This window comes from Entelurus aequoreus, linkage group LG20 (genome assembly GCF_033978785.1).
Source record: "Entelurus aequoreus isolate RoL-2023_Sb linkage group LG20, RoL_Eaeq_v1.1, whole genome shotgun sequence".
Classification (NCBI taxonomy): Eukaryota; Metazoa; Chordata; class Actinopteri; order Syngnathiformes; family Syngnathidae; genus Entelurus; species Entelurus aequoreus.
The window spans coordinates 19,934,389-19,997,480 of record NC_084750.1 but is presented as its reverse complement, the minus strand read 5'-3'; the positions used below and the strand labels follow the sequence as shown (position 1 = coordinate 19,997,480).

General features: G+C 39.2%; 1 protein-coding gene across 6 annotated transcripts; it reads right to left on the bottom strand.

The window, feature by feature from the left end:
- Window positions 1–7,596: 7,596 nt before the first annotated feature.
- On the bottom strand, window positions 7,597–57,881 carry ago4 (argonaute RISC component 4). Of its 6 annotated transcripts, none has more exons than XM_062029617.1 (20): window positions 57,690–57,881; window positions 44,199–44,373; window positions 43,946–44,066; window positions 42,170–42,351; window positions 41,741–41,877; window positions 39,987–40,121; window positions 38,790–38,831; window positions 38,388–38,475; window positions 35,578–35,725; window positions 35,378–35,497; window positions 25,154–25,315; window positions 21,255–21,403; window positions 18,344–18,528; window positions 18,100–18,259; window positions 17,825–17,996; window positions 17,594–17,737; window positions 16,186–16,320; window positions 16,007–16,108; window positions 13,978–14,177; window positions 7,597–8,167 (listed from the first exon to the last, which is right to left on the bottom strand). In XM_062029617.1, exons 1-20 carry the CDS (start codon window positions 57,706–57,708, stop codon window positions 8,059–8,061), a joined length of 2,685 nt encoding a protein of 894 aa, XP_061885601.1. In that variant the 5' UTR covers window positions 57,709–57,881; the 3' UTR covers window positions 7,597–8,058. The 6 variants fall into 6 exon arrangements, with proteins under 6 accessions (XP_061885601.1, XP_061885598.1, XP_061885600.1 ...); XM_062029614.1 differs by having other exon boundaries at window positions 38,790–38,850; window positions 39,988–40,121; XM_062029616.1 differs by having other exon boundaries at window positions 21,255–21,388; window positions 38,790–38,850; window positions 39,988–40,121.
- Window positions 57,882–63,092: the final 5,211 nt, after the last annotated feature.

The window sequence follows — 63,092 nt, the reverse complement described above, 5'->3', positions numbered from 1 at the left end:
TTAGTGATTGTACTGCTTTGAAAAAAAAGGATTACTCCCTATGTGTGTAATATATATATATATTTTTATTTTTATTTTATTTATTTATTTATTTTCTGATTATTATTAATATTAATGTATTATTTCTTTTTTGTTTATTTAATTGTGTATTTGTAGATATTACTTTTTTTTTTTTGCCGTTTCTTTTTGGGGGGGGTGGTATGGTTGGGATATAAACAAAAAATATTTTGACCTTTAGGGCAGACAACAGATATATGATGTATGTGAATATGATGTAATAGATAGGATGTCAATAAAAAAAAAAAGGAATATCGAAAATAGGAAAGTGTAAATTATTAGACAGACAAACTTTAATCAGAATCAGAAATACTTTATTAATCAGGTGAGAGAGAAAAGATCTGTCTGATCCACAAGGGAAATTGCTCCACACAGTAGCTCATTTACAAAGGATGGAAAGGATAATGCACACAAGGGCACAAAAAGGGGGCGAAAAATAAACAAAATTATGATTTGAAAGTCAGAATTATGAGAAACTCGTATTTAAATAAAAAAAAACTTAATTAAAAAGTCCTAATTACGAGATAAAAAATGTAATTGTTTGCTACTAAAACAAAGAAAAAAACATTACAACCTCCAGTTTGTAGCAGGTGTATGTTGCGGGCTGCAGCCTCACGACAGTGTGACGTAATGTGCCGTAAGGCGCTGGGTCGCGCATGCGTACGGTGCATCAGGGATGTAAACAAAGTCGTCACTCATTAAAGAGGCGAGGACGTTTAAGCAAAATCATGAATACATGTTTTTTTAAATGAAATGCAAAATAAATAAATGACAGTTTATCTTACGATTACTTGCTGTTATGTGCACGACAGTGTTAGCATGTAGCATAGAGCTAAGATTATGTCAAATATTGGCCGAAAATTAAAGGGAAAACACAATAGGCTCGTACGAGCATTACAAGCTGCATTCTTCCCTGATTCTTTCCAAAATCATTCAAATTAAGCAGCAATAACTTAAAATCTTATTTTTCTTGTTTTAAAGCTCATCGAAACACTTGCCTTGTTAGACTGTCCCTCCTTAAAAGGCAGCGTTGCCAGACGGAAAATGACAAAACGCCGCACTAGAAACTTTAATATTGTATTTACAGTGAAATTATCGCAGCAATGTTGTCGGGGGGAAAACTGGCACAAGAGCGCCCCCATCTGGCTGTAAAGATGTAAACTATCCTGTTTGTTTGCTAATAACCATGTATTGAAGGGGTCCATTTATCACACTGGACATTATGGCATGTTGGGAATATTTCATCATACAGAGGGTGAAACACTACTTATCTCACATTTGGCAACACATAGTCACTTGGCCTACAGCTTTAGGGAACGATTTTAAAATGTCAGCCATATCTTATCGCAATTGTTTTGATCATTTTTAAAACACGACTTTTAGTAGAGTCCCCCGTAATTTGCTTAGTGTCAACATACATTAACTAAAAGCATTTATGCGAATTATACGCTAAAAACAGTTGACGGGTCAAGTGAGTGAGTGTATGGTGCACTCATTAGCTGTATTGACATTGCACTCTGACATTGTGTTGCTATTTAATACTCTAGTCTCGGTACTCTTGTCTTGTTCTGTATATTGTACAGTATTTTGTATTTCTATAGTGTTTTGTATATTGTACAGAATTGCTTATTTTGTTTATTGGATAGTAGTCTGTTTATTTCAATTGTTAGTTTTTTCTTTATTACCTCTTGTGTAATTTATTTTTACCCCATATTTGTTCCCACTACCGCACCTTAAATTGGAGTCCTTAATCTCGTTATATGCTAATATAATGACAAGAAAGTCCATTCTATTATATTCTCTAATAGTCATCTGATGGATTACAAATGCAAAAAAAATGTTTTAAATGAATAGTTGCGCAGAAAATAATTACTTATATTCCCCTCAGAGATTAAAAAAGTATTTCTGATTCTGATTTATTTGGTGTATGAGATCAAAATGGTCCCACACTTTGGAATTTTACATAAACTATATTGCCAAAAATATTTGGCCACCCATCCAAACAATGAGTCCTAATCACTTGGCCCCGGTGTATAAAATCAAGCACTTAGGCATGGAGACTGTTTCTACAAACATTTGTGAAAGAATGGGCCGCTCTCAGTGATTTCCAGCGTGGAACTGTCATAGGATGCCACCTGTGCAACAAATCCAGTCGTGAAATTTCCTCGCTCCTAAATATTCCAAAGTCTACTTTATTATAAGAAAAGTGAAGAGTTTGGGAACAACAGCAAGTCAGCCCCCAAGTGGTAGGCCACGTAAACTGACAGAGAGGGGTCAGCGGAAGCTGAAGCACATAGCAACTGACCGTGCAGAAAGTCTATGCACTACAGAGCTCCAAACATCATGTGACCTTCCAATTAGCCCACGTGCAGTACGCAGAGAGCTTCATGGAATGGGTTTCCATGGCCGAGCATCAGCATCTAAGCCATACATCACCAAGTCTGGACTGAGGAGTCACGCTTTTCCATCTGGCAATCTGATGGACCAGTCTGGGTTTGGAGGTTGCCAGGAGAACGCTACATTTCGGACTGCATTGTGCTGAGTGTGAAATTTGGTGGAGGAGGAATTATGATGTGGGGTTGTTTTTCCCAGACTTTGCCCCTTAGTTCCAGTGACAGGAACTTTGAATGCTCCAGGATACCAAACATTTTTGGACAATTCCATGGGATGGCACTTCAAGTTCATATGTGAGTAAAGGCAGGTGGCCAAATACTTTTGGCAATATAGTGTATGTTACTTATGTCATATGGTTGTTCAGTTTGAAGGTGAGTGGGCTGAAATTTAGCCAAAGTAGTATTTTTAAATTTTTTTTAGATAAAATTGCATTATGTTTTTGATTGCAACTTTGTTAAAATTGGTCTCTTAAGACCTATTTGAGCCCCATTAACTCCCATTATAACTGCTATTTTTTAACAAGAAAATGTTGTTTTGGTGTAATTGCACCCTTTAACCACCGGATAGTGCCAGAAAACCATGATGCATAATTCTTAGAGCTTTGATGAGCATAAAATGAGTTAAACTGCCATTAAACTGCTGAAGTTCAATGAAATGATCTTGACATGACAGATTTAGACACGCCTGAACTTAAGTATCAGATGTATTGTTATTTGGAAAAATGCCAATAAGCCCTTTAGAGGCATTAAAGATAAGCTGACTCAATTTAAGATCTTGAATAGATTGTATTTTACATCTTCTCAGCTGTTTAAAAACGGTGTAGTAGATAGCAAGTTATGTATGAAGTGTCGGGCAGCTGAGGGAACTTTTGTTCATTTATTGTGGGAATGTCCGAGAATAAAAGAGGTATGGTTGAAAACAACAAAAGAAGCAATCACATTCCATAATATAAACATCCCAATGACACTGCAAACTTGTATTCTTGGGGATCTGCATCAATTTAGTATGGTAACGTGTCATCAAAGAGTAAAAATGCATTTCTTTCAATATGCATCATAACAAAAAGGGTAATATTAAAAAAATGGATATATGCTGATAGTCCAACTCATACTGACTGGTACACACAAGCTATGGAGATGATATCAGTAGAAAAAACTGCATTTAGTTTAGATAATAATGAGTCATATATTGGAATATGGGTTCCATTAATTAAATTTGTTTCAACTATTAAATGAACCAAAATATGACTTATTTTATCTTTGTGAAAATATTGCACACAGTGTGTTGTCAAGATTATGAGATGCGCTGCAAGTGTAAGCCACTGTGACACTATTCATTTTTATTTTTATTTTTTATAAGTGTCTAATGATAATGTCAATGAGGGATTTTTAATCACTGCTATGTTGAAATTGTTACTAATATTGATACTGTTGTTGATAATATTCATTTTTGTTTCACTACTTTTTAGGGGTGTAACGATACACAAAAATTTCGGTTCAGTACGTACCTCGGTTTAAAGGTCACGGTTCGGTTCATTAAGAAAACAACAAAATAAAAAATTTGGGGTTATTTATTTACCAAATTTGCAAAATCTTCCACCAAAAATATTTTTCTTAGTGGAATATTTGATGTGACGTAATGGGAACCTTGGATAGGTCAATAATTCATAATCACATTGATTTTGATTCAATATTATGTTTTGAGCAATGACAGTTTGAAATAAAAAAAAACTGCTTTGTTTTATTAGTCAACATTGCAACTTTTTCAAAATTACATTTAACCTTTAAGCTTTTTTACTTCACTTTTGTTATGTTTTTGTTTATTTTAATAGTATTTTTAGAATGTGCCGTGGGCCTTTAAAACATTAGCTGTGGGCCGCAAATGGCCTCCGGGGCACACTTTTGACACCCCTGCTATAGATAATAAAATATTAAATGTGATAAATCAATGGATAAAAAGCAGAGCCTGGTGACGCATGCGCGTTTATCATAACTCTCTCTCTCTCTCTGTCTCTGCCCCTCCCTCACCAATGCACAATTTGTTTTGTTTTTAAGCCCTTCTTAACCCTGAACGTACATTGTAAATACACGCAACCCTAACTCAAAATGCCGGACATTTGAGGCATTTAAGAAAGTCCGCTCTGACAGCTCCGCAAAAGAGGACATGTCCGGTGAAAAGAGGACGTATGGTCAGTCTATCCTAGCCCGTTAGCTGCTAGCATGCCGTGTGTTGTGCCTCGGTGTGCATTGTTTACACAATGTGCGTTACGCTACATATGTCCGTGTGGAAACTCATTCGGTACACCTCCGAACCGAACCGAAACCCCCGTACCGAAACGGTTCAATACAAATACACGTACCGTTACACCCCTACTAGTTTTAGATTGTTCTGTTTCCTCTCAATTGCTCTGTTTATTGCTATTCTGAATGTTGCTGGGTCGGGTTTGGAATTGGATTGCATTATTATGGTATTGCTGTTTATTGTTTTGTTGAATTGATTAATAAAGAAATAAAAAAAGAAGCATTGTTACTTGATTTGAGAGTCAATATTACAGCATAAAGACCTGGTATCAATATTCCAGTATTGATCCGCACCTCACTATCAGAAACATGTTGATAAAAGAAATGACACAATCAATGTTAGAGGCATAAAATACCAATTTATTACTTTGCACATGAACACAATATTTCCCTGCAGGCTAAAACAAGAAGTATTGGAGCATTTTTCTTAATAGCGATACCGTGTGAATGGCCCGATGCAAGGGACGGCCTACAACTTGCCCCACTATACTGGTCAGAAAGGATTGGAGCGGCTGAACATTGAACGAGCCTCCCAATCCTTCGTACTGCTATTAGAGAACAAAAACTGTGGAGCGGCTCTAAAAAAAAAAAAAAAAAAAAAAAAGAATACTCAAGAGCTCTGCAAGTCCATTAAGATAGTGATATATCAAAGTGTAGGGAATTTAGAAGTTCATTTCATGCTCCCCTCATTGAGACTTTTATATTTAAAAAGAGGTAACTCCTTTGAGACTTGTTAAAAAGACGGGAAGAACCCCCCCCCCGAAAGAGAGGCTTGGCCACAGGTAGAAACCAGGAAGAAGGAGACAATATGGACGCTCACTACACTGGAACTGGGCAAAGAGGCGCTCGGCTCCGTCTTATGTCAACGCGGGGCGCATGTTTGAAGAAAGTACCTCGTTTGAATGTGAACATGACGCCCCACCGAACAAGCGCGGACCCCGGCACCTCCTCGCCTGATGACTACATTACTGACATTTGTGTGGGAATCCTTTTAAAACACATTAAGAGATATTGCTAGCCTAAAACAGTCATCAACATTTACACCAAAAAAAAGCATTTATACTTTTTCCTTTATCGTTATAAATATTATCCCGACATTTTTTTTTTTTTTGTTCCGTTTACTATATAATCTGGCATGCAGGCGAGCAAAGGAAAATCTACAAAACTACACCACCAAATGCACGTCCCCACTGATTGATACAAGCAAATTAAAAGCACATGAAAGAAAATACGCCAGGAAATAAAACATTACAGCTTATTATTTTCCATAACAGCAGAACTGGCTTCCGTTGCTATGCGTGGCAAAATATTCCACTTCGCAGACCGGATGAACATCAAACCACTTGGCCTTCATGCAAAAAGACGCCCGCCCCCCGCCCCCACTTTTCGCCAACGCGCACGCCTTCGACAGGTAGGTGCTCAAACTCATTCATGATAAACCTGCTGCTTTACGGGTGGTTTATTACAAAAGGGCTTTTATGCTGAGCTGTGCCCCCCTGAGGAGGCGTGAACGCCGGCCTTTTCCTCTCCGACACTCGTCTATCCGAAAGCGGCGCCCCCCCCACCCCCAGTGTGTGTGTGTGTGTGTGTTTAATGATTGTTCAATCCAGTGTTAAAAAAAAAAAAAAGACTTATAAAGGGGGAGGGGGTATATATATACCTCAAATACACACAAAACCATTAGAAAATTAATCTTATTGCCTATCGCAAACCGCTCGAAAATCAAATCAGCCCAACAATTACGATCCCTGATTGTCTCCATCTATCTGGTCAAAACCAACAGAGTGACACACACACACACACACACACACATGCACACACACACATACAAACACACAGGAGTCACTCCGGAGTGCTACACAAAAGCCCACAATCCGACGCCGTTAGCTTGGGATGCTACAACAAAAACTCCCACCTGCAGCCAATAAAAGGTTACTTCTGAAAAATTCCAAAAAATCACAACAGTCACAACACGGACGACGTTAACGATAGCACGGAAAAATTCGAAACAGGTTTTTTTTTCTCCTTAAAGATAACCACAAAACATCTTATATTAAAACTTTACAAATCTGCTTTGTTGATTCGTATGTATAAATGCATAAAGGTAATAAGAGTGCCCTCTGTTGCTTGCCTAGCGTCCCGGGTCAGTGCAGTGAATTGGCCGGTACAACTGTACAAAAAGGGAAAAATCTGTGTTGCGGTCCTTGAATTACAAAATAAACAAAACTTCGTTTTTTTTTTTGTATAAAATCTGTTCCGATATACTAAAATATCCAAAGAAAGCGCTAAGTTTAATGCCTTTAACCACGCAACACACGAACAAGCCAAACCTCGCCGATCATAGTGATAAAAAAAGAAATGAACAAGTGACCCGGGACTGCTGGAAATCACCACCACGTCCTCTACGAAGCCCCGTTTAAAGTCTCTCAAAAGCTGCTCTGGAGATGTAAATATACATTTATATGTACTGTGTGTGTGAATAGAAAAACAAAACAAAAACAACAAGTCTGAGGCATTTACAGCAGTTATCTCCTCAATGTCCCTTTGCAATTCAGTGGCCTGCCATGAAAGCACGTGCGCGCACAACAAAAATGTATATACAGAGATTCTCTCTCACACACACACACACACACACACACTTTCATAAAAGGCGGGAGGGAAAGTAGTAGTGGGTATGAACACCCAGGTCACCTCATTTGTAAAAGACTGAAGGAGGAAAAAGGTTAAAACACACGCTCATAAAAAGGAAAAAAATATAATATATATTTATATATTTCATTCTCAAAAGGTCGACCCCCGCGTCCCCTCCATCGCTTGGTGGAGTCCCCCCAACCCCCCACCCCAGCCGCCCGATAAAACCCAAAGACCTTGTGAGAGATTTTGCCCTGGTGGGCTTTGAGGTAAAAGTAGATCAGAGTCCTGCTTAGCTGGGAGAGCGGAAAGGAGGTGCGCGGACGCTCGCTCCGTCGCTCAGTGTATGTTCAAAACACGAGTGCACACATTCAGATAGAAAAAAAAAATAATAATAAAAAATAATGGCTCAACTAGTAGTATGCGTGTATGGGTGTTGTTCGTTTTCTTCTGAGCGTCGGGGAAAAACCTCAGGGTTCGCAGTGCTAAGATTGCTGGTTAGAGAGGCGGCTCGACGGGAGGAACGTCGGAGCTCGTTCCGCTTATAAAGCTACTGGACGTCGGATCCCGTCAAAAGAGCCGCTTTGGTGAAGATTTAGGAAAAAAAGAAAAGAAAAAAAAAAGACAAGACGAAAGACTGGCAAAGAAATGATAAGAGGATGGAGGACTGGCCTGTTCAGGCGAAGTACATGGTGTGCTGGGTGTCGTAGTGGATCTGGACCGCCTTGGCCAAAGCTTGAGGGTCGCGGCCGTTACTCTGGCCGGAGACATGGCTGCCCTCAGCACTGCAAAACAAAACAACATATTTATTTGGCTTTTCTCGGTCCGTTCATGCTGCTGAGGTTACTTTGTTGTTATGACGACAATGACACTTTCTTCTGGTGGATAACAATTTCAACAAAATAAAAAGAAGAAATGTGGCAACTTTGTGGTACAATTCAGGTCAATACTGCCATTAGGGCTGGGCGATATATCGATATATCGCGGGTTTGTCTCTGTGCGATATAGAAAATGACTATATCGCGATATTGGAGTATACGTTCTCACGCAGTTGCTTTTAGCTGCGGGCATTACACTACTCACTCTTTCTTGTCTCTCCTTCTCACAGAGACATTAAACAAGCGCACCTTCTTACATACGTCACACACGTATACGCCCTCGCGGAGCAGAGAGGTGGCGGCATGGGTAACGTTAGCTGTGGTGTGAGTGGTAATACGAGAGAAAGAAGGTGCCAATCTGGTAACAAATGAAGGAAGAATTAATTCCCAAAAGCAGGGGGTCCATCATTTGGCGGTGGTTTGGCTTCAAGCGGGAATATGTCGAACAGACAACCGTAATTTGTCAAGTGTGGGGCAAAAGCGTTGCTACAAAAAGTAGCGTTACTGCTAATGTGTAGCATCATTTGAAAAGTCACCCGCTAGAGAATGAAGAGTGCTTGAAACTCCGCATGTCAACATCTCCGTTCGGTGCCACACCAACAAAATGCAGAGGCAACCATTTCCGCATCAACACCGTATGAAAAAAATAGTCAACAACAGAAGGAGATAACGTCCGCAGGAACCTACCACATAGCAAAGGATTTGATTTCCTATTACGCAGCTCAGTTTTTTTTGACACTTATTGAAATATCTTGTGTGACATCATGCACAAAAGTGCACTTTTTTAGTTTTTAACTATTGTAGTGGCGTTCTGTACAAAAAGTGCACTTTAATTTAGTGTTGTTTTGATATGTCATCTCAGTGACATCATGCACAAAAGTGCACTAGTAGCTTGTTTTAAAATGTCTCTGACAATCTTGCACTTTCTGTTTTGAAATGACATGAATGTTTGTGCCACTGCTTAATAACTGTTTAATAAATACACTTTTGCTAAATTGACTTAGTTGTGATTTCCCTCTCTGCATGAAAGTTTAAAATGAGCATATATTAATGCAGTATGAAGAAAAACGTTTTAATGTAGACACATAGAATCATCATACTGCTGTGATTATATGCATCAAGTGTTCATTCAAGGCTAAGGCAAAATATGGAGATACATATCGTGTATCGTGACATGGCCTAAAAATATCAAGATATTAAAAAAAGGCCATATCGCCCAGCCCTAACTGCCATACTTTTATTTTGAAGCTAAATCTGCACTAAACAGGAAAATACTGTATAGGTTTTAATGCTTTTTTAAAAAAGTATAAGTGTTATTTTCTATTTTATCTATGCTATTAGTACTACTATTCTCGCAATGCTATGTTTTTAATAATTTACTATTGTATTATTTATATGCAATTTTCACATACAGTACAGGCCAAAAGTTCGGACACACCTTCTCCTTCAATGCGTTTTAGACTTAGAGACTTAGACTTCCTTTGATTGTCATTCAAATTTGAAGTCTGCAGTACAGATAAGAACAACATTCTGTTGCATTAGCTCATTGTAGTGCAGGATAAAAGAGCAATAAGGTACAGATATAAATAGATTACTGTACAGATAAATATATTGCACTTTTGCATATGCATCCACGTTTATGGATGTATGTTATATTGTCTTTATATGTTTTCTTTATTTTCATGACTATTTACATTGTAGATTGTCACTGAAGGCATCAAAACTATGAACGAACACGTGGAGTTATGTGCTTAACAAAAAAAGGGGAAAAAAACTGAAAACATGTTTTATATTCTAGTTTCTTCAAAATAGCCACCCTTTGCTCTGATTACTGCTTTGCACCCTCTTGGCATTCTCTCTATGAGCTTCAAGCACACCTGTGAAGTGAAAACCATTTCAGGTGACTACCTTTAAGCTCATGGAGAGAATGCCAAGTGTGTGCAAAAAAGTAATCAGAACAAAGGGTGGCTATTTTGAAGAAACTAGAATATAAAACATGTTTTCAGTTATTTCACCTTTTTTTGTTAAGACGTGTTCATTCATAGTTTTGATGCCTTCAGTGATAATCTACAATGTAAATAGTCATGAAAATAAAGAAAACACATTGAATGAGAAAGTGTGTACTAACTTTTCGCCTGTACTGTATATCTTATGCTTCATGCTATTTTTTTCAGATGACGTTTTAGTTATTCTTCAGTGTGGACGCCTCAAATGTAGCTTTTTTCTCAATCCCCAGTGCCGTGCCATGTTTTGTTTTTGTCAATAGTGTGTGTACGTATTTCACGTGTGTGTTTTCATCCTTTTTTCTTTTTGTTAAGCACTTTGTGTTGCTCGTGCATGAAAAGTTTGGTTAAATGATTGATTTTGATAAGCGGCCTCGCAACTCCCCAGCACATTTTGGCCAATCAGCATCATTTTCACCAAAATAATTTGCCTGAGCAGCGCTCAAGTGCGCACGTCTACGATCCAATCCAAGCTTATGTTTGTTTTTTGTGTAGACGAAGCAGGAACAGCAAAGTGTAGAACTATAACAACTCTTCAATGCCTAAACCGCACAACTGTCGTCCTGCAGCATAGCTCAGACCTACTTCCTGTTCCTGTCTAAAGCACTAAACCTTCTGGGTAATGTAGTAAATAAACATTTAGCAAGACACTGGCCTTTTGAGTTACTGTTTTACATGTATTCATATAACTTTTTTTTTAAATCCAGGGTAAGGCAATTAAGAACACATTTTTGTTTGCAACGCTGACCTAGCAAAGAGGCTGCATTTAAACGTTAGAGATGTTGATGTGTGATGATTTACTAACACAAATGACTTCTGTCGAGCGCTCTCAACAGTTCACAAAGGCTCTTAAGGTGTAAGGGTAAATGTGTTGGAACATAAAAACATTTTTTCAAGATGGACAAACACTTTGAGCGTAAAACAAACAGAATGTCTGCAATTTGTGGACGACGGAGCAGACATCGGATTTTAAGGAAGATTTTGGTCTTGTTTCTTTCAATAATTACAATTAATTATTACTGTTATTAGTTATAATGAAATGAAACAGAACAGTAATTCGATAATGAGTTCTGAGTATGTGCTTTTACTGCCATCTAGTGTTTACATCCAAGTCTGTTGATATAAAAGAAGTAAAACTAAGTATTCGTTTTCCCATTCTTGTTGCAATCTTGTGCTATTTTTTCCTGTACTTCATAGTTAATTTATAAAATCAGAAGTTAATTCAATACTATTATAAAAAATAAAAAATAAACCTCAAAATAATGCAACTTTCAGGCAACTTTTGAAAAAAGCTGTCGCAAATTCAGGCATTTTAGGCTAAAAACACTTTTTTTTTTAAAAACCTGCGAAATCGGAGGGACTGATTCGATGTCACTGGAACAATGGAATTTAAAAAGGAAATCTGCACTTTATTTTTCATCCCCAATTTGAGACAAGAACACACGGTTTTGCCTTTTCTGTGCGTTCTAAATAGTGAAAAACTACCAGCACGAGGCAGCTAAAAATCCAGGTAATGGGCATACGATCGGTTCTGCCTATAAAGCCCTCTAAAACCACCAAAAAACCTTCAAAACAGTTTGATATACATGCTGTAAATATGTATGTAATGTAGTAACATTCATGATAACATGTAATATTTACAGTACTTTGTTTCCTGGGTGCATTGATTGCATAGAGTGCCACTTTCATCAACAATCACAACCAAGACCACTGTCTGTGTTTGCTACCGTTAATGGCAGACTTTGTGGAAGCCTTGGAGCGTTACCACGTAGCACCATTGCTACAGTTTAAAAAAATAATATAAAACTGACTTACAATGTAGGCTCTCGCTGGGATGGTTGTAGCTTTCAGCACATGTGAGCTGCTAAATTTGGGATAATCCTCACTTCGCAAGTAAAAAGTGTTTTGTCACGATGTCGGCTTTTATGCCGTGTTCCATTTGTTGAGAGCCATATAGCATAATTTTGGTCGCATGCAGAGGTGGGTAGTAACGCGCTACATTTACTCCGTTACATCTACTTGAGTAACTTTTGGGATAAATTGTACTTCTAAGAGTAGTTTTAATGCAACATACTTTTACTTGAGTATATTTATAGAGAAGAAACGCTACTTTTACTGCCCTCCATTTATCTACATTCAGCTCACTACTCGCTACAGATTTTTATCGATCTGTTAATGCACGCTTTGTTTGTTTTGGTTTGTCAAACAGACCTTCAAAGTAGGATCTATCGCATGCCTGCGTTCCACCAATCAAATGCAGTCACTGGTGACGTTTGACTCCGTTTCACCAATCAAATGCAGTCACTGGTGACGTTTGACTCCGTTTCACCAATCAAACAGAGCCAGGCGGTCACATGATTAACAAGCTTAAGCTTACATGAACTCAACGTCAAATTTGAGGAAGCACATCGCGGTAAGTAACGTTAGTAGATATTTTGGCTGTCACCGTAGGCTGATGTTAGCTTCCCTGCTATGAATCACTGTCAAATGTACATCGTTTGGGGACACTTATTAACACACTGCAGCCTCATAGACACACACGCACGCACGCACGCACGCACGCATAGAAACACCAATCAGTGTGTTCTCAGGTGCAGCCCACACCTATCAGTTTATGGTTTGCGTAAAGGCTAACTTGTTATTTTCCTTTGTAATCTCTGCCTACTAAGCCTATGGTGCTGTTAAGTTATTGTGGCTCAATTTGCCTTAATTTTTTTATGTTAATGTATTATTATTTAATATGTATTATTGTTTTAGTTGCTTAAGAGATATTCCTGGCTCTGAATTTGCTCATTGCTATTTTTATGTTTTTGTGCATTATTTGTTGCCGTCATCATTAAACAAACAGGTTACTCATCAGTTACTCAGTACTTGAGTAGTTTTTTCACAACATACTTTTACTCAAGTAAATATTTGGGTGACTACTCCTTACTTTTACTTGAGTAATAAATCTCTAAAGTAACAGTACTCTTACTTGAGCACAATTTCTGGCTACTCTACCCACATCTGGTCGCATGTGGATTTTCCAAAGGTGACCCAACTTCTCAGCTTGGTGTAAAACCTTCTAGTACACAGGTGAGACGCATGATTTATGACATAGAATTAACTTTTACTAACTCAAAAGGCAACTGCAGCAGAAGCAGCTCAATTATATTATGGCGGGTCGCAACCAATGTTATAAGTAGCTTGAGAAATGGGGGCACGGTGATGTGTCACTATGCCAAAAAAGTAGTTCCTACATGCTAGCTCCTACAATAATGTCGATACAGCTTGGTTAATATGCAGGTCACAGCATGTATAAAAAGTGTTTTTGTAGGGATCTGAACCTAGGATGTCGTTGTGGCTTGTGCAGCCCTTTGAGACACTTGTGATTTAGGGATATATAAATAAATGATGTAGAGCACTTTATAGGCGAAATAGATTAATCCCAATTTTCCGCATTGTACTAGCATTTATTTTTTTTATTTACACACACAAAAGAGAAAGACGTTTTCTTGTCTCACATAGGGCTTGTCGATATGGGTAAAATAAAAAAATGTGTAGTTTACCTTTAAAAAAACACCACAGAAATCATCCCTTTAGATCTCAAATGTTATGTCAACAAACGCCTTCACTTTTCAGCCTTTAGAACACGGTGGACTGAGACTTAACGGGTTGTAAGATGGGCCGACTGTAAATATAAAAACAGTCTGTGTCAACGTCTCGCCTCCTCACCTGTCGTGGTCTTTGTCCACCAGATGGTATCGGGCACGGAAGGCCACCAGCCTGGCGTAGTAGGCCGGCGCCGGGATGGAGACTGAGCGCGTGCAGCGGACGTAAGTGTGGCACAGCTGGTAGGTGAGGAGCTGCAGTTCGTCGGCAGTGAAACAGTTGTCATCCCACAGGACGTGGTAGTGGGACGGACGACTGGTTCCCTGAGGAAATGTGCAAAAGAAAAATTCCCTCATTTCCCCGGACACCATGATTAAAGTGTCATCTGGCAATCACCTAAAACTTGCATATTAATAATGCAGCATGTGTAGCAATGAAATTTAAAAAGAATCTAATGATTCCATTGAGTTATAAATTACTTTCTTGCCAAGCCACATAATAGCTTGTCATTAAATAATAGATTTACTCTGAAGTACACTTAAGGAGTATCATTAGGGATGTTCGATCAGGTTTTATGCAGCCGATTCCGATTTTCCATGAGTGAAATGGACTGATACCAATACCGATCATGTACTGTGAATGTTTCCTTTTATTTATTTCGAGTGCTATTGACAGTATAACAATATCAACTCAATATTTAAACTATTTCCCTATTCTCTTGAATTATATACACCGGTACAATTTGTTGATCAAAACAAAGTTACCGGAAAGAACAGGCCCTGGGCAATTATTTTGACACGGGAGCCCAATTTAGAGAAAAAAATGTGGCTGGGGGCCAGTATATCTATTTTTAGGAACACTAATACAAAACCTCACAATAATGTCTGCTTAATTGCTAAAAACGTGATGACAGATCACCTTAACAAACAGAATGGAATTGTAATTTTTTTTACTGAATTAGACACCTAGAATTTACATGCAAATAAAGAATGTGGTATTTACAATGTTAACTATAAACGATAAAACACTGAATATTGACAACATACGAATGTCACACACCCTCTCGATCGACATATTTTACAATCAAGCGAAACAACAAACATGCAACAAACAGCGAAATATGAACGCGAAGGGTAATATAAACACCTAGAATCTGATACATCTGACATATCACTAAGCTTTAGAACTTTGTTGTAAAAATCTTTTTCCGCGTCTGTCCCTGACACCCGCATTTCAGGCGGACCGCTCTGGAAACACTCTGTGGAAACAAACCACGACAACACTGCTTGGCGCCTCGTCTGAGATGCTGTGACAGATTACCATAATAACTTGAATATAATGCAAAAGCGCAGATTCCAACCATTGAAATACTTTGTATAGTTCAAGACTTACAGTCATTAGAAAACATCACTGCACATCATAATGGCAGCGACAGATTCCATCTTGAAGATCTAAAAAAATTATTTGGGAATGTCCAGCGGGCCAGATTGAAAAGCTTAACGGGCCGCATGTGGCCTTAAATTGCCCAGATCTGGTATAGAACAAGAAAAACTACTCTCTACTAATCATTTTATATTTTGTTTTTTTGGTCCTCGAGTTCAGAGATTTTTGTAAACATAACAAAAAAATTCTAAATACTGTAAAAGATTTTGAGAAACTAAAAAGTTGTCGACCTTATCACTTCAGTATCAATCATATACTGATACTACCCTTGGTGTCGACACCACCAATTTATGGAAGGTATTTTATTAATCGACTTTTAATTTCCTGTTAGTAACAACTTACTTTTTCCATCGACACTTCTTAAATTTTACCAACACTTATTTCTTGTGCGGTTTCAAGCAAGCTTAGCAGTTAGCTTAGCTATTAGCATGCCTGCTCCTGGCTTGCTCTCTGGGTGTGTAACACGTTTAGTTTCGCCCTCCAGCTATCATGATACTAAGAAATGCAGTTTACTTGCAATTAGTATAGGAGAACAGCTTCACACTATGTATGGACATAATTAGCTGCTAGCTTGTAAGCCGGGGGACTAAAAATAAATAGTGTAAACCAGAGGGTATTAGCGTTTGGAATTGTACTTTTTTAGGAAAATTGGCCGATACAGATCAGTGGCAGATTGATCAAAGTATCTTTAAATGGAAGAATCTCACACCTGAATCCCAGCATGGCTGCACAGGTAGAAATCAAACTCGGACGGATGTGTAATGGTGCTGTCCACTGTGGTGCCAGCTGGTACGTTACCACTCTTCCCAACCTGCAAGCCAAACATATACAGTAGGAAGGGTTTTAAAACCAAGTATATGAATACGTGAACATTTTTGCCATACAGACCCTCTCAGCCTTATCGGAACAGAAAAGTCGGGTGTGGTGACGTTTCTGAACCACAATGTAGGTGATGCCGGGCCGGTAGTCCTCCTCCAGGCTGATGCATGCCTTCCTGATGGCTATAAGCTCCGGCCACGCTACCTAAAATGCAAAGAATAAAACAAAAAAGACCACACTTTAACGAGATAGGCTGAAAACACTTACCATTCTTTTTGGACCATAGGGCGCACCGCCGACGAATGGTCTATTTTTGATCTTTTTTCATATAAAAGGCGCACCGGATTATAAGGCACATTAAAAGGAGTCATATTATTATTTATTTCTAAATGGAAAACACTCCCTTGTGGTCTACATAACATGTAATGGTGGTTCTTTGGTCAAAATGTTGCATAGATGATGTTTTACAGATCATCTTCAAGTCGCTTTCTGACAGTTGCTTCAGGATGTGCCGTTTTGTGGGCGGTCTTATTTACGTGGCTCACCTTCGACAGCGTCTTCTCCCCGTCATCTTTGTTGGGAGTGGAAGAAGTGTCAAAAGATGGAGCTAACTGTTTTAATGACATTCAGACTTTACTTCAATCAATAACGAAGCAGCATCTCCTCATCCGGAAACAACAACACCGGAAATGTGTCCCGTGAAAAAACGCCCGACCGGAACTCTCTAATAACTAAAGTTCATTGGGTGAATAATGTAAATTCACTATACCGGTATGTTTTAGCACTTTCATGGCGAGTTTACTGGCAGATATAAGTAAGAACTTTACACTACTTTATATTAGAAATGGCAACAGCACAGGATGAATGTCCCATAACAAGAAGATAAAGAAAAAGAAGAAGCTTATCGACTACGGCGTCGGCACGGACTACAATGGCGGACCCGCGCAATTTTTCAGGATTTATGCAGATCCCAAATACAGATCAGCAGGTACCAGAAGGTAAGAAAAGTTGCTTTTGCATAATATTGCGAAACAAAACACCAGATAATATTTCTTACCTTATACACACACCATAATAATACTTGCATGTTTAATGCGAAGACAATCCATCAAGCGGTGCGGCTTCATAGCTTACCAAAGTCGTATTAAAACATTTTGATAGATTGAGCGCTGTGTGTGATGTTCTATATTTTCAATGGAACATATAAAATGTTGGTGTTGTTTACCTGAGTCATATTGCCATCATATTGCAGTCTACACATATCTCTTATGTTTGACTGCCATCTACTGGTCACACTTATCATTACACCATGTACCAAATAAAATTGCTTCGAGGTCGATAAGCACTGTCGAGCGCACGGTCGAGTTCTGAGAAGAAAAAAAAGATTTTAAGTGCGCCTTGTAGTCCGGAATATACGGTAAGTGGAATAGTCAAATAAGCAAAACCTCATTCCCCAAAGATGCATATAATATGGCACCTGTTTCATCTGGCCCTCGGAAACTCCACCGCGGTAATAAATGATGCGTGTAGGCTTGAAGCGTGTGGACTTGTAAAACTGGATCAGCAGCTCCCGCACCATGTTGGTCAGATCTTGAATGACCTCCTGACTGAAGAGTTGCTCCTAAACGGACCACAGAGTCAGGTTAGCTTTGGAAAAGTTGACCTCTTTCCCCATCAATCAAGTTACAAACTAACAAGCCATAGAAACCTGGGACATGTCTTGCCGCGACGTCTGGACTCGCACTGTAGCACAATAACGGCTGGGGTGGCCGTCCATGCTGCCCACCACCGCCGCAATTGACGGCTTCTTCCCGTCACCCGCTGGAGGATGCGTGACATCTGCACCCAGGAAGATGACAGGCTGCTGGAACACGGAGGGCCTGAAAAGAGACAGGAAACGCAGAATGAATGCTGTTTTAACCAACAATGTCACATAATGCTTATTGCTCTGTGGAATAAAAAAAGATTCCAAAGGATACTAACCTCTGGTGAGGCACCAGGACGTTGTTGATACCTCCTAACTTGGCATTGATTTTGAGGCAGAGGTTCGAGAGAGTTTGTGGGGAGGTCTTGACTACGTTCTTCACCTGGACACACTGGGTGGCCATGCCGAGGAGGGTGTCACCCACCCGCTTCACCTCAGCTGTATATAACGATGACCAAATTATCATTAAAGACAAACGGAACGGACGTCTTTTGCCTCCTGCGCTATGATGTTTATGCTTACCATAGACGGGTGTTTTGCCAGGCAGGATGACCACAATAAGCTGCAGACCGACATAAGACATCTTGAGGTGCTTAAACATGGGCTCCACACTGTCCGCTCCTTGGGCGTATTTACAAAAACATGGCTGGCCTTGAATAGGCATCCCGGCGTCCTTTGAGATCTTACGCAGTTGGTCAGTGAAGCTCCTAGAAAAAAAGAACCCAAGCTCATTAAAATCAGCAACAAACTATGTAGATAAATCTGCACGTGCGCATCAACAAAAAGGGACTAAATGTCTCCAAGTGCAGTAGTACCTCAACTTACAGCTTTTTGTTATGTTTAAGTCGTAATCATTAATTTTGGATTACGAGTAGGGATGTCCGATAATGGCTTTTTTGCCGATATCCGATATTGTCCAACTCTTAATTACCGATTCCGATATCAACCGATACCGATATATACAGTCGTGGAATTAACACATTATTATGCCTAATTTTGTTGCGATGCCCCGCTGGATGCATTAAACAATGTAACAAGGCTTTCCAAAATAAATCTACTCAAGTTATGGAAAAAATGCCAACATGGCACTGCCATATTGGCACAAAGTGCATTATTTTTTTTAACATGCCTCAAAACAGCAGCTTGGAATTTGGGACATGAGGAGGTTGGGGTGGGCGCGGTTGGGGGGTATATTGTAGCGTCCCGGAAGAGTTAGTGCTGCAAGGGGTTCTGGGTATTTGTTCTGTTGTGTTACGGTGCGGATGTTCTCCCGAAATGTGTTTGTCATTCTTGTTTGGTGTGGGTTCACAGTGTGGCGCATATTTGTAACAGTGTTAAAGTTGTTTATACGGTCACCCTCAGTGTGACCTGTATGACTGTTGACCAAGTATGCCTTGCATTCACTTGTGTGTGTGTGTGTGAAAAGCCGTAGATATGTGATTGGGCCAGCACGCAAAGGCAGTGCCTTTAAGGTTTATTGGCGCTCTGTACTTGTCCCTGCGTCAGTGTACCACTCTGTACAGCGGCGTTTTAAAAAGTCATAAATTTTACTTTTTGAAACAGATACCGATAATTTCCTATATTACATTTTAAAGCATTTATCGGCCGATAATATCGGCAGTCCGATATTATCGGACATCTCCAATTACGAGTTTCGTTTTGTGTTTTAGATCTTGCCCTCCAACCATCGGACCGGTGAAAGCGAGTGCGAAGAAGAGCGCCAAGGAGAAGAAGCAGACTCCACCAAAGAGAAACAAACCAATCAAAACATGTCTGACCGTTACATCAGCACACAAAGCATTTGATAACTCTCCACCAGTCTCCACCAGCAGCAGTTGTGGCAACGCCAGCTACCGCAGGTAAATAACCAACACTTCCGATTCCTATTATTAACTGTAGACATAAAATAATGCTTCTCATGCATTACAGTACATGACGAGACCGGTATATGACTGGCTCAGAGGCCGCACGCCTCCTCCCTGTCTGAAAAAAGACCATAATTGATCCGAAAAATCGCTTATCCCACTTGAAAAAGCACATATGCTAATTTTTCTGCAAAATAAAGGATACTTTTCATAATTGATGGTTGCAAAATCACACAATGCACAGTTCTATTTTCATTTATGTTACAAAAATGTTCAACATGTTGCTGAAAAGTCTTTGGTAATTGTCAGAATAATCCGTTGTATTTTGTTTACAGTACAGCAGAATATTTATTATATCAGTTTAAATACCGGTAGTTATTCAAAATAAAATATTTTTCTGGGGACCACCTTTTAGTGTGTGAATGTGTGTGAGAATGTGGAAATAGTGTCCAAGCGCTTTGAGTACCTTAAAGGTAGAAAAGCGCTATACAAGTATAACCCATTTATCATTTATTTATAATTTTACCCCATCAAGGAGTCCCAGGCTGTGGGTCTCTGAAGACCTCATGTTTCTTCTAAACTAAACAAAGGTGATGCTTAACATGTTTGTTATCCTTTTTTCCCCAAATAAGAATGAGTAAGGAAATGGATAAGGAACCGAATTGTTAAGCAGAATCGAAAATGGGATTGTAATCGTAGAAATCTTATCACTTCCCATCCCTATCAACGTGTTTCAGTTTGTTCGGTCTCCGGACTCTACAAACTGGACGATGGAGCTTTACCCTAAGTACACAGACATATATTGCTTGCGGTCAACTCTGACCTCCGGTCCGTCAGACAAAAATATCCGTGTGCAACATGAACATTCATTTCAATAGTTACACAACAGAGAAGCACCCCGTAGGAGACATCTGCAGAAGTCCCAAAGTAAATATTGTACATTATTTCAAAAAATTACTTTTGTACATTATTTCAAAAAATTACTTTTGTTGTACATTCTATTAAAGTATTTTTTCAAACAACACTTATCGAATGCAATAATAAGGAGTGCAATATTGGGACAGGGCAATACGGGGGGAGTGTAATGTGTGATCTCATAACTAACTGATATACCTGCACACTGTTTACGGTCGTCACTGTATTGTCAGATGAATTGTATGCATGCATGCATGCATGCATGCATGCATGCATGCATGCATGCATGTATGTATGTATGCATGCATGCATGTATGTATGTATGCATGCATGCATGCATGCATGCATGTATGTATGCATGCATGTATGTATGTATGTATGTATGTATGTATGTATGTATGTATGTATGTAAAACGCTGTGTCTTGATGTCCAAGACAAATTTCTCCTCAGACAATAAAGCTAATTATTATTATTATCTAAAAGTTTGTTTTTCTTTTTAAAAGGCTTGTTAAAATTGTGGTGTTTTAGGAAAGCACAGAAAAATAGATTTCAGTTAATTTCAATGAGCGGCGCTGATTTTAGATTGAAGTGTTTTGAGTTAAGAGCTCGGTCGTAAGTGGAGGTACTGCTGTATGAGGTTTTAAGGACTCACTTGAGCAGGTCTTCTCTGCACTGTTTCTGTGGCGCAAAGCAGGCCACAGCCCAGACCTTGATCTCGATGCCGGCGTAGAACTGCTTGCCTCTCATGTCCCACACGCCCTGATTGGGCGTGGCCACCGTTTTATTCTGCGGCGAGAGTCCCTACACTCTTAGTCAACCCACCGATTAGAGGAGCCAATACACAAGGTACATTTACTGTGTCTCCAAATACAGCACAAAAAAATGGCAACAGGAAATCCACATGCTACACTTGAACACATCTAGCTTGGCAAGTCACTTTGTAGGATTTCCTACAAAATGTAATGCCCTGTTATTTTGTGTAAGGACTGAGAGTACATTTTGTTTCTTCTTCTATGAAATAAAATATTCCACAACCCTTTTATAATTACAAATACATTGTATTCATATACAGTACAGGCCAAAAGCTTGGACACCTTTTCATTCAATGTGTTTTCTTCATTTTCATGACTATTTACATTGTAGATTGTCACTGAAGGCATCAAAACTATGAATGAACACATGTGGAGTTATGTACTTTAAAAAAAAAAAAATAAAAAAAAAAAAAAAAATAAAAAAGGCTAAATAACTGAAAACATGTTTTATATTTGACTTTTTCGCACACTCTTGGCATTCTCTCGATGAGCTTCAAGAGGTAGTCACCTGAAACGGTTTTCGTTTCACAGTTGTGCTTGAAGCTCATCGAAGCATTAATCAGAGCAAAGGGTGGCTATTTTGAAGAAACTAGAATATAAAACATGTTTTCAGTTATTTCTCCTTTTTTTTGTTAAGTACATAACTCCACATGCGTTCAAGTTTTGATGCCTTCAGTGACAATCTACAATGTAAATAGTCATGAAAATAAAGAAAACCCATTGAATGAGGAGAAGGTGTGTCCAAACTTTTGGCCTGTACTGTATGTTTGCACAGAACAGGCAAGTCATCAAATTTGAACAAGGTGCTTAGCTTTTTATATGAATTGCTACGAACTTAGTGTGAAATTCACAGCATATATCAGGGGTGTCCAAAGTGTCGCCCAGGGGCCATTTTCAGCCAGAAGCAGCCATTTTTTTCCCTTTTTAATTAATCATAACATGTATACATTTTTAAAGAAATAGATATTACACCAACTTGCTTTGTAACATGTAGCTCAAACCTAAGATGTCAATGTGTTGTGCAAATCTCTTAGCATATATTGACCTACATGTGATTGCCTGCTTCGTTTCTTTCTCTGTATGTGACCCTGTGCGGAAAAAGTTTGGAGACCCCTGGCATTCATAACCAAAGCTGAACACGATCTCTTGAATGAGATGCAAGTTCTCCAAAATCCAGTGTGGCTACACATTTACAATAAACCCCAAAGGGCAGAAGGTTTCTATTCAGTTAACAAGCTTTACCAAAGACTATTAGCTGCCTCCTAGGCCCTCTAAGCAACTACTCAGGTCACAAGGTAACAAATAATGAGCTTCTAAAATCGTAATGGATAGATTCTAATTAACCGATTTAAATTGAATGCAACACAAGGGATTTTAGTCCAGGTTTGGGACAGGAATAGGGGTGTGACGATACACTGCTCCTGGGTTGACAAGGATATTTGAACTTTACAGGCTTTAACAGTGACCAGATAATGTTTGTTTAGAAATTTGACCTAAGCATGAGCTTTTAACTGTTCAACTTATTTACACCATGTTCAGACACCGCAAGTAAGACTTTTCTCATCACAAAATAATGTGGTGGCTCTAGCTGTTTCTAACTGGACAAACACTTTTGACTAACCCGCCTGTGTAAACATGTAGCCTGTTTAACACCACGGACGGGTTGCAAAGTTTACGGTATGCGCAAAGCTTTGTTTGGCACCTGAGTGAGACTCAAAAAGTTGGCAAGGCTTCGGTCCAGTGCCTTTGAGAGAGCTTTTCACCTAAATATTACGTTTTAATCTGGATAGATCTCGTCACACCCTTAGTCCGTAATATACATCACAGCGCATGTCACAAACAAGCCAGATAAAAAGCCTTCCCCATCATTAATGCATATTAAGCATTGCAGTTTCACAATGAAGTGTATGTATTCCATTCATTCAGCATGAGGAGAGAAATGGAAAAGGCTTCAGCTGTCATACATTTAAAAAAGGTATTTCACTGGAAGCCGATTAGACTTGCTGTCCCAGGAGACAAATGGCCAACTGTTTGATTGAGCTGTGTTGAACTTTTGGAGAAATCAAATGTGAAACATTTGTGAAAACACTGATACAAAACAGGGATTTCAGCAAGTGTCAGCAGAATTGCAGGGTGTTGTATTTCCTGTAAGAAGGCCAACTTGCTACTCCACTAACTTTACAGCTGGACACTCATTGTGCCGGTTACTACAAGTCTCATCGACATCCCAGTGACAACACATTCATCTCTCCTTCCACACAATCCTTGAATCCCTATTCAGCCTCTGCCACCAGAAAACAGGGTGATGATATCTGTGTCTTTGAAACAGGGATGTTCCGATTAAAGTTTTATGCTGCCGAACCGATACCGATCATCCAGGAGTGAGACGGGCCAATACCGATCACATGTATTTACTGTACATTTAAATGTATGTTGTTTCATTGACAGTTTAACAATATCAACACAATATTTAAACTAGTTCCTTATTCTACTTTATTACACAATAACTAAACAAAAGCATAAACTACTATTACTCATTGAAAAAAAATGATTGTGTCCAATAAACTATTTTGTGTTTGTAAACATTAACAAAAACAAACAAATCATATTGAGCAAATTTAAATACCGGTATTGATCTGCTCTTTCTAGTAGTGATCATATACCAATATTACGTTGGTATAGACGCAACCAATTTATGGATCAATTTGATCCTCCTATTACGTGTTGTGGACTCACTGACAATGCAGACGCACTAACAGTTATATTATCCTCTCTGTAGACTCTTAATATTATAATTGTTAATTTCCTGTAAATATCTGCTTACTGCAGTAACGCACTTCATCGAAACTTCTTAAACTTTACTATGCACTTATTTGTTGGTGTTGTTTCCTACTGGGTTAGCTTAGCTATTAGCATGCCTGCTCCTGGCTTGCTATTTGTGTGTAATATGTTTATAGCCTTGTCTTCCAGTGATGATGGTACTTTAGATACTAAAAAATGTTTTATTTGCCATGATAGTTTGGGGGAGCTGCTCCACTCTGTGTATGAAGACATATAATTAGCGTTTAGCAGCTTGTAAGCCAGAGAGAATCTGCATTTGTGACCGGCATTAATCAGCAATGTCACATACTTTTCCCCAAAAATCGGCTGATTGATTGATCGGCACGTCCCTACTTTAAAATATGAATAAAGGCTGCGATGTTCCAACATGGATAAAAATGACCCAGTGTTACGTTTTCCAAATGAGCCAGCAGCAGGAAACAGCAGTTTTTGGCATCAATCACCCAAGTTTCCTAATGGCTGAATTAAGATTCGGTGCGAGTCAGCAGTGTTCCGTGATTAGACATTCATCTCAGCCACTGTGTATTATAATTGTATTTTCACACAGGGAGTATTAGAATGTTTGCACACAGAGACTGCTGAGCTGCACCATAGGATACCCACTCAGGGCTAGTTCCAGGTTGTACAGGTCTCGTTAACACAAAAAGCAGCACAAATTGCAGTACTGGTTAGTTTGTATGAAACAGTTTTCATGCTGTTAGGCCTTGATACATCCTCTAACACTTGTTAAATTCATCAACAATAGCACCAATTTTAGAGTGTGCGACCGTTAATAAATTCATAAATTTATTAACGAACCTGGAAGAGAAAACCCCCGTGGTTCAACATTCACTCTGATGACCCCAACCCCCACCCTATGGTGGTGACCCCAGTGTGTGACCCCCATTTCGGTACTCACCCTGCCACAGTCTCTCCCTGTATCTGTACTCACCCGGCCCCCATACTGAAGCATGGGCGCTGGGAGCACACGCCCTGTAACCTCGGTCATGTCATTGTGAACCACAATGCCAAATTCCTTCAGATATGGGTCCGGGCCCCCAACCATGCTGTTGCTTTTGACCTGAGCAAAGAGGAGAAGATCAGAACAAAAACAAAAAGCCAAGAAAAAAAGTAAAAGCTGTGTCGTTAGAGTGTGACACAACATATACAAACACTTAGGTTTCAACAAAATAGTCAGCTAGAAAAAAAACTATAGCTTTTATTAAGCCCTAATAGAAACTGTAGCTTGGCTCCAAGAAGTGCTATTGTGCACTTTATTCACTTTTTATATACAAACTATAAAAAATCAAAAGCAAAAAAAAAAAGCAATACATAATATATTGTGTTAAACTAAGGATAAAATTAAGCAAAACATTAAAAAAAGGGTTAATAAACAAAGAATAAGTTAGCATAAGTGGCGACATTAAATAAAGTAAAATATTGATCAAGTAATTTCTGTATATAAATTTGAGTTTCATTTCGAACATGCATGCAACATGATACATCACAATTTCCAGTTTTTCATTTTCAACATGTTCGAAAAGGAGTAAGAAGAAGCAGAATGTATTTAATCGTACCCCTTTTCCTTTATATAGCAGTTAACGTTTATTCACTTCCTGTTCTCACTGTATTCACAATATACTCCATAAGTAATAAATCATTAGTGAAGTAAGTTGTATTTCATATGGTGAGATAAATAAGATTGTCAATAAATCCAGAAAGTTTATCATGGTTTTTCTTCTTTGTACTTTGTAAACACTTTAAGTTTGAAGAGTTTCTTGAATTGGATCATATTAGTACCTTGTTTGATTTATTTGCTTGATCCATTCCATAATTAAATTAAACATACTGATATACTAAAGGTATTACATTTTGTATGTGCATACAAATGTTTTAAATTACATTTTCTACTCTTTTGTTAAGAATTGTTGTACGTTCTTCAGTAGCAGGTTATAGTTTGCTTTGTGCATAATTTCAACTGTTTGCAAATTCACTATGTCGTGGAATTTCTGTATTTTATATTAAATAAAGGGTTTGAGACTTCCGGTCTGGGCAAGATGGAGTAGACACGTGTTGAGTCTCCCTCCCACAACTTTTTACATTGCCACTCTTTTAAAACTCCATAAACAAAGCCAGCGAGCTGGTGAATATATTACTCCGGAGTTGCAACCGGCAAGAAATGCCAACTCACTCGACGAAGCGGAACGCCAGAGATACCGGGGCCGGACCTAGCTCTTCCGACGGAGGTGCCGGTGAAGTCAGTATGTCGGCTATAGCTAAGCTTCTGGAAGAACACCGCCAGGCCCTCTCCACGGACTTCAGGACAGCAATTTCTACACTCGAGACAAAGATTGATAAGGTACACACCAAGGTCTCTGAACACTCTCAGAAAATTACCTCACTCGAAGAAAATGCTACTTTGCAAGACGAACGCCTGCTAGCACTGGAAGCAACATGTGCTAAGCTAACGGACATCGAGGCTAAGCTACGTGCTAAAGTTAGCGACCTCGAATCCCGGAGTCGGCGAAACAACATCCGAGTGGTCGGCATACCAGAGTCCGTGGAGGGGCCACGTCCAACTACCTTTTTTGCGGAACTACTGAAGGAGATTTTTGACGAGGATTTCTTTGAATCACCGCCGGAGTGCGACTGGGCTCATCGAACACTCGCTAGCAAGCCGAAGCCAGACCAGAGACCGAGGCCCGTTCTGATACGGCTACACAAGTACCAGGTGAAGGAGAGAATTATCCGCGAGGCCAGGGCCAGGAGAGGCAAGCTACAATACCGAGGGTACCCCGTCGCCATCTTCGAGGACTACGCACCTGAAGTGGTGGAACAACGCCAAAAATACCGCGATGTGATGCCGAAGCTCTACCAAATGGGCCTACGACCAGCATTACTGTTCCCGGCCAGGCTTGTCATAGTAACGAAGGATGGTGGTAAGAAGAGACTCGGATCGGTTACAGAGGCTGAGGACTTCTTGACATCAATCCGCACGCAAGATACCTGATGGGCTTGGATGGCTATTTACCACTAAAATACGTCTGGACATGACAACAATTTGCACCAGGACTGTGCAGCTCCTGGAATAAAGACTGTAAGTTCCAACTTTTTCAGAGGCCTGACTTATGATAACTTTACATTCACTGTGGACATTGTGGGCCTTTGTTTGTTTTGCTGTTCTAAACCTTGACCACCATTTTAGACGTGTGTTCATAATAGGAAGCAATGTTTGAGTGTTGCAATTTACACACTGGCTAACGGTGGTCACATAATTTCCAACATAGATGGTCGTAACTATTTTTGGTCTGTTTGTTTGTTCCGCTCCGTACCGGGCGTTCTTTCTTCTTTTTCCTGAGGGGCCAAGCTATTTGTAACACATTTTGATTATGCATCCTAATTTGTTTTAATCCGAACTAGTTATTCGTATGCACATTATGAGGCACTCCTTGGTCCAAAAAACATCACTACAGCTACTGGTGCAGTGCACTGTACATTTCGGTATGTGCCTTGTTTGTTTATTTCTGTTTAATATTTCCTATATTACTATACACTCAGGTTGGGATGCGTCTCATGATAGTAGGCTCACTTTAAATTCTTATTTCGCTTTATGGAGTTCATTACTGCTACTGTAAGGGAGGAGACTCCGGAAGTTAACATTAGTCAAGTTAGGCTAAGTAAGAGCGAGAGAGCTCAGATAAGGTTCTTATTTAGGGTGGGTAGTAAGGGTAATTGCATTCTAATCTATTGGGGTTTGTTGAAATGTGTCTTTCTGTCATTACTAGTTTGGTGTTTTGTACTATTTTGTTATTATTTATTTATTTTTTTTGCTGCTATGTCTTCCCTCTCTCCCTCCCGTCCCTCCCCGTGGGGTCTAAGGCGTGTCACACAGATTTACTGTTGGGGTCTAATAGATGGCGGATGCTGGTAGGATGACGAGTGGCGGAGTGCGTATCATCTCTTGGAACACCAAGGGCATGAACAACGCTGTCAAAATTGGTAAAGTCTTAACTCGGCTGCAGCATCTTAAAGGGGACATTATGTTTCTGCAAGAAACACACCTGAAGACATCAGAAATTCTCCGTATTAAGAGGTCTTGGATGAGCCACTTATTCCATTCCAAATTTTCTGCTAGGGCTAGAGGTTCAGCCATAATTATCCATAAGCGTGTTATGTTTGAGCCAGCAGACGTTATAGAAGATAATGAAGGTCGCTATGTTGTGGTTTCGGGCACGTTACAGAACACACCAGTAATTTTAGTCTCTGTGTATGCACCTAACTGGGATGATGACACTTTTTTCACAAGACTTTTTGCTAGGATCCCCAACGTCGATAGCCACCGCATAATCGTAGGCGGGGATTTTAACTTAGTCCAGGATGCGATTCTTGATCGATCCTCCCATACTCGAAATACACTATCCAAAGCAGCAGAGGCTGTGTCATCTTATGCAAACCAAGTAGGACTTTCAGATCCCTGGAGATTCAGGAACCCGCATGGGAAGGCATTTTCATTCTTCTCACACGTTCACCATTCGTTTTCCCGTATTGATTTCTTTTTAATAGATAACAATCTCTTGCATTGTATTAGCGCATGTGACTACCACCCGATAGCCGTCTCTGACCATGCGCCAATTTCAGTCGACATTAAATTTCCGCAAGGTGTGACCGGCCGCACAATGTGGAGGTTCAGCTCTCACTTGCTCTCGGACATTAAGTTCAAAGATTTTGTTGAAACAGAAATTCGTACCTATATTGAGTTTAATGACACCCCTGACATTGAAAATAGCATCTTGTGGGAAGCACTTAAGGCTACTGTCCGGGGACAGGTGATCGCTTATATTTCCAGGATGAGGAGGACTGAGAGGGCTAGGCTGACGGAAATTGCTAAAGAACTCCTCGACCTCGACAATGTATACGCTGTTTGTCCATCTCCATCCCTGTATAAAAAACGTATTCTGCTACATTCGGAACATGACCTGCTTATGACGCACATAGTAGAAAGACAACTGCGACAATCCAAACAATGCTTCTATGAACATGGAGACAAGGCCGGCCGACTTTTAGCTCAACGGGCCAGAGCTGCTTGCGCATCGCGGTCGATTCCCAAAATTAAACTACCCGATGGTAGTTATACTTCTGATCCAGTTGATATTAATAAGTGTTTTTCTGAATTTTACACTAAATTATACACTTCTGAATGTTCTCCTATCTCCGCGATTTGCCCCAACCCCCTCGATTCATTAACATATCCTTGCATTGATGTAAACATTGCCAGGGAGCTGGGTAGACCCATTTCCTCGTCAGAGATACAGGAGGCAATTCGATCTATGCAAAATGGAAAGTCGCCCGGTCCTGATGGCTTCACAGTTGAATTTTACAAGGCTTACTCATTACTGTTATCCCCCATTTTAGCAAGAATGTTCAATGATTCCTTCAACGCCGGCCGCTTACCAGGGACTCTGTCAGAGGCTTCCATTTCATTACTTCTTAAGAAAGACAGGGATGCTACCTCTTGTGGTAACTACAGACCGATCTCGCTCTTGAATGTGGACTGTAAGATTCTGGCGAAAGTTCTCTCTACGCGTCTTCAAACCGTGATGCCCTCAATAATTTCGGCCGATCAGACAGGCTTCATGCTGGGGAGACATCCATTCTTCAATACCAGAAGATTGTTGAACATAGTTCTCACTCCGCCATCTGATACTCCGGAGGTTGTGGTGGCGCTGGATGCGGAGAAGGCGTTCGATAGGGTGGAGTGGGGCTATTTATTTTTTATTATGGAGAAATTTGGTTTTGATCCTAAATTTATTTCTTGGGTTAGAGTCCTGTACGAGACTCCGCTTGCCTCCGTACATACTAACGGCATCCGTTCAGCTTACTTCCCTCTCCAGCGTGGGACCCGGCAGGGATGTCCGCTTTCACCCTTGCTGTTTAATATAGCCATTGAACCGCTTGCTATTTGGCTTAAGAATTCGGAGGAATTTAAGGGTATCACTCGTTTTGGTCGGGTTCATAAGCTCTCCCTATATGCAGATGATCTTCTGTTGTTCGTTTCGGACCCATCGTCCTCGCTTCCCCATATACTATCGATTCTAGATCAGTTCGGTCGCTTGTCAGGGTACAAACTGAATATTCAGAAAAGCGAACTATTTTTTGTGAATAATTTGGCAAGGTCACTCCCGCGCTCACAATTCCCCTTTAGGATCTCGGAGGACGGTTTTAAATATCTGGGCGTGTTTGTCTCGAATTCTCCCACAGAGCTGTTTCGTAAAAACTTTCAAGCACTGTTAGACAAATGTAAATCGGACTTGTCCAGGTGGGCTGCCCTCCCCCTCTCCCTGGTTGGCCGCACTAACCTCATAAAAATGATTTTACTTCCGAAATTTTTATATCTCTTTCAACACATCCCTATATGTCTCAACAAATCATTTTTTGTTGGCCTTGATCAACAACTTCTTGCTTTCATTTGGCAAAACAGGCCAGCCCGCCTTAGGAAAGCCATTCTACAGCTCCCTAAGACGGAGGGTGGTCTAGCACTTCCAAACTTTAGAAATTATTTTTGGGCCTGCAATATCAATAAACTTCTGTACTGGGTCCGCTGCGACTCCCCAGCCGCCTGTCCACCTTGGGCTCACATAGAGGTAGCATCGTCTAATGGTTCCCTGCACGCGGTGATTTGCTCACAGCTACCCTTATGTTCATTGGGGACCTCCCTAAACCCAGTTGTTAAAAATACTATTAAAATTTGGACTCAATTTAGGAAACATCATGGCCTGCACAAAGCTTCCAGCGGTGCTCCGATTTTGAACAATCCCGCCTTTATCCCTGCCTGCTCTGATTCTGCGTTTCGCACCTGGTCAACTAACGGCCTTAAAATCCTCAACGACCTGTACCACGATGGAGTGTTCTCTTCGTTCGCTTCTCTGTCAACAAGATACAATATACCTAATACACATTTCTTCCGATACCTTCAAATAAGGCATTTTATTAAAAAACAATTTCCCCATTTTCCCAACCGCCCCCCAGAAGCAGAAATTGATCGGTTTCTCTCCTTTGACTCTGACAAACGACGTTTGATATCTGTAATATATAATGAAATCTGCTTTCTGAATCCACTCAACACTTCACCTGCCAGAGAATCCTGGGAGCATGACCTTGGGGCACCTATACCTGATGGGCGGTGGAGAGAAGCTTTGAGGCTGGTGCATTCATCATCTATATGCGCTAGGCATGGCCTAATACAATGTAAGATACTACATAAAGCACATTTTACTAATGCTAGACTGGCTAAAATATACCCCAACCATAGCGACGCTTGTAACCGCTGTAGACAATCCCCAGCTGACCATTTGCATATGTTCTGGACGTGCCCAAAACTCTCAAGTTTTTGGTCGGCTATTTTTGACACTGTCGGGCAGGCCCTTGATAGAACAATAACACCCAGCCCGCTGACTGCCCTTTTTGGCGTTCCGCAGGTGGACGGTTTACCTGCAACCGCTCGTCATGTCATTGCGTTAACGACTCTGCTGGCTAGGCGTACAATTCTTTTTAAATGGAAGCTTGCGTCTCCGCCGAGCCATAACAATTGGATACAAGATGTCTTGCGGTGTCTGCAATTAGAGAAGCTTCGGTTCTCGCAGAAAGGATCTGTGGCATCTTTCCATAAAACTTGGGGCCCCCTCCTGGACCTTATTAGGGACAAGCTTGACATCACCCCAAGCGATTCGGGTAACCCAACTTAGACAGAACTGACCGCTGAAGACCCCCCCCCCCCCCCCTTCATTCCTTGTGTTTATTTACTTTTACGTTATATTTTATTGTATATCTTAGGTATTATTTATTTATTTATTTCACCTTATTTACTCTTTATTGACTTCAATATAGTTTGTTAGATTGAAGCTAAGTTTGCATATATTCATGTGTGTCTATATTTGTTGTGGGCACTAGGCGACAATTACCTTGGGAATTAAGTGGGTGGGTATGGTAAGGGATGGGGTTTATTATGTTACTTATTGAAAAATGTGCAGATACTCCAACTTGCTGTTGCCATGATTCATCATGCTGTATTGTCTGCAAAATTCAATAAAAATATTTGGAAAAAAAAAAATAAAGGGTTTGAATGTTCTCTATCTCCAACATTATGTATTATTCTGATCTTTTTTGCCACACGGTTAATGAATGAAGTGTACTTTTATAGTTATATCCCCATATTTCTGCACAATTAAGGTAATGATTAAGTGAAATGTGTTGCATTTGGCACAATCTGTGTTTTTTAATGTTTTATTGTAGTTGTCATTTGCTGTGCACTTCTAGCTGCGTCAAGTCTTTGTGAGTTGTCTCTTTTATTTCCTTGTAGACGAGAGGATGTCATCCTTAGTATTTGTCCAGTTGTTGATGTCTTTGACAAGTACATTGGCTCTTGTTCTCTCTGGACTTGACAGTGTGAAGTGAAGCAAATTATATTTATATAGTACTTTTTCTCTAGAGACTCAAAGCGCTTTACATTGTGAAACCCGTTATCTACATCTTTAAACTACATTAAAATAGTGTAGGTGACACTGGGAGAACGGTATGTGAAATATCTTGCCCAAGGACACAACAGCAGTGACTAGGATGGCAAAATCAAACCTGGAACCTTCAAGTTGCTGGCACGACCGCACTACAATCAGCGCCACGCCACTTGGAGCACAACATTTCCCCTGCTGCTTTAGGTTCCATGCTAACTTGGGTGATGTCAGCATTGTGCTTTGTCAGATGCTCACTAGCTATGTGCAGATGAACACGATTAATCAGACAATCAAGTATTTGATGTCAGTTATATTTTGGAGGTGGAGGGGACTCAATTGAATAGTCTTGGAATAAAATTGTTTTGCTGCTGTCTCCCCCCATTCACAATGTACAGAAGTAGCGTTATTTTATTGTTGAGTTTGTTGTTCTAAACGAGCTGTTTGATTCACGACATTACAGCTACTCTAAGTGCTAACTGCTGTCAGGCACGTACACAATGTCGTAAAATAAGACCCGCAGCAACCCGCACATATCACAACATGGAAGGCACAGAACATCTCCATTTTAAAAAGAGAAGTGAAACTAAAGTAGCAAACAGAAGGAACATTTGATGAATAAATAACTACGTCAGACAAGCAGATCTGCACAGAGCCATGTTTGTTTACAGCAGTAGTCACTGCTTCCTCTTTCGTTTACAGTATGTGCTACGCATTTCAAAATAAAGTACCGTATTTTCCGCACTATAAGGCGCACCTAAAAACCTCCAATTTCCTCAAAAGCTGACAGTGCACCTTATAATCCGGTGCGCCTTATATATGGACCAATATTGAGCCACAACAGGTCTCGCAACTACGGTAAGCATCCGCCGACTTCATTTTCCCCCCGTAGAAGGAAAATGAAGGGAAAATGAAGTCGGCGGCTGCTTACCGTAGTTGCGAGACCTAAACTTTATGTAAAGACCCCAAAATGGCTCCTATTAAGAGACACGCTTACGACGCAGAGTTAAAACTCAAGGCGATCAGTCACGCAGTAGAACACGGGAATAGAGCAGCAGCGAGAGAATTTACCATTAACGAATCAATGGTGCGGAAGTGGAGGAAGCAACATGATGACCTGCGCCAAGTAAAGAAGACTACACAGAGTTTCCGAGGGAACAAAGCGAGATGGCTACAGTTGGAGGACAAACTGGAACAGTGGGTTGTTGAACAGAGAGCAGCAAGTAGAAGTGTCAGTACAATCACTATTTGTTTTGTTGACATTCCCTTTAGCGCAGCTCCATCTAATGGATGCATAACGTAACCCCAGCCTCTACTGTAGCGTCTATGCTATGCGCCTTATAATGCGGTGCACCTTATATATGAACAAAGTTTTAAAATAGGCCATTCATTGAAGGTGCGCCTTATAATCCGGTGCGCCTTATAGTGCGGAAAATACGGTATTCCGATTTAAGGTGTGATGCATGTCATAATCGGATCTTTTTTTCCAGGGGCCATGTACACAGTCACAAAATAATCTGAATTATGATCAGATTAAATACATTTTGCCCATGTTCACATAGCTATTGATGTTAAAATGTGTTCTTTTTAGCTTGCTGCTCTGCCTCAGCAATGACACCTTGCTTTTTTTTTTGTTGGTGACATTTATGACGATGACAGGTGTTGTTTTGTTTTTTTCCAATAGTGTCAATGTTGTTGACATCCACATCTAACCACTTTGATTGCAGACAGTTGACCAAATGCTAACATCATCCTTTTCCTCATTGGTTATCAGCTGCCCTGACATAAGAGCTTCAAGTTATGTGGAGCCCAGTAACAATCATTGTTAAGTGTGTTTGTCATGTTCCAACTGAAAAATGTGCGCTTTTCATCATTTTGCTTCTAGAAAGGCATCCACTTTTACTTCTCGCCTATTAATTCGTTTGAGATGCTTTATCCTTCTTCAATTCCTTAACATGTTTTCATAAGTATTTCATGTCAGAGTTCTCCTTCCTCGCGTCATTCAACACCCCCATTATCTCTCGTAGTGCGCCTGGTTCCTGGCTCTACTCCTCTTCATTTTCTGCAAAGGAAAATCTATATTCTGCTCATTACTACCGTTGGTAGTCAACACCTTTGAAGTTCGGACATTAGCTTATCGTGTTAGAGATTATCGCAAATGGCTATTCTTATGCCAGATGGTACTCAAGCCAATGGCATCTAACAGATCTGTAATTATGGCCTAGGTCTGTAGTAAGGAAAAATGGGCCAAAACGTCAAAATCAGTAGAAAGCAGTTTGCCGTTCACCCGCAGAGGAAGTGACTTTCTCTCAAAAGTGGAGCAAACAATTGAGCGAGATAAAACGATTCTAACATTTGGTGGCGATAATCAGGCCCTTAATAGACATTTTACTGTTAAAATATTTTTGCATAATAGGGTATGTTTTATAAAAATTGCTGAATAAAATAAATAATTTGGCCATGTTGACATATAGACAAAAAAGCGCTAAGGTGGACAGAGGACAGTGAAAGAAATAAATTACCTCTATTTAGTAAAAACGTAATCTGCTTTTTTTTAAACCTTGATTGAATAGATCCCATAAAGTGCCTGGTAAAAGGTCAAATATCAACATCAAAAGACCGGTAAGATCTTCGCTCACCAATCTGCTGATCTCTTCCTGTCTGTCAGGGGCAGAGCGAGCTGTAGCTTTGATCATGGTGGATGTTTGGTTGTCGGTCAGTTTCTTGATGCAGCGTTGGCCTGCTACTATGTTACAGACCTACAGAAGTTATAAAGTCATTAAGTTCTGACTTAAAAAGAGCAACTTTGAAGGAATACTGAAAAATGGTCTCTTCTCACCTCTAGGGGCAAGTAAGTGTGCTTCTGTTCCTGCCCTACTTGCAGACAGGGTAAATGTGGATACTTGAGCTGCAGATTATACTTCTGCTTGAAATACTGAGCGACGGTGCACTCCATGGCCTGGCCGTTCTCGAGCTGTAAGGGGAACCTGTGAAGAAATTAACAACACAAATAAACTTCTCAGCATTATTTGTTGGTACAAACTGCAGTTGCACAAAATAGACGATATAAATGATATAAATTTGTCCGATGACAGACTTTAACAGTATTGTTACATCATGATAATGCATGTTGATGACATGTACTAGCTGTGTCCTGCAAATTTGATAGCGACAAGGTAACAAACACGTCCTCAACGTACTGTAGTGTCCTCACTAGCAAGCTAGCCGCTAAAGTCCCTTCAGAATGCAAAGCCAATTCTAAGTAAGCAAACCTCGCCTCATTGGCGGAAAATATACTATGTTTCTTACAAGTGTTATCACTGGAGGAAGAGGAATAGCTAAACATGCTACACTATACACACCACTAGCTAGAGCTCTTGAATGTAAACAAAGGTGGGCGGATCAATACTTCAACAGTAACTATACCAAGTATAGTATCAGTATAAGTTTAAACTACAGTGGTTAAATTGATATTATCAAAAACATTGTCATTTTTTACTAACTCAAGAATTAATTGAATACTTAAATCAGAGGCAATAGTAGAAAATTATTTAAATACCGTAAATTCCGGACTATAAACCGCTATTTTTTTTCTTACTCTTTGAGCACTTTGGTTGAAAATGATGCGGCTAATTTATGGATTTTTCTTCGCTACCAGCCATAATGCAAATAGTTTTCATTAAACACAAGCAAAAACATTGAAAAGGTGTGTTTGTTTGTACTATAGTGACATCTTTTGGATGAGTTCGTTCACTGCAGGTGCTGCGGGGTGAACGTCTACAGTATTTCCTTCTGTTTCGTGCTTTAAACTGGAAGTACAAGTGCTGTTCAGTCTTTTACTCATCCGTAGCGTTTTTACACTTATGGATTCTTCATTCATCACTCCAAGCAACTGTAAGTTTTACAATAAAACAAACTAGTCATACTTAGTAAATCGTCCCATGTGTGATGTCTTTAGGAGTGTTTTAATGCATATTTGTATGAGCCATCGTAATGTAATGACGCTAGCGTCGTTAGCGTTAGCTATTACGCCAACACGTTCACAAGTGTCTGCGTTGGTATTTTTAACTTACAATGGCATTCTTTTTGTTGTTTCAGTTTCACAAATTCTCTAGTAAATTCACCAAAACGTCACAGCGGAGTTATTGAGCCGGTTTAGATGATTGAAGAGCCAACTTTCGCAGCTAGTGGGTCCATGACGAGGACGTCTGTTTTGTTTGGTCAGCCGTTTTAATGCCGTGTGACAGACACCGTTTGGAAATAATTAAGGTATGTAAATAAAACATTTACAGAATCTTTGTGTAAATAACTCATTTCACAACATGTATACCTGCGTCTTATTGTCTGGGCGGCTGACACATGGAAAAAAATATAGATATTCTCAAATTTAGTGGGTGCAGCTTATATATGCCCTCCATAGTCCGGAAAATACAGTATGTATTATTGTTGCACCGTCATGCATTTTTGTCTGATTGTAATTGCGGGGAAAAAAAGTATTCAATGAGCTTGAAAATTTGAGGTATGGTATATATAAATTATATTTATACAGCGCTTTTCTCTAGTGACTCAAAGCGCTTTACATAGTGAAACCCATTATCTAAGTAACATTTAAACCAGTGTGGGTGGCACTGGGAGCAGGTGGGTAAAGTGTCTTGCCCAAGGACACAACGGCTGTGACGAGAATGGCTTAAGCGGGGATCAAACCTGGAACCCTCAAATTGCTGGCACGGCCGCTCTTCCAACTGAGCCATGTCGCCCCGTCGAATTCCAAATTTGTACTATTGCCCAAAACTAATGTGCAGCAGTAGCCATACAACTAAGTCTTTATTACATTTTAACAGAAATGTAGATAGAACTGAAAGTACACAGATGTTAAACTGTAAATTAGCAAGTAGATCAATAATTGTTTTGATCAAATACAACCGAAAATGACGCAACGTGTTACAACATACATCAGCAGCCAAATTAAGGGCCTTTGTAACCCGTTCTAAAATATTTACACTACCGTTCAAAAGTTTGGGGTCACATTGAAATGTCCTTATTTTTGAAGGAAAAGCACTGTACTTTTCAATGAAGATAACTTTAAACTAGTCTTAACTTTAAAGAAATACACTCTATACATTGCTAATGTGGTAAATGACTATTCTAGCTGCAAATGTCTGGTTTTTGGTGCAATATCTACATAGGTGTATAGAGGCCCATTTCCAGCAACTATCACTCCAGTGTTCTAATGGTACAATGTGTTTGCTCATTGGCTCAGAAGGCTAATTGATGATTAGAAAACCCTTGTGCAATCATGTTCACACATCTGAAAACAGTTTAGCTCCTTACAGAAGCTACAAAACTGACCTTCCTTTGAGCTGATTGAGTTTCTGGAGCATCACATTTGTGGGGTCAATTAAACGCTGAAAATGGCCAGAAAAAGAGAACTTTCATCTGAAACTCGACAGTCTATTCTTGTTCTTAGAAATGAAGGCTATTCCACAAAATTGTTTGGGTGACCCCAAACTTTTGAACGGTAGTGTATATTATTAATTACATACAAAATAATATATTGTATTGCAATATATGCCACAATATAGATTTTAGTAAGTGCAAACTCAAATCGCAAAATGTAAAAAGAGTGGTGGAAGCGAGGAGTACACTCACGTTTGGTGGCTGGCTGGTCGGCGAGTGACATTGCACACCCGATACTTCCTCTTCATCTGACCACAGTGTGTCACCTCCACTTTCAAGCCTGTCAAAACACAACATAAACAAGAGTTACAAAATGATGCAGGATTCGAGTTCATCAAGTTTTCTTTAAAAAAAAAAATCAATAAAACTGTGTACTAATCTCAATTGATCTCGACAGTGACTTATGTGGTGTCAAGCATTCAGCAGTGTTAGTCTCCGTAAACACCTTTACTTCTACAACCCGTGGACAAAATTATGGAATCACTCAATTCTGAGAAAATTATGGAATCACCCTGCAAGTTTTAATTTCCAAAACTATCACCTGCATCAGATTAAATCTGTTCATTAGTCTGCAGTTAAAAATAGTGTTCACACCTTGGATAGCTGTTGCACCAGGTGGACTGACATGATTCATGGCTCCAACACGAGAGACGTCAATTGAAACAAAGGAGAGAATTATCAAATTTCTTCAAGAAGGTAAATCATCACACAATGTTGCAAAATATGTTGATTGTTCACAGTCAGCTGTCTCTAACATCTGGACCAAGTACAAACAACATGAGAAGGTTGTAAAAGGCAAGCACACTGGTGGACTAACAGAAATATGTCTTGAAAACAGAAAATGCACAGCAAAACAAATTAAGAACAAACGGGCAGCAACTGGAGTCGCCATCTGTGACCTAACTGTAAGAAACCGCTTGAAGGAAATGGGATTAATGTACACAAAATTTAAAAGGAAAGTCGACATTAAGAAATAAACAAGGTTCCAAAGGGCTAGGTAAAAGCAATCGTCGACTACGGATGAAAGTCATTCAGTGATGAATCGTGAGTCTGCATTGCGCAAGGTGATGATGATGCTGGAACTTTTGTTTGGTGCCGTTCCAATAAGCTCTATGAAGACGACTGCCTGAAGAAAACATGTAAATTTCCACAGTCATTGATGATATGGGGCTGCATGTCAGGTAATGGCACTGGGGAAATGGCTGTCATTACATTTTCAATAAACGGACACGTTTATGTTGACATTTTGAACACGTTTGGGTATGACATAATTTTCAAGAAAAACTGTAAAAACTTTCTTTGAAGAAAGATACATAAGGTCAATGTCAATGTCTAGTAGTCAAATAGTGAACATCAGTGGTGGAAATTGAAGAAATTGACAGACAAAACTGGAGTACAGTTTGTCACAAGTCCACACCTCAGAGACTGCAAGCTGTTAAAAAAAGCCAGAGATATTGCAACAAAGTACTAGTAGTGTGTTGTAGTGTTTGTTTTTCATGATTCCATAATTTTTCACTCCGATCCAAAAATGAAACTGTCACTGACTACCACAATATATTCTCTAGATTTCTTTTTGCGTTTGTTAAAGCCAGCAAGTTTCCATTTGAAATGACTATAGATGTGTGTCACGTTTGTCATCTGCGTTTTTTCTACAAAATCAAACAACTGTATGAACATCCTCCAAGACTGGTGATTCCATCATTTTTTCCCCCCAGGGGTTTTATGCTGCACTGTATCATACTGCCCCTCAATGAGAGGACCGAATATAATAAAACACAGACAAATACTCACCTCTAATTTCCTTGGTGAATTTGACCCGCTGCGAGTCAGTCAAAGGTTTGGTCTGTTCATTGATGTTCTGTATATCCAACACCTCGCACATGAACTCAATCACAGGCTGAGCGCGGTAGAAAGCAGTGGCCGACACTGGGGGTTTGGAAGGAGGGAAGAGAAATGCCACGTGATTCATCGGCTCCCGTTAATAACGATGAGCAGAACAATTTCATGCATAAAATAACACAGGCCAAGCAAAGGCTCCACTTGAACTGGCAAGAAAAAATATGTACGCAGTAAAGATGCCCTTAAAAACAGCTTGGGTGGTCCTATATCAACAAAGATAACTTTTTTTTTTTTTAAACTGTATTTAATACCGTCTTTTCTGGACCATAGGGCGCACCGGATTATAAGATGCACTGCCAATGAGCGGGTCTATTCAAGTCTACTTTCATACAAAAGGCGCACCGGATCATAAGGCGCATAAAAAATGGGTCCTATTATAATTTTTTAATTTAAAACAATTCTTTGTGGTCTACATAACATGTAATGGTGGTTCTTTGGTCAAAATGTTGCACAGATTATGTTTTACAGATCATCTTCAAGTTGCTTTCTGACAGTCGCTTCAGGATGCGCCGTTTTGTGGGCGGTCTTATTTACATGGCTCACCTTCGACAGCATTTTTTCTCCGCCATCTTTGTTGCAGCGGTGTAGCGTGCAAGGACGGGAGTGGAAGAAGTGTCAAAAGATGGAGCCGACTGTTTTAACGAAATTCAGACTTTACTTAAATTAATAATGGAGCAGTATCTCCTCATTCGTGGCAAACTAGTGCAACAACAATGCCGGGAATGTGTCCCGTGAAAAAACGTCCGACCGGAACTCTCTAATAACTAAAGTTCCGTACGTGCAAGATATAAAGTTAGAACTTTACGCTACTTTATATAAGAAATGGCAACAGCATTACAAGAAGATGGAGAAAAAGAAGAAGCTTATCGACTACGGTATCGGCACGGACTACAGTGGCGGATGTGCGCAAAGTTTCAGGACTTCTGCAGATCTCAAATACACATCAGCAGGTACCAGAAGGTAAGAAAAGTTGGTTTTGCATAATATTGCGAAACAAAACGGCAGATAATATGTCTGCTAATGGGTACCATTTTGCGGTCCTCATACACACACACACACACCATAGTAATACTTGTATCTCTGACTATGGTAGCCACAATGGGCCGACAATCCATCAAGCGGTGCGGCTTCAAAGTCATACTAAAACATTTTGACAGATTTTTGAATGCCGTGTGCAATGTTCTTTATTTTCAATGGAACATTTAAAGTTTTGGTGTTTACTGGCGTCATATTGCAGTCTACACGGATCTCTTTTGTGTGACTACCATCTAATGGTCACTTATAATTTCACTATGTACCAAGTAAAATTGCTTCGAGGTCGGTAAGCACTACAAGAATTATTCCGTACATTAGGCGCACCGGGTTATAACGCGCACTGTCGATTGTTTTGAAAATTAAAGGATTTTAAGTGCGCCTTATAGTCCGAAAAATGCGGTAAGCATAATATAACCATGATACTAATGTACTGATATACTCTACCAGTTAAGACTGAATGGAATACTATATTAGCAATTGCAATTTTCATGAATTAAATAGAAAAACACCAATTATTTTAATATGATCTTAAACTTGGTGCATATGACTAGTGGTAATATTTTTAAGTGAAACAACAAAGTGACTGCTTTTTTACAGTTCTGTCGCCCTACCATCGATGTTGAGCATCATGTTCCACATGGCAGGACGGACGGACTGATGGAAACCAAACCACACCTCCCTGCCTCCGCCCAGAGGATGGTAGTAGCCCTCAGGAGGGGAGAAGAATGAACGGCCCACCGGAGTGTATCTGTGTACATTGACACAAAGGAAATCACAAATCAGATTCTTCTTGAATGATGAACTGTTTGTATCAGTATGTAAATGTGCAGTAAAATAGGAGCAGAGGTGCATTTTTACTAAAACTTCCTAATGAATACGCAGAGAAAGCCTTTAAAAAAAAAACATCCATTAGGGCGTGTAATCTAATTTGATCAGAATGAATGATGGCAGGAAATTCAGTTAAAGCTTCATAAAATGTGAAAAGCAACAATCCAAGCATGGATCTTGAAAACAAGTGAAGAATAGACGTTAATAAAGACCTCATGGAAGGGAGATGCCGTGTGATAACATCCAGGGCCTGAACGGAGTCCTCCGGGACCTCGTTCAGATGACCGGACAATGCTTCCAGCAGCATCTGAAGACTGACAACAGACACCCATTGCAAGGACACCTTAAACGTCTGATCTTTCCCTTCGCCAGGTAGGGTCACCTCCAGATCCACCTGCGATTCATGGACATAGATTAGAAGGTGGGAAATGAGGAGCACTAAACAATGAGTAGGTGACACAAGGAGACGGCCAAATGAAAGATTTTGTGAATCAGTCGACAAACTAGAAGTTCATTCTGAAGAAAACACACCTACACTCTGCGACTCTTAGAAGGGTGGAAAGTTGAGGGAAATGTGCCTGAATGGCCCTCTCTGGCAACGGATAAGCTATGTTTCTTACAATAGCTGAACATGCTACACTACACACCATAAGGGGATACAAAAACACTAACTGCTAGGATAGAGCTTTTGAATGTAAACCAGGATGGGCGGATCAATACAAGTATCAACAGTAACGATACCTCGTAACTATATTAATTACATCAATATTTATCATCACAACATCTTTGTCGTTTTCATTATTTATGAACTCAGGAAAAAAAAAGCCAAAGGTCTTTGCTTTTGTTTAGTTATTTTGCACTATGAACTATATTAAAAATATAGTATGTAATAAAAGAGAATAAGGAAATAATTTAATTGTTAATTGATATTGCTACACCACTATCCTGTATTTTTGTCGCATTACAGTTGTGATCAAAAATGTAGACATTTTATGATCCTGAAAAATTACAAATATGAAAATTGGTATGGCCAATTCTGTCTCTGTAACTATTTAGTATTGGATCGGTACCCAAATGTGTAGTATCGCCCAAAACTAATATAAAGTACTCAAACAACAGAACAATATGTGCTTAGTACATTTTAGCAGACTTGTAGATGTACCTGTGCTACAGTAAAAAGTAACCAACTATCAACTGTAAATCAACAAATATATTAATAATAGTTTTCAGAACAAAATACAACTTGAAACGCTGCAATGTTACCGCACATGTCAGCAGCCAATTGGGAACCTTTGTGACCCATTTTGAAATTGTATTATCATTTATAAATATAGTGATATATATATTGTTATCGCAAAAGGCTGCAATATACATCGCGATACGGATTTTAGGCAAAAGGTCCAGGCCAATGACCCCCAAACTGATGGAGCGAGGGAACTTATCATATATTGTCATAAATTGTGTTTCATATTAAACTGGTACCAGCCTGCAGGCGTCCCTGAAAGGGACAAGCGGTACAAAATGGATGGATGGATTAAACTAGTCATAATATGTACTTTGTTTTTGTGCAATACTAAGATATTCAAAAAATAGCAGTAGTGCTGCTAACAGCTAGTTGGCAAATAACACGCTAATCACTAGCTGGTTAACCAGGGCGCTGATCGCTGGCTATCTTAAAGGCTAACATAAATACAGTAATAGTTTAAGTTGTTAATTTAAAAACTGCAAAGTACTGTGAGTAGGGTGTCCATGGCAATGCAATTCATAAACCACACTACAGTGTGTTAAACCAATGTTTGTGGATTTAAAAACATTTAAATTTCAGGAAAAATAATATATATCAAAAAGTCCAATCAACTAAATATTTTACGAACCCCCTGCAGTAACTCTGCGACCCCTTGTTGAAGACCTCTGTTTTAGGCAATATCCCCCATCCTTAATCAAAACAACAAAAAAATGAAAGTGATTCAGCTAATGTGTATACCAACCCTGTCTCTCCCGATTGGCAGTGGATGTGCTGTGTACATGTTCCTCTTCCCATCATAACCAGGCTGTCGGTCTCCAAAGATCTGCATCTTGAAGTGCCGCACCATGGTGTCCACCACCTCCCTAAAAGACCAGAAAACAGTTGCTGAGGTGCTCATACACTTAAATTGTACTGTACAAATGCAATAAATAGAGCCTCGCTTATAAATCAACCTTTGTGGGGGGGAGAAAAAAAACGACCTTTGGTAGATTTACCTGTTGACCCTCCGTGGCCGTTTCTCAGGCTTGATGTCGATATCATAGTGATAGACATCAATCTTGGGAATCTGCACTTGGAAGTGGTTGGCCAGGAGACGGATGGGTTTCCCCACCGTGCCAAGGCCGGGACGCCGTGGCGGCTGGAACAGAGAGGGAGGGGCAGGAGGAGGGCCTGGAGACGGAGGAGAACAGTGGTCAATTCCCAATTTGTCAAACACTGATTACCGAAAACAGAATTGTCTCAGGGTTCACCAATAACAAACGTGTCACTTTGCACACGTCACATTATCGGAAAGTGTGAATTTATCGCATTCAGCCAATGTCAGGCTTCTTAATTTCATCAGCGTCACCTGCATGAATTTACTGAAACACATAGACACCCTGATTGATCCACAACGTTGGCCCCTGACCCACATGGGTCAACCAGAGGCTGACGAAACAATGACCCCCAATTATCCCTCCCACCCCCAGCTCCACCCAGACATACAAGGGCGTCCACCCCAAACATTGAGACAAAGCCCAAGCTCCTCTCAGACAGACAGCAGCAGCGCCATATGGAGGGGTGCCACGCCGAGTCTGGGATTACCGTTACCCTCGGTACATATAGCGCAGACCTCTCACAATGCATAAGACAACTATTCACCTATGCATACAATCCTAATCAGGCTTGTATAGCTTGCAGCTTTAAGAGCGCAGTCATCCTTTTTGCAGGGATTGGGGAATATTGCTTTTAGTAGAACCCCCCATCATTACATCATTATGCCTACCGGCACTGTGCCAAAAAAATGACAAGATGTTGCCCTAAATTGTGTGATGTTCAACAACATGCCCCCAATCTATGTTTTATTCAGAATTTTTTAGAATTATGCAGGGATGCATACCAATTCTTATGTGGACATTACCCAGCTCCCTCCACCAGATACTGACTCATCTATCTCCAATCAATACTCATTAATATTTAAATGGCAGGACCATAGAATAATAATTCGTAGTTCTGTCTAAATTGTTTTTGACTGCTTTGTATAGAATTAGTCTGAATCCATTGGCAACACATGCACATGTCGTCATCGGCGTAGGTGGTATTAAAGGAGGCTGGGGAGATGCTTTTGTCAACTGACAGCTAAAAGGACTGTGGGGGTCCTACTGAACTCCATGCGGCCGCACGCTCCAGTTAGCAAGTGAGGCGCGAGAGCACAGACAATCGGGACCCCATTGCTTCTTGAAAACACATTTGCCTGCATGCCCCTATCAAGCCTGGGCCCCAAATGTCCTCCCCCCTTTTCCCTACTACCACTCCTCCATCGTAATAGCGGTAGTTTGAGTGCCGTCTTCCTATTGTTAGCTTTGTGTGAATGTCAGCTTGTCTATGTGTTTGCATACATTTGCCCTGGTTCTCAATTAAGCATTGAATCGGTTTGTCAATCAAAAATAGGAATGGGCAATATGGCCTAAAATCTACATCACAATAATGTATATCACGATACATTATTTGTTATGGTAAAGATAAAAGATTAATTCAACGGGTTACAAAGGCTCCAAATTAGGCTGCTGACATATTGCGTAATTTCCGGTGGTATTGTTTTGTCAAAACTATTATTAATCTACTAGCTAATTTACTGTTAAAATCTGGTTAGTTTCTATTGTAACATGGTTCTATCAACACACATGTTAATATGTAATAAGCATTCATTCTTCTGTTTGAAAACTTTACATTAGTTGAGCGATACTAAAAATATGGGTATTAATCCAGCACCAAGTTAGTTTAGGGCCAGTATTGGCCATACCAATGCTGAAACTTCAAATTTTTAAAGATCATTTAATGTCAAATTTTGATCACAATTATAGTCAGACAATAACACGGCATCGCAATAAAATATTCAAATTATTTCCGACTATTGGTTGTATATTTAAATCCTTTGGTTTTTGACCTGAAAGCCCACTTTATGTCCAGGGACTAATTTTCGGAGTTTGTAAACAACAAACACAAAATAAATTTTAAAAAATGCTAAATTATCAATCTAACAAACACTGCAGTATCGAACATATACTGATAGTATGCTTGGCATCGCTACTGTCGATATTTGTATCGATCTGCCCACCTCCGTTTACATTCAAGAGCTTTAACTTATCAGTTGGCATATCCTCCCAACGTGGGTCGTGTAGCATGTTTAGCTTGTCCTCCAGTGATGATACTTGTCAGAAACTTCGTTTATTTGCTGCCATGGAGGCGAAGATTGCTGAATTAGAAGTGGCTTTGCACTGTGGAGGGACGTTAGCCGCTAACGAGAATGCTACAGTGTGTGGAGGACGCGTCTGTTCGCTTGTCGCTGTCAAACTTGCGGGACACAGCTACAACGTGTCATCAACATGCATTATCTCGATATAACGATAGTATTAAAAGCACGGTCGTCAGACAAATTTATATAATTTATTATTGTTTATATTGCGCAACACTCATCAAAATGATTTAAATATTCATTCTGTGCTGCATTCAACACTGTACTTTGAGCCATAAAACATTATCTTAGTGTTCTCCAAGTGTACCGTATTTTTCGGAGTATAAGTCGCACCGGCCGAAAATGCATAATAAAGAAGGAAAAAAACATAAGTCGCACTGGAGTATAAGCCGCATTTTTGGGGGAAATGTATTTGATAAAAGCCAACACCAAGAATAGACATTTGAAAGGCAATTTAAAATAAATAAAGAATAGTGAACAACAGGCTGAATAAGTGTACGTTATATGAGGCATAAATAACCAACTGAGAACGTGCCTGGTATGTTAACGTAACATATTATGGTAAGAGTCATTCAAATAACTATAACATATAGAACATGCTATACGTTTACCAAACAATCCGTCACTCCTAATCGCTAAATCCCATGAAATCTTATACGTCTAGTCTCTTACGTGAATGAGCTAAATAATATTATTTGATATTTTACAGTAATGTGTTAATTATTTCACACATAAGTCGCTCCTGAGTATAACTCACACACCCCGGCCAAACTATGAAAAAAAACTGTGACTTATAGTCCGAAAAATACGGTACATTGAAATGATTATAGTATTCATAAGTATATCAGTTTGTGTTGCATGCTACCTGTGTATGCTACTTGTATATGCAGGAAACCTTCCATGCAAGAAAGTCTTAGAACATTCTCCTTTGTGGTATGCTGCTCAAAGCTCACTGTCAATATCAGTATCTCATTGTAAACTTTACTCTAATCTTAACAATATACAGTCTCATATTTCTTCAAATAGAGGCCTTGTTTTGAATAGACGTCATGCCTCAATTAATTTGAATAAAATAAACTGATAGCAACCCCTCGTGACCTCAAGAGGGACAAACGGTAGAAAAACCACAGACCAATGTCAGGTTTTTAACAAGCAGTCATCTGGTTGTTTTTTCCATTATAAAAAGGTGTGTAGGCGGAACTGAGAGAGCCATGTAACGAGGTGACATACTGTAGTGTAGCCTAATGGAATAATAAACAAATGACAACAATGGAGAACATCTAGCCCTGTATGTTCTTTCCACCAGCTTCAAAACTCACTTGCCACTTTACAGAGCAGTTATTTTGGTACCGTCACCGGTTTTCCGATTGCATGGACACGCCATTTGATTTTTGCCCATCGTAGCTGTAGAAAGTCTACTAAGCGTTAAATGTGTCCCTGGTAACCACAGCGTGATCAAGCAGTAGGGCAGTTAGGACTGTACTGAGGATGAGGATGATGGCTGGGCCTGATGACTCAGGGACTGACAGAACTGAGCGGCGCACTTACGCCCACACCTGCAAATACCTGGATTAAGGAACTGCACTACACTATAAAAAAGGTTCACTTGTTTGCATTGACGTTTTGCATGTTCACTCATAACCACTACATTTTGTTTATTTAGTCTTCAGTTTGCTCAGTTGTAGAAATAGGATAGACTTTATCAATCACACATTGGGGGAATTCTACTAGGTACCTGAGTGTGAGTTAATAAAAAAGGTACCTGTACATCTCTGCAGTGCTATGGAAAACGATGTTTTCCTGCTTGCATTTGTAAAGAAATCCCAGATAGTGTGAGAGTAGGATGTCTTGCAAGCTTGAGTCAGTGTCACTTCCTGACAAAGCTACATAACCACACAATTGCTGTAGAAGTCAGAGCATTGGTTACAGCTGCAAAATCTAGAGCATTGCAAATATTCTCTACTATTCTATTCAGCCAGATAAAATAAGACCAAAATATTAGAAACACAAGTGAACATTATATTTCTAGGGTGTAGATTAACAGTGGGAACTACCGCCACAGTAAAACACGTTATCAAAGCAATATTTTCTTTGTAGACTCAAAATGATATCAGTCCGAGTAGAGAGAGCAGGTGTACCTGATAAAGTATCCTGATAAAGTGTGTAAATTAATATATAGTAAATGGGAAGGGAGATTAAATAAAATATATACTATGTTCTCCACATATTTTTATTTTCTCCAGTTCTCTCTCTCTGGATATTAAATGTATCCCCCTGACCTCCACAGTGCGTAAATTTAAAATGCTCGGTCGCTCTATTTTTATCAAAGTGATGTTCTTGTTTACATGCACAAATTATTTCCTTCCCCAAACGCTGTATGGCTCCGAAATGCTAGGGGTGGGATTTTGGTCATTTCAGCTCGTTAAGCTGTGGGTAGAGGAAGAGAATGCCAGATGCCAATAGCTGTTTTAACGGGAGTTTAGTTTAGTTATTCTAGTTATGGTGCTCCTCAGAGGCATAGTAGAATATACAATTGTGATGGCTTGCATTGACCGCGATTATTTGAAAACAAACTTTACCACTACGCTATTAATGATTTTTAATTTATGAATGTATTTTTTTCAGGGCGTTCTATCGACGGCAACTGAACTTTTCAGTTTGTCTTAGTTTCGCCTTCCATCCAAGCAGGCTTAATTAAATCAGTTCATACTCAGACCCGACCCATCTAAGTCAGACTCAGACCCGACCCATCTTCTTTGTTAACTTCAAAAAAGAAGTCAAAGACTGTCAGCCATCCGAAAACTTAAAGGACTATACGTTGCACCTCATCTCCTGTTATTACTTAACCAAAACATTGTTCAACCCATCCTTATGTACTGTTCCACATGTTTTTTCACCATGCCTTCTGTAACCAATCGGACCAAACTCACACGCATTACAAACATAGCAGCTAAAATCATCGGCCTACCCACACCAAACATTTCAGATTCAAACCACAGGTCCATCACTCGACTGGCAAAAACGATAGTCTAGGATATCAGTCACCCACTACACCAATACATAATCCCACTACCATCAGGGCGCAGGTACAGAACCATCAAATTCCAGAGGGCCCGCCTCAGGAAAAGCCTAATCCCTGCAGCTATAGCCGCCCTTAACAGCAGGCCCGGTTGACCTGTCTGACAAGCCTATAAATGTGTTGGTCATGTATGATGTATTTTTGTTATTTTTGTTTTGTGATGTGTAATGTCTATTGTTTAAATGTACGGCAGTGAAAATGATTTTCCCCAAAGGGGACCAATAAATCTAAATCTGAGTCAGACTCAGATCCGACCCATCTGAGTCAGACTCAGATCTGATCAATTTTAGTGAAGTGTGAGATTAAGTGAATTATATATATATAGCGCTTTTTCTTAAGAGACTTAAAGTGCTTTAACTTGTGAAACCCAATCTACATCTTAAGGCTACATTTAATCCAGTGTGGGTAGCACTGGGAGAAAGTACTAGGGTGGCGGAAGCTGGAATCAAACATGGAACCCTCAAATTGCTGGTACAGCCGCTCTACTAGATGAGCCACGCCGCCCCAGTCAGACTCAGATCAGAGTCAGACTCAGAGCCGACCGATCGATCGAGTTATGCATGCAAAAATCCTAGGCTGTTGCCATTTCCAATACAAATAAGTGTATATTTCCAATTTATCTGTCAGTAGACTCGGTATGGAAGCGCTAAAAACTACAACAGGGTCGAGATGCAGTCGAAAGAGGCTTGGCCTGGAGGGAAAGCTTCAGGCACGTAAATAAGACAGACTACAAAACAGCGCGCTTTGAAGAGACAGCCAGAAAACAGGTTTTGGATGGTCTGTTACAATGCAACATTTTGATCAAAAATCCACCATCACACCATTAGTGTTTTAAAAGTTAAAAAAATATCTATAATATGACCCATTTAAAAGGCATTGAGAGTCAGGGATATTTCTTAACCCCGTTATTGTTATCCACTTATCACTGACGAACAAAATACACACGTATTATTTTCATTATATTTTAATTTTGAATAAAATAATTTAATTTTGAAAAAGGTGTTTGATACGTTTCTACCCACAGGGGATGTGCTGTCTTCATCTAGAAAGTTCTGCTATTTATTGAACGGGTAGTATGTATTGTGTCCATAAAAAATTTACTTATTCCAGATAGTGTAGCTTAAGTGTGATGTATCAAAGTGGACCCCTGTCCCTCGCATCGTTACTATCTTCTGTTTGGAGACCACTGACGTAAAACAGTCCCCCTCCTTTCGGCTTCTCTTCTTCAATGTTGGTGAGACCGGGGCTTATGATCGATCGATCAATCAATCAAGTAAGTGTACAGACGCAAGAGGGATCTGGTTTCTGATGACATAGTCTACACATGTCAGTCGGTTCCTCAGAACACAATCCAATTAACACATGTTTTAGAAAGCTGGTTTCAAATCAAATCACGTAATAATGTCAGATGTTCTTTATGTGGTGCATGTAAACGCAGATACGCTGGCAGAAAAAGATGATGTGATCTCGTCAAAGGCCTTGTTTACACGGGACGCCAAATCTGATTTTTCTGCACTCAAGTGGCACAGATTGGATATTTTTTGCCAGTCTAAATGCTCCAAAGTGCTTCGAATCTGATCCTTTCACATCAGATTTGGGCCACATCAGGAGATGGTCTGATTTGGTTTGGAATTTGATCTTTTCAAATATGACTGCAGTCAGAACGGCAACGCGACCTTTTAGTGACTTTTATGGTATCTTTAGTCGAGCTATGTCATTCGTGTACGCAAGAAAAGACTAAAAGACAATCTCTTTCCTTTTTGCAATTCTGTTCTTTTCGGTCTGTGTATGTCACGGACATCTGTTTTTTGTGTGGAACAGAAAAATTAACATAAAAATCAATGTTTCCTGTTTTTTGGTTTTATAATAATAATTTAAAAAAAACAGAAAACAGATTGTTTATAATTATCCGATTTCAAACTCGAAAATGGAAAAGTATTTTCTCTACTGACCGTTTAAATTGTTTGGACATATGGGTAGATTGCACATGCACAGGCCTATTTAAAATATTTTTATTCAGAAAGGCATTTGATTGCCAATTACAAATATGGTTTTCAATCTTGTCTTTGTAGCACTTTGAGATCTTGTTTGAGGAAAAGTGCATTAGAAAATAAATGTGTTATCATTATAAGATCATGCGCATTGTCTCTTCTGTATCCTTGTCAGTGAATGACCCGGAACAACAACAACAGAAGAAGAAGACAGAAGAATGGAGACGTCAAAACAAGTTTTTCGGGGTCAAGAGTTCCCTCTTCTATTTTTTTAAATGTCAATCAATCAATCAATGTTTACTTATTTTACTATAAATGTCCAGAGACAAAGAAAGTTACACATTTTATTTATTCTCTATCGAGCAGGAAAACGGGTCCGTGTACATTGCTCTTCTTCTTCTGTTGTTGTTCCGGGTCACTTATTCCATTTAACTTCCTGTTTGTGTTCACTTTATCAAACTGAGCATGCAAGTGACGTCCAGGCAACATTAAAAGACTACGTTTACACTGCAGGCCAAAGTGGCCCAAGATCTGATGTGTTCTAAATCAGATTATTTCCAGCAGACTGTTTACATTGCAAGTAAAATGTGATCTTTATCAGACTCCAGAATAAACGCGCACAGGCCCAACGTGGCCACGACGTCACTTGCATGTGCAGTTCGATAAAGTGCAGGCAAAGGAAGTTGATCTGTCAAAATGTGCTTGTAGATTAAGAGTGGACTTGTCATTAGCGCTACAAGTAATTGTTTCATTATATATTTAATTTGATATCTAAATCCGTTTTGAAACGCAAGGTATTTTTTGATGTGGCAAGAGCGCAAATCCATAAAACACCGCTGGTAGCTTTCTTTGACGAGACAACTCATTGACAGAATACCGGATTCCGTAAATGAGGAAGTTGCTACTACACGTGAAAACATGGACGCCACTGATCAGCATGTTAGTGGGTTTTTGCCAGAGGAAGGCGGCAGATGATGGAAAACTGCAGGCAGAGGCAGAAGAGAATTTCAAAAAGGAACCTACAGCTACACAAATGACGTAGCTGACCAAAGATGACGTTTAAGTCGCAATCAGGTCGCATTTCCGTTTAATCTGCAATCACATTTGAAATATCAGATTCCAATCAGATTCAGACTACCTCCTGATGTGGCCCGCATCTGTTGTGAAAAGATCACATTTGAAGTACTTTGGAGCGTTCAAACTGGTAAAAAAAAATATCCAATCTGTGTCACTTGAGAGGAAAACAATCAGATTTGGTATACTGCGTGAAGGGCCATCGTCTACACCAGGGGTGCTCATTACGTCGATCGCAAGCTACCGGTCGATCGTGGAGGGTGTGTCAGTCGATCGCCAGCCAGGCATCAAAAAAATAGACCTAAAAATTAGCGATCATAAATCTTCACCATGACATCACTTTGGTCACTTGATTGACATTCACGGCACCCGAGGGTCTTTTGAGATGACGCTGGGTGCTGCGAGCTCGTTAAGAAAAAATTACCGACAGTAAGGCGAAAAGCCCTTTTTATTTCAACAGACTCTCGCGCCGTACCTGCCGTCAAAACTCGAAAGACCGACTGCACAGTTCCTGTCTTCACAATAAACTTTATCCTGCCTGTGCTAACAAAATAAGAGTCTCAGAAAGCTGGCGTGCAATGTGCAATGTATTTCTTGTAGAGTGTATAAAAAGGAGCATGGAAGCTGGACAAATAAGATGCCAAAAACCAACCACTTTCATGTGGTATTGCACAGAAAGGAGGGCTTTTTTTCTCCTCCATTTGAAAATGCTGACGTTATCAGCACTACTGTCTGATTCCAATCAATGCAAGTCATCAGAATCAGGTAATACACCAACTTATATTCTTGTCTTCATGAAAGAAAGGAATCTATGTGTTAAATATGCTCTTGTTATCATTGAATACCTTTAACTTGTTAACAAAAACGTCTCTTTCATAAATAAATAAATATAAATTATATATGAATGAGCTAGATCCCCTCGACTTGATCAATTGAAAAGTAGCTCGCCTGCAGAAAAAGTGCGGTCTACCCCTGGTCTACTACACGTATCAGGTTGTGTTCTGAGGAGCGACCTAATTACAATGTTTTAGAACACTAGTTTTAAACCAAATCGTACCATAATTCAGATTTTCTTTATGTGGTGTATTTAAACCAGTGGTTTTTAACCTGGGTCCAATCGAACCCTGTGGGTTTGGTGAGTCGGCCTCAGAGGTTCGGCGGGGCCTCCGCCACGGAGTTAAAGACACATCCGACTTATCGTGTAAATAAAAACTTCTCCCTATCGGCGTATTATGGATACCCCCCAAACAATGTTCCCTCTAATTTTCCATCTGATTTGCAGGTTGTTTGATTGACACTTTTACTAGTAGATTGCAAAGGACAGAGTACAGTACTTATTCCGTACAATTGACCACTAAATGGTAACACCCGAATAAGTTTTTGTCGGGGTCCACGTTAATCAATTCATGGTAATGTGTGTAAGGTGTGTAATTTGTTGTGAGTTCATGCACTGTGTTGGTTTTGTTCTTCAAACAAGGCGATGTTCATGCACCAGTAAAAAAACATGACTTTTTCTTGAATTTGAAAAAAAAATAACATTTTATTTTTCACTAAAGAAGGGTTTAGTGAATGCGCATATGAAACTGGTAGGGTTCGGTACCTCCAACAAGGTTAAGAACCACTGATTTGAACGCAGATACTGGGGGTGGGCGGTATAGCCCACCCACTCCACCTGACAATTAAGGGACAGCGGAGTTCATACTCAAACAGGCTCCTTCAGCTTCCTTCCCGCACTGTGCGATTCAAGAACTCCTTCATTCCACACTCCATCCAGCTGTATAATAACTCGCCATACAGCAATAAATGACATCTGACATGTTAGCTACTTCTCTTTGTTTTTAATGTCTATTTTCTATTTCCTGCTGGATCTACTCTCTATTTTATGCTGCTGCTGTCACATATACTGTATATACTGTAATATTGTACATGGTCATTGGTATATGTTGTATATATGTTATAGACATAGTATAATATATCTGTATATATATTATTCTGTACACATATGTATATATTCATATATATGTTAGATTTTTTTTATCGCTATATTAGTCTATTTATACCTGCATTGTCCTTTCCATCCTTACACTTTCAATCATTGTAACTGAGCTACTGTGTTGAACAATTTCCCTTGTGGATCATTAAAGTTTGTCTAAGTCTAAGTCTATAGCTTAGTTCAGACCTGGGCAAATTAAGGCCCGGGGGCCACATGCGGCCCGTTAAGCTTTTCAATCTGGCCCGCCGGACATTCCCAAATAATTTTTTTAGGTCTTTAAGATTTAAAGTGTAGCTGCCATTATGATGTGCGGTGATGTTTTCTAATGACCGCAAGTCTTCAACTATACAAAGTATTTCAATGGTTGGAATCTGCGCTTATGGATGATATACCAGTTATTATGGTAATCTAATTAGTTACTATGGTAATCTAATTAGTTACTATGGTAATCTAATTAGTTACTATGGTCATCTAATTAGTTACTATGATCATCTACGTCACAGCAGCTCAGATGAGGCACCAAGCAGTGTGGGCGGGAAGCGTTTCCACAGACGCGGAAGGAGATTTTCCTCAACAAAGTTCTAAACCTTAGTGATGTATCAGATGTATCAGATTGTAGGTGGGTTTATTTTGTACCCTTCGCATTCATATTTCACTGTTTGTTGCATTTTTGTTACGTTTCACTTGATTGTAAAATATGTCGATCGAAAGGGAGTGCAACATTCATATTTTGTCAATATTCAGTGTTTTATCGTTCATAGAAAAATGTAAAATTCCATTGTTTTTTAAGGCGGTCTGTCATAACGTTTTTAGCATTCAATCAGACATTGTGAGGTTTTGTATTAGTGTTCATAAGAATAGATATACCGGCCCCCAGACACATTTTTTTCTCTAAATGTGGCCCCCGAGTCAAAATAATTGCCCAGGCCTGGCTTAGTTGGTAGAGCGGCCGTGCCAGCAACTTGAGGGTTGAAGGTTCGATCCCCGCTTCCGCCATCCTAGTCACTGCCGTTGTGTCCTTGGGCAAGACACTTTACCCACCTGCTCCCAGTGCCACCCACACTGGTTTAAATATAACTTAGATATTGGGTTTCACAATGTAAAGCGCTTTGAGTCACTTGAAAAAAAGCGCTATATAAATGTAATTCACTTCACTTGTTGAAGAAAACGGTGATATGATCTCCTCCTAAAGACTTCCAGTTGTTAAAGGCCTACTGAAACCCACGATTACCGACCACGCAGTCTGATAGTTTATATATCAATGATGAAATCTTAACATTGCAACACATGCCAATACGGCCGGGTTAACTTATAAAGTGCAATTTTAAATTTCCCACGAAACTTCCGGTTGAAAACGTCTTTGTATGATGACGTATGCGCGTGACGTCAATGGTTGAAAAGGAAGTATTCGGACACCATTGTATCCAATACAAAAAGCTCGGTTTTCATCGCAAAATTCCACAGTATTCTGGACATCTGTGTTGGTGAATCTTTTGCAATTTGTTTAATGAACAATGAAGACTGCAAAGGAAAAAGCTGTAGGTGGGATCGGTGTATTAGCGGCTGGCTGCAGCAACACAACCAGGAGGACTTTGAGTTGGATAGCAGACGCGCTACCGTGAGTATGCAGCTTTCTTCCAAACATTTGATCGCTTGCCCGTCCGTGCATATCACGTACGTAACTTTGGGGAAATATATGTGCTGTATGAACTTTACGGAAGTGATCGGTACTTTGGGCTGTGGGATTGAGTGTGTTGTGTGGGTGTTTGAGTTGTATTGGCGGGTTATATGGACGGGAGGGGGGAGGTGTTTGTTATGCGCGATTAATTTGTGGCATATTAAATATAAGCCTGGTTGTGTTGTGGCTAATAGAGTATATATATATGTCTTGTGTTTATTTACTGTTTTAGTCATTCCCAGCTGAATATCAGGTCCCACCCGCCTCTCACAGCATCTTCCCTATCTGAATCGCTTCCACTGCCCTCTAATCCTTCACTCTCACTTTCCTCATCCACGAATCTTTCATCCTCGCTCAAATTAATGGGGTAATCGTCGCTTTCTCGGTCTGAATCGCTCTCGCTGCTGCTGGCCATGATTGTAAACAATGTGTAGATGTGAGGCGCTCCACAACCTGTGACGTCACGCTACTTCCGGTACAGGCAAGGCTTTTTTTTTAATCAGCGACCAAAAGTTGCGAACTTTATCGTCGATGTTCTCTACTAAATCCTTTCAGCAAAAATGTGGCAATATCGCGAAATGATCAAGTATGACACACAAAATGGATCTGCTATCCCCGTTTAAATAAATAAAAATTCATTTCAGTAGGCCTTTAAGCAATCTCAAACAAGAGGAAGGATGTAAAAAACATAATTTTGTGGGTGTACGCTTCCCTAAGACGACTGCACTGCCGGGAAGTGGCTTTGTTGTCATATGGCAGATGCTGCAACCGTGTGTGATGGCTAAAAAGCGACATCAGTCCGTCTATTCCCGCTGTGCCCTCACATGCGCATGGCTGCCAATATCAAGACCGATTCTAAGGCACTGTTAGATTATCGGTCTGATATTTAATGTATCAGCCATCCTGGACGGAGACACGCCGTTGCTGATGGCGACGACTCAAGATGAAAGGGGGTTCGGATGTGTGAAAACATGCCGCGCAGTTTGCGAAATATCGCTAAAAATTCGCCAGTTGACCCTAAGCGAAAATGTCCTCGTTTTGTCTGAAATGTAGAAACGTGTGTTAAGAAGGTAAACACACCACGACGCGGAAGGAAGGAAGGGAGGGAGGGAGGAAGGTCCTAGTTAAATCCCCACTCACACAATACCAGCCCCGACACGACGGAGCTGTGCGTGCCTCACATGAATAAAAGCCCACGGACGTACACGCAGAATCGACGTAAACGCCAAACGTTTCACCCAGCGTCAACATTGTCACGCTGCGAGACGCACGGCGTGGGCCTCGGTGTGTTTGGTCGCCAGCGCGCCGAGGCCTCACTGCAGCCGCGGCCCCCAGTGAAGCGGCACACCTGAGCACACGAGTCGCATGCGCGGCTCACGTCGTCGTCACTCTCCCCCCTCCCCTCCACTCACTACTCATTTGTCTCGCTTCCTTACCGGGTCCGAGCGCTTCCATTGCCGAGGCCTCTCTCTCCGACTCTGTCCCGGCCTGGCGGCTCCGTACCGACGCTGATATTGGGGGCGGTATCGCGAAGCTTAAAGTGGCTAATTTAAAGAAAAAGGAATAAAAGACAGCGACGTGTGCTGCTGACTGGGCTGCTTGACCCGAACTACTGATACTGTCGCTTCTGGCGCTGGGGCATTTTGTAACTGCGCATGCGCCAGTCCGAAGCAGTCGGTGGCGTTGTGCGCATGCGTAAAAACAATTGAGCGCTAATAAAACTTTGATGACTAAACTCTTACAGCAAATCTATGAGTAATATGGTTTTACACAGTATGAGGAAAAAATGTAAAAGGAATTTTACCTTTGCAACCTCATTATACTATTGGCTAAGTTATATATTAATAAATGTAAGTTTCTCAATTGTTTTTTGTGCCTTTAAAAAATAATTAGAACTTTACTTTAAAACGCTTTCTACTTCTAACAACCAAAAAGCTGTGAAAACTATGATGCTGTGCTCCAAATTTGGATTATTTACGGAAACTTGTGTGAGCCTATGGCTTTACACTTTGTTACATATATATATATATATATATATATATATATATATATATATATATATATATATATATATATATATATATATATATATATATATATATATATATATATATATATATATATATATATATATATATATATATATATATTGCATTCTATTTTAGTTACTTTGAGTTTACAACCCCCTGGCGCTTTTTTGTACTGTTTTTGTACTGTTTCTGTACTTCTGATTATTATTATTTCTTTGCATGTTGCATATTATAAATAAAGGTTTATAAAAAAATTAAAAAATATATATATATATATATATATATAGAGAGAGAGAGAGAGAGAGAGAGAGATAGATAGATAGATAGATAGATAGATAGATAGATAGATAGATAGATAGATAGATAGATAGATAGATAGATAGATAGATAGATAGATAGATAGCAATAGAGATGTTGCAGGTGGCCCCCATTCAGATACATATAAAAGAAGAGCAAATATACTTTATTTTATTTATATTGATTGATTGAGACTTTTATTAGTAGGTTGCACAGTGAAGTACATATTCCGTACAATTGATCACTAAATGGTAACACCCGAATAAGTTTTTCCACTTGTTTAAGTCGGGGTCCACTTAAATTGATTCATGATACAGATATATACTATCATATATATACTATCATCATAATACAGTCATCACACAAGATAATCACATTGAATTATTTACATTATTTACAATCAGGGGTTTGGAGGGGGGGTAGGATATGGACAGCAAGTAGTGGACATAGAGAGAGAGAGAGATAGAGAGAGAGAGAGAGAGAGAGAGAGAGAGAGAGAGAGAGAGAGAGAGAGAGAGAGAGAGAGAGAGAGAGAGAGAGAGAGAGAGAGAGAATATTTCAGCAGCTTAATTGGCTGTTTGCTTGACCATGTTGCCTATGCTTTGTTGCCTATGTTTTAATGTAGAAAAATGTCTCTCTTGTATTATTATAATCATATTGTACAATGCATTTTCTTTCTTTTTTCTCTTTTTATTCTAATTACTTAAATTATTTTTATCATCTTATTATGGACCAGTGTTGCAAATTAGCACGTGTGCTAAAACACTTGAACAATGTATCTGGTTTGTTCAATGTCCAAATATTAAATACATACATATATAAAAAAATATTCAAGAGTTGGTAACAAAAAATATCTTAAGGGTGTAATTTATTTATAAAAAACTATTGATGAAAAGATGAGTAGGTTTATTATTTTTAAGGTAATGTGAATGCAATTATATATATATATATATATATATATATATATATATATATATATATATATATATATATATATATATATATATATATATATATATATATATATATATATATATATATATATATATATATATATATATATATATATATATATATATATATATATATATATATATATATATATATATATATATATATATATATATATATATATATATATATATATATATATATATATATATACAGTATATGTGTGTGTGTATGTATTGATAATTAAGAATCAGATTATCTGAGTGATCGACAGTACAATATAAGCTTTTGCTGCTTCCTGCTCCCTTTCAGACACATACCATTGCCTTTGTTAATTTTTAATTTTTATTTTAATAATACTATTGTTGTTGTTTTTTTAGTAATATAAGCAATATTTTTAGCAATATAAACAATATAGCAATGTATTTGTTAGCAATGCAGTACTGTATAAGCAATATAAGCTATATTAGCAGTATAAGCTTTTGCTTCTTCCTGCTCCTTTTCTTTTTATAATATCATTACTGGTTATTTTTTGCAGATAAATATATTCTATTGGAGATGCTTGATCGTTTAAATTGTGTAGCTGTTTTTTTTTTTTTTTTTCGAAATAAATGGGTGGAATAAATTAAACAAAAATAACAATAAATGGATGAATAAATATTAATCAGAAATATTGAAATTCACAGATCTGGTTGATTGTTTTAACTGCTAAAATCATGCACAAATAACCACCTGCTCCCCCCAAAACGTGTAAACCAGGGATGTCAAAGTCATTTTAGATCGGGGGCCACATGGAGAAAAATCTACTCCCAAGTGGGCCGGACTGGTAAAATCACGGCACGAAAAATAAAGACAAGTGAAGTGAAGTGAATTATATTTATATAGCGCTTTTCTCTAGTGACTCAAAGCGCTTTACATAGTGAAACCCAATATCTAAGTTACATTTAAACCAGAGTGGGTGGCACTGGGAGCAGGTGGGTAAAGTGTCTTGCCCAAGGACACAACAGCAGTGACTAGGATGGCGGAAGCGGGGATCGAACCTGCAACCCTCAAGTTGCTGGCACGGCCACTCTACCAACCGAGCTATACTGCCCAACTTCAGATTGTTTTCTTTGTTTAAAAATTGAACAAGCACATTTTGAAATTGTACAAATCTTGCTGGGGTTTTTTTTACACTTACACGTTGCGGTTAATAGTGTTCTATCTTTATTTGTCGTTATTTATATTTTCTGAATGAACTATGTGATAATGTTCCTCAGTCAACTCATTGGTGTTCATTTTCAATCTATCAAGATAAAAAAATTATATCAAAATCTAATTACAGAATGTTATTTATGTAGTTTGATCATTTTCCTCGACTGATGTACTAACATCATGTGGTTTATTTTGTACATATGTAGCATCGTCTACAGAGATACAAAGAATTGCTATTGGGACATCCAGTGGACACATTAGAACAGCTATTTCTTTCATTAATTTTTATACTTGGCAAACTCATCCCGCGGGCCTGATGCGGCCCTTGGGCCGTACATTTGACAACTCTGGTGTAAACAGAAGGAGTGAACAAGCTATCAGTAAAAGGGGTATGCCTATAAACGTTGCCTCTTCTTACTCCTTTTCGGACATGTTTAATTGTGCAAGCGTAAACATGTGGTGTTCCTCAATGCAGTGTTTTTCAACAATTGTGCCGTGGCACACTAGTGTGCGGTGAGATATTGTCTGGTGTGCCGTGGGAAATTATGCAACTTCACTTAATTGGTCCAAAAAATATTTTTTGAATTCAATCATTATAATCTGCCAATAATGTGCTGTTGCTTAGTGTCTGTGCTGTGTAGAACTCAGCAGGGTAACCATGTAATACTCCATATCAGTAGGTGGCAGCAGGTAGTTAATTGCTTTGTAAAAGTCGGAATGTGTCGGGTGAGACGAGGATGGTTTGTTGTGATCCCAATATGCAGTCCACAGCGGGAGGCAGCGTGCAGGTAAAAAAGGCATGTAATGCTTAAACCAAAAATGAACGAAAGGAAAAGGCAATGGCTATGCAAAACAAAAGTAAAACTGAACTGGCTACAAAGTAAACAGAAAGCTGGACGACAGCAAAAACTTACGGCGTCCACAAAGTACATCCGTACATGACATGACAATCAGCAATGTCCACACAAAGAAGGATAGCAACAACTTAAATAGTCTTGCTTGCTAACACAAAGCAGGTGCGGGGAATAGCGCTCAAAGGAAGACATGAAACTGCTACAGGAAAACACCAATAAAACAGGAAAGGCCACCAAAATAACAGCGCGAGACAAGAACTAAAGCACCACACACGGGAAAACACCAACAAACTCAAAATAAGGCACGACGACCTGGTGGAGTTTCATTTGTTAACGTTTTCTGCTGGTGGTGTGCCTCCGTATTTTTTAATTAAAAAAAATGTGCTTTGGCTCAAAAAAGGTTGAAAAACACTGCCTTAATGTAACTCGAGGACCTCATAAAATGCAGAAAAATAACATTATATTGCTATAAATTGTATCACCATTGTATCTAAAAAAATATATATATATTTTTTTATTTTATTTTATTTTTTATTTTAATTTTTTTATTTTATAAACTTTTATTTCTGAATTGCAACATTTACAAACAATTGAGAAATAATAATAATCAAAATAAGTACAAAAACAGTACAAAACAGCAGCAGGGGGTTGTAAACTCAATAAAGTAACTAAAATAGAATGCAAAAAATATATATATATATATAACAAAGTGCAAAGCCATAGGCTCACACAAGTTCAGTAAATAATTTTAATTTGGAACACAGCATCATAGTTTTCACAGCTTTTTGGTTGTTAGAAGTAGAGAGTGTTTTAACGTAGAGTTTTAATTATTTTTTAAAGGCACAAAAAACAGATCCGGTAATGAAAAATCTTACATTTATGAATATAAAACTTAGCCAATAGTATAATGAGGTTGCAAAGGTAAAATTCATTTTTACATTTTTTTTCATACAGTGTAAATCCAAATAGCACTTCTTTAAAACGAAGCACAAATTTGTCATGAATATTGTCCAGGATGAAGCGACAGATGCCCGATCGAGTGCTTACACAAGTCCAAACAGGTGGTAAACAGTCTCTGGATGCATGTTACATAAGGTGCAGGTAACATCAAGTATCTGGAAATTTTTGAATATCTTCTTTTAAAACATTTTATTTTGGAAATTGTGTATCAGCTTCCCTATTCTATTTTTTTTTTGTTATTGCTTTCCGTTATGTGCGTTGATCAATTTACACCAAGAGGCTTGTGAAAAAACTTTTTTTAATTTTTTAATTTTTTTTATTTTTAAATTTATCTCCTTCATTGATGTGCATCTTTGATCGATAGACAATAATACCTCAATTATTCAATCATACATTTACACACCAATGCCTGAGACGGAGCAGGATGAAGAAAAATCTTATATTTTCTTGCCCCCTTCAACATAATACGTAGTCTTACTTAATGGATATCATATAAACCAACAATTACATCCAAATATAATGAAAACAAACAAAAAACACAACAAGTGCAAAA

Bases quoted from the DNA above. Each gene is read 5' to 3' on its own strand.
- ago4 (XM_062029614.1), bottom strand. The intron at 21,404-25,153 runs GTGAGTACCGAA...CTAAGAGTGTAG, and splicing joins CAGGGAGAGACTGTGGCAGG to GGACTCTCGCCGCAGAATAA. The intron at 18,529-21,254 runs GTGAGTCCTTAA...CTTTTTTTCTAG, and splicing joins TGCAGAGAAGACCTGCTCAA to GAGCTTCACTGACCAACTGC.